The sequence below is a fragment of the Bidens hawaiensis genome, unplaced genomic scaffold (genome assembly GCF_021521415.1).
Source record: "Bidens hawaiensis isolate Kalapana, Puna unplaced genomic scaffold, B.hawaiensis_p1.1 tig00063692_1, whole genome shotgun sequence".
Lineage (NCBI taxonomy): Eukaryota > Viridiplantae > Streptophyta > Magnoliopsida > Asterales > Asteraceae > Bidens > Bidens hawaiensis.
The window spans coordinates 1-67,366 of record NW_027501388.1 but is presented as its reverse complement, the minus strand read 5'-3'; the positions used below and the strand labels follow the sequence as shown (position 1 = coordinate 67,366).

The 67,366-nt window shown below is 36.5% G+C and overlaps 3 protein-coding genes and 2 pseudogenes across 4 annotated transcripts; 2 read left to right on the top strand and 3 right to left on the bottom strand.

Annotated features, from left to right (window-relative positions):
• Positions 1 to 10,344: 10,344 nt before the first annotated feature.
• On the bottom strand, positions 10,345 to 14,791 carry LOC143604014 (protein FAR1-RELATED SEQUENCE 5-like; annotated as a pseudogene).
• A 16,377-nt stretch (positions 14,792 to 31,168) lies between these two features.
• LOC143604017 (uncharacterized) lies at positions 31,169 to 34,082 on the bottom strand. Its single transcript, XM_077080624.1, has 3 exons — positions 33,972 to 34,082; positions 32,685 to 33,707; positions 31,169 to 31,640 (listed from the first exon to the last, which is right to left on the bottom strand). The coding sequence occupies exons 1-3, from the start codon at positions 34,044 to 34,046 to the stop codon at positions 31,254 to 31,256; spliced, it is 1,485 nt and encodes a 494-aa protein (XP_076936739.1). The 5' UTR covers positions 34,047 to 34,082; the 3' UTR covers positions 31,169 to 31,253.
• Positions 34,083 to 40,920: 6,838 nt separating this feature from the next.
• Positions 40,921 to 46,452, bottom strand: LOC143604016 (ADP-ribosylation factor GTPase-activating protein AGD5-like). Its single transcript, XM_077080623.1, has 10 exons — positions 46,307 to 46,452; positions 44,839 to 44,897; positions 44,642 to 44,732; positions 44,499 to 44,553; positions 44,292 to 44,382; positions 42,806 to 43,016; positions 42,543 to 42,711; positions 42,277 to 42,444; positions 42,031 to 42,181; positions 40,921 to 41,291 (listed from the first exon to the last, which is right to left on the bottom strand). Exons 1-10 carry the CDS (start codon positions 46,355 to 46,357, stop codon positions 41,147 to 41,149), a joined length of 1,191 nt encoding a protein of 396 aa, XP_076936738.1. The 5' UTR covers positions 46,358 to 46,452; the 3' UTR covers positions 40,921 to 41,146.
• A 2,243-nt stretch (positions 46,453 to 48,695) lies between these two features.
• On the top strand, positions 48,696 to 51,678 carry LOC143604015 (uncharacterized). Its single transcript, XM_077080622.1, has 3 exons — positions 48,696 to 48,810; positions 49,568 to 50,511; positions 51,502 to 51,678. Exons 2-3 carry the CDS (start codon positions 49,665 to 49,667, stop codon positions 51,531 to 51,533), a joined length of 879 nt encoding a protein of 292 aa, XP_076936737.1. The 5' UTR covers positions 48,696 to 48,810; positions 49,568 to 49,664; the 3' UTR covers positions 51,534 to 51,678.
• Positions 51,679 to 53,707: 2,029 nt separating this feature from the next.
• LOC143604013 (beta-galactosidase 6-like) lies at positions 53,708 to 58,107 on the top strand (annotated as a pseudogene). The gene is made up of 17 exons (XR_013148209.1): positions 53,708 to 53,803; positions 53,980 to 54,092; positions 54,238 to 54,304; positions 54,509 to 54,601; positions 54,691 to 54,834; positions 55,374 to 55,462; positions 55,547 to 55,652; positions 55,715 to 55,802; positions 55,885 to 56,003; positions 56,169 to 56,333; positions 56,427 to 56,625; positions 56,753 to 56,784; positions 56,872 to 56,882; positions 57,098 to 57,205; positions 57,302 to 57,412; positions 57,485 to 57,695; positions 57,768 to 58,107. The product of XR_013148209.1 is annotated as a beta-galactosidase 6-like (transcript).
• Positions 58,108 to 67,366: the final 9,259 nt, after the last annotated feature.

Genomic DNA, 67,366 nt, shown 5'->3' with positions numbered 1-67,366 from the left:
TCTTTTATTTATTTTAATAGTTGTATGCGACATACTCGATCTCTAGGACCACCAGAAGTTGAAGGATTTCCCGAACCAGAGAGAGAGCTTCTTGAGAGACGTCGTACAAAACCGTCTTCTAGTTCATCTACATTCGTCGGTAATACATTCTCTTCTCCTACTTTATCTGAACCCATCGTTAGGGATAGGATTATGGCCGACGCACCACTGAGGAGGACAGTCGCAGACCGGGCCCGTCCGGTCGATGCTGGCGCAAGATCCAGCATTGCTCCACCAGCTATAGGAGTTCAAACAACCTGGCAGATTCCATCAAACGTTCTGAACACCATTTCCCATTCTGCTCAATTTCACGGGTTGCTCCACGAAAACCCGCATTCACATCTCACTCGCATCGCACGTATTTGCGACACGTTTCATCTTGCCAACGTATCCTAAGACGCCATCAAACTCCGCATCTTTCCGTTCTCACTCATTGATCAGGCGAGTCTGTGGCTTGAGTCCCTCCCACAGGGATCCATTTCTACTTGGGCCGCCATGCAGACCCAGTTCCTGGAAAAATACGATCCTCCGGCTAAGGCCGCTCGTTTGCGTAACCAGATTCATTCTTTCCAGATGGAGGACACTGAGAGTTTCTACGAGGCGTGGGAGAGATTCAAAAACCTACTTGCTTTATGTCCAAACCACGGCTTGCAGGACTGGGCGTTTGTTGAAAAGTTCTATAACGGAGTGACGTACGCGACTCAGAATATGCTTGACACTGCTGCAGGAGGCAACTTATTGACGACAAAGGATACCGATGAGTGCATTGCCTTATTTAACGGTTTAGCCATGAGTGGATACCAGCGACCACCTTCTAAGAGCACCAAAACCGTCGACGCTTTATCACGCGGTATGCATTCAGTCGACACGAACACCGCCCTCGCGGCACAGGTTGAGGCATTAGCGAAGATTGTGAAGGACCTGCAGGTGAAGAGTAAATTGTGCGAGATCTGTAGAGGAGGGCATGATACCGTTCAGTGCCCTGTAGGTTTCCAGGAGGAGGCAGTCGACTATGTTAACAATCCAAACCGAAACCCTAATTCTTTTAATTCTTATAATTCGGGTTGGAGATGTAACCAAAATCCTAACTGGAGGAACGGAAATCATTCCGGCTTCCAGCCGCGTCAGAGTCTATTCCAGGATTCCGGTGAAGGAGCGAGTGGTGGGGTGAAGAAGCCCACGCTGGAGGAGATGATGGCACAGCAAGCTCAGATGCTGTCGCAGCTTATGACTCGAGAGGATTCCCGTCACAAAGAGACTCAAGAGAAATTTCGGGAACACGAGTCATTCATGAGAAATCAGGGGGCGTTAATTCAAAATCTTGAGAGGCAGATGGGAGAGATAGTGAATCGTCTGAATGAGAGGCCGCCAGGTACACTTCCGAGTAACACTTAGCAGAGTCCGAAGGCCTTCGCGAAGGTGGTAACGACGAGGAGCGGTGCTAGGAGCACGTAGTGAGCCAGTGAATCAGGACCTAAGGTAGATGTAGAGGAGCAGGTAGACGAGGAGATTCAGATGGAGTCTCCAACGGCCAGGGTGCATCAGAGGCGAAGCCCAGGAAGTACAGCACAGGCCGAGGACCAACCATTACCCAGCACACCACCGAGAGTCTACAAACCTAGACTCCCATTTCCCGGGAGAGTCCGCAGGGATAGAGACGAGGAGCAGAACACTAAATTTCTTGATCTCCTGAAACAACTTCACCTTAACATTCCATTCCTTGAGGCACTAACTCAAATGCCGAAATACGCAAAGTTCCTTAAGGATATTCTTTCTAATAAGGAGAAGTTAGCTGAGGTCTCTTCCATCCCGCTGAGTGCTGGTTGCTCTGCAGTTTTGCAGAGAAAGTTACCTGAAAAGATGTCCGATCCTGGGAGTTTCACAATTCCCTGCATCTTGAGTGATAATACGGTCGTCCATGCGCTGGCAGATCTTGGTGCCGGGTATTAATCTCATGCCGTATTCCGTGTATCGCAAGTTGGGTCTAGGCGAACCGAGGCCTACCCGTTATGAGTATCCAGCTTGCTGATCGTTCTGTGAAATACCCCCGAGGGGTGGTCGAGAACATGCTAGTTCGTGTCGACAAGTTCATCTTCCCGGTGGACTTTGTCATCCTGGACATGAACGATGATGATAGTGTCCCACTTATCTTAGGCCGACCATTCCTTGCCACTGCACAGGCGTTGATCGACGTCTGCGAGGGTAAGTTTATTTTGAGAGTTGGGGATGAGAACGTCACCTTTGACGTTCGACAGTCACTGAAACACCCCAAGTCTACTGATGACTCCTTGTACTTCATCGATACCATCATGGCACATGTTGGAGAGTTTTTCAGCGAAATATGTGGAGGATTTGCCTCCGACACCCAGATTCTCGATAGGGAGATTCCTGAGATTGAGATGGTTGCCATGACCAATCAGTCCTTAGATGACGACACCGAGTCGCATACTCCTGAATATGGCGTGTCTGCCGAGATCGTACGAGACGATCCGATGGGACCGACCTTCGGTCGAGAGTCCTCCTTCTTCCTTAGAGCTTAGGGATCTGCCTGCCCACCTTGAGTACGCATTTTTAGACGAAGAGAGGAAGCTTCCAGTTATCATTGCATCTGCTTTGACGGAGGTCGAGAAGGAGAAGTTGCTGAGGGTGCTACGAGAGCACAAGGAGGCTATTGCTTGGAAGATTATCGACATCAAGGGTATCAACCCTTCATTTTGCACTCATAAAATCCTCATGGAGGAAAATTTCACAACTGTCGTCCAGCCACAACGGCGGCTCAATCCGAAAATGCAAGAGGTCGTAAAGAAGGAGATCATTAAACTCCTTGATGCGGGGATTATTTTCCCCATTTCTGATAGTGCTTGGGTGAGTCCAGTCCAAGTGGTTCCAAAAAAGGGTGGCATGACTGTCGTCACCAACGAGAGGAACGAGCTTATCCCCCACGAGGACTGTGACGGGATGGCGAGTCTGCATCGACTATCGCCGACTGAATGATACCACCAGGAAAGACCACTTTCCTCTCCCATTCATTGATCAAATGTTGGAGCGTTTAGCGGGTCAGCAGTACTACTGCTTCTTGGATGGTTTCTCCGGGTATTTCCAGATTCCCATAGCTCCCGATGACCAGGAGAAAACCACTTTCACCTGTCTTTAAGGTACGTTTGCCTACAAACGTATGCCGTTCGGACTGTGTAACGCTCCAGCCACATTCCAGAGGTGTATGGTGGCCATTTTCCATGATATGATCGAGGACTCCATGGAGGTGTTCATGGACGATTTTTCCGTATTTGGGAGTTTCTTCGATCAATGTTTATCAAATCTTGAGAGGATGATGTCCCGCTGCGTTGACACCAACCTAGTCCTCAACTGGGAGAAGTGTCATTTTATGGTTCGTGAGGGCATTGTTCTGGGACATCGGATCTCGAGTGCGGGGGATAGAGGTTGACAAAGTGAAGGTCGAGACCATTTCTAATCTTCCCCGCCTACTTCTGTGAGATCGATTAGTAGCTTTCTAGGTCATGCCGGGTTCTACCGCCGGTTCATTAAAGATTTCTCTAAAATCGCGAGACCCATGACCAAACTTTTGGAGAAGGATGCTCCATTTGTTTTTTGCCGAACAGTGTATCGAGGCGTTTGATCTTCTAAAAGACAAACTAGTTAACGCCCCGATCATGGTTGCTCCCGACTGGTCGTCACCATTCGAGTTGATGTGTGACGCGAGCGACTTCGCAGTCGGAGCGGTTCTTGGACAACGGAAGGATAAACATTTCCATCCGATATATTATGCGAGCCGGACCTTAAACGGCGCACATGAAAGCTATACCACCACCGAAAAGGAGCTTTTAGCTGTGGTGTTCGCTTTCGACAAATTTAGGTCCTATCTGGTTTTGTCCAAAACGATTGTTTATACGGATCATGCTGCTATTCGTTATCTCTTCAGCAAGCAGGATGTCAAACCTCGTCTTATCCGTTGGATCTTGTTGCTTCAAGAGTTTGATATTGAGATCCGTGATAAAAAGGGGGCCGAGAATGTTGCGGGTCGATCATCTTTCACGTCTAGAAGGTGCTGAGTTAGGAGATTCGGGGGGCAGGATCAACGACCGTTTTCCGACGGAAAGTCTCATGTTCGTTAAGGCACAGGAGGAGGGTTTTCCATGGTTCGCTGACTTCGCAAACTATCTTGCTGATGGATACCTCCCGAAGATGTCTTACCAGCAAAAGAAGAAATTATTTGCTGATGTTAAGTTCTACCTATGGGACGACCCGTATCTTTTCCGTGTTGGTGTTGACCAGTTAATTAGGAGATGTGTAGATGCAAAGGAGGGATGGCAGATTTTGAGCCATTGTCATGTGGGACCGACAGGAGGTCACCACGGTGCGAGTTCGACAGCGAAGAAGGTATTTGATTCTGGATTCTATTGGCCTTCTATTTTCAAATACGCACATGAGTTTGTTAAAAATTGTGACCGATGTCAACGTGTTGGTAATATCTCATCCCGGAATGAGATGCCCCAAAATGCAATTCAGGTATGCGAGGTTTTTGACATTTGGGGTATCGATTTTATGGGCCCGTTCCCGTCGTCTAGAGGGAACAAGTACATTCTTGTGGCTATTGATTACTTTTCCAAGTGGGTCAAGGCCAAAGCATTGCCCACTAACGACGCCCGAGTTGTAGTGAGATTTTTAAAAGGTTTGTTTTCCCGTTTTGGAGTCCCGAAGGCCTTGATCAGTGATCGAGGTACTCACTTCTACAATGCGCAGATGGAGAAAGCGTTGCAGCGCTATGGGGTCACCCACCTGCTTGCGACCGCCTACCACCCACAGACCAGTGGGCAAGTAGAAGTGAGTAATCGGGGAATCAAACGTATTCTCGAGAAAACGGTTGTTTCAAATCGTCGGGATTGGTCCGACAAATTGGATGACGCTTTGTGGGCTTTCCGTACAGCCTACAAGACTCCGACTGGTTCCATACCATTTCGGATGATTTATGGGAAGGCATGTCATATTCCTGTTGAATTGGAACACCGCACTTCATGGGCCCTTCAGAGGGTTAATCTTGATTTATCCGTAGCTGAGAGTACACGTTTCCATCAGTTGCACGAGTTGGAGGAGCTCCGGGATCACGCATATGCACAATCATTTCGGTATAAGGAGCGGACGAAGGAACTGCATGATAGAAAGCTGAAGGGTAATAAGCAGTTCAAGTGTGGGGATAAGGTTTTATTGTATAACTCCCGGTTGAGGTTATTCCCGGGAAAGTTGAAATCCCGATGGTCGGGACCGTTCACGGTCACTGAGGTTATACCGTATGGCACGATTGAGATACAAGATCGAAGCGGGAAGTTTAAGGTGAACGGCCATAGACTGAAACACTACATTGGAGAGCCGATAACTGATCAGACAGTCGAGGTGTTCTACCTTGACTCATTCACCGAGGATTAGTCGTGATGGATGCATCACTCGGGAGACAGCCCGAGTTGTAGAGTTTGTATTATGATTCCCTTTACTTTCTGTTTTTATTTGTTTTATTTCTATTTATAAAAATAAAAATACAAAAAAAAATAAATATTTCAAAAAATCAAAAAAATTAAAAAATTCGAAAAACACAAAAAATATGTTTATTTCTTATGTTTTTGTTTTAGGTTTTGTACGCCGCTACATGCGAGCGAGTTTGAGTTGTTACAGGTATTATTATGCGCATGGTAGCTCTGATGGCGTTTTGGAACTGGTTCACCCGAGGTTGCGGCCGCGAATGAAATGCTATACGGTCGTTCGTTTAAGGCATACACAGCTGATGAAAAATTTGCATCTAAACCAGGGGAGTAACCCGTTCTCTATTTTAAATTCTGTTCTTTCAAGTTTTAATTTTATGCTTTATGTTTTATTTTTATTTTATTTCTTTTCCTTGTTCTCATCGAGGACGATTTCGTTCTAAGTGTGGGGATGGGAATTTATTTTACTTAGTTGTAGAAAAAAAAATTAAAAAAAAAAGAATAAATGTCCCTTGTTTTTTGTTTCTTTTGCGTTAAAGTCGGAGATGATGATTTTATTCGGAAATCGGTTTTTCAAACTACTAATAATATGAGATAAATAAAAGAAAACGCACTTAACTTGGGATGTGTCGGTAGGCTCAGCCTTGAAAATGAAAGGGCAAATTTGATAAAACGGTTAAACGGAAATCTTTTGTGGGTAAAGCGTTTTGTCCGTGGAAAATAAGCAATGAAAGGTCGGGCCATACTCAAGCCTCAAATTTTGGTATGAAAAATTGGAAACATCATGAGTTTTAAAAAATTTGAATACGTTATCATATGATGCTTGGGTAGGTTTAACGTTAGAGTATGCCGTGTAGCCTGTGATATAAATCTTAAAATGATAGTTTAGTGTTTTACACCTCATCGGCGTATGGTTTTATAACCTTAAATCCTGTATTGATGGGATGCTTCGGGTCCGGAGACCATGGGTCTGTATGCAATCTATTTAGCTGGGTATTCACAATTCCTAAGTGGGGTTGTGAATATTTAAAATAAAGCCAAAGAGCAAACCCTTTTAAGTCTATAAACATGATCATAACAGTACGAAAGTACAAATACACTACAGACTTGATCATCCACGCTATTAGTCATATGGGGTCCCCTTGCTCGCGTCTCATTACCATTAAGAAACGAACCACAAGGGACACGCTACATGTAAGCCCTACAGATAAAATTTTGCATACTCACCTATGGTTATGGATTTGGGGTATTGCTTGATAACGGGGGTATGTCATGTTGTGGGGAGCACTGGCTATAAATAATTGAACCTTAATCATATCTAATGGCTGCTTGGTAGACTTTGATGCTTAAGCTTAGGTGGATAAACAATACCCTTGATCGTCTTAACTCTTCATAAATATGGAGCAATAAAGTTTTAATTCTGCTAATTTTGAGGTTTAAGTCAAGTTGGGGTGGTCTGGTCCGGTAAAAGTAGAAAATAAGCGGGTCTTAATTGTGTAAACCACTAAGTAATAGTATTGTCGGATCTTATTTGTCCCGGTAAAGATTAAGGCATAGGTTTAGGTGGACAACAATATCGATGATCGCGGTTTTTGCGTTTTTCTGAGCTTTAAAATATAACCTATATGTTTGATTTGACTTTGATTTTCCGATTCTGATCCAACTGCAGTAAAATCTTTTTCAGGGTCGAAAAAGTCTTAAGTGTGGGGATGTTTGATGTGTTGAATAACACACTTATATTTCCTTACAATTTTATGATGTTTTAATGATTTAATATCAAATTTATGTAAGTTTAGGGGGTTAAGTGCAAATTTTACAAACTTGAAATGTTTTGTGTAGGTTATGGAAAGATGTGGAAAAAAGGAAAGAAAAAGAGAACTTGGAGGGTTTAATTGTCAAAGTTTCAAAGTTTAATCAAGGCCCGGTCCAAGCCCACATCTTAAAAGCCTTATATTATATTATATTATGAAAATAACACTTGGATTCAGCCATTCATTCAGCCAATACCCGAAATCACTAAACCCTAACCCCATATACCAACAGTCCGATCGGACAGGCTGCCGCCAGCAAGAAAAAGAAGAAAAAAAGAGAAAAAGAGGCAGCTATAGGGGCTGTTGGCGGCTGGAAATCAAAGAGGAACCCTTGGGCAGCGGCTAGGGCCTTCAAAACACTCACAAATCTCAGCCATATTGCTTAGTATACATCCTTAAACTTTATTTGTCTTTCAAGAACCCTAACTTTGATTGATTTGGTCTTTTGATTTACATTGTTTTGCAATTGATTGATAGATTGACTTGTTATTGATTGAGTTTGGATCTTGAATGAGTTTTATCATGTTTATATTGATGTTTATGATGTTTACTTTGATTGTTTGTGGCTGTCCAAAAGTGATGAGTGGCTAAACTTGTGTGTTCTACCTAGGATAGATGATTGTTGAGTAGTTTTGACTTGTTTAATGGATTGTTAATGTTCAAGACTTAAATTATTGATGTAAAGTTTAACTAAACCATGAATTAGATTGTGTGTGATGGCTGTGTTTTATTTGTTATTGCTTATAATCCTCTTGCATTAGTTAATTGAATCGGTTTTGATTAATTGATTGCTTGTTAAGCTCTTTACTTGGTGTTTTGGGTTTATTTGCGGGATGCGCAACCGTAGGGATAAGTGGGTAATATATCATCTAAAATCAATTTAAATACACCTTCTTTGAGACCGAGAGGTGATAGAAGTAACATTGTCTCGTTGCTTTTACTTGTTAGAATTAAGACCGCGCGAGAGCGGGTTTTGTCTTGTCAAGTTTGAGTGTTTACGTGCAATTAGTTGGTTTAATTTGGGTTGTGTTAAATTGTTCCTCTATTCTTGGTTGCGTAGTATTCGTCTCCATTAGGATAGTGTGTCGAGGAGACCGAGAGGAGAGTCGTCATTTGAACACGTTAATAATTGTTTGTCCGGTTTGTTCTTTAAAATCAATTAAAATAAGTTAGAGATTGTTAGAGAGACTGAGAGGTAATTTAACTTTCTTAAATGAGTTTTGGTTGTGTTATCTTTTATAACCGGTGTCTTGAATATTTTCAATCCATTGTCTTGTTATTTCTGTCAACATGATTCATTCCTAGGTAGACGTTTTTATTCATTGAATTTAAATCAAAGTTTTCTTAAAGAGTTTTGTTAATAGTTTTCTCTTAATTAAGTTAAGTAGTTAAATAAAATCATAGAAATTAAATAAATATTATTTTGGTAAGTCTTGGTTAGAGTTTTCTTAATCTTAAACATTTTCACGTGTCTTTGAGTTCGACATCCGTCTTCCTTGATGCTATACTATTTATGATCGGTACACTTGCCGGTTTTGTGTGGTTTCTATAGGATTTTCGTTTTTATAAATTTAAAGCTTAATTGTGATTCATTCTTTATTTATATTATACATTTTCACACATCAACATTTACCCAGGCGCAACTATGCAACTTTAAAGTCATTAAACTAAAAACCAAATGAGAAACAAAGGAACAGATTATACAAGTAAAGATAATCAACATAAAACAAAACAAAGGAACAGATTATAGTCATTAAACTAAAAAGATGAGAATATAAACTGAAATTGAAAATTAAATTATGCAGACAAGGACATAATATACCAAATGAGAACATGAGTAAAAACGTCAACCATGATTCAAATCTGTCCAGGATGTACGTAGGGTGGCAACCTTATGGTAGTAGCAAACATACATGACGGGTGTGTGTATGGTAGATTGAGCTTTTGAGTTTTTGATTGGTATTTAACAAGAGTGAGGAGGTGGAGGAAAAAATATTAAATTAATAAAAGAAAATAAATTTAAGTACAAATGGTAAGAGGTAAAGTAAATAGGTAACTTAATTTATTGACACGAGGGGCCATTGACACGTTTCCCAATATAGTAAACAAATAGATAAGTAAACAAACAAAGTTCCAGTGCACAAGTACAATAACAAAACAATATCTTCTGAAGATAGTCACTAAGATAGTACAAATACATTAGAAAACATTAAAGAAACAAAATAATACATTTAAAACATAGTTGCCAACAAATGTTTGCAACACAACCTAACGAACAAAGTAGAAACATTTGCAACAGTAACAAAAATCAAGGGAGGGGGTGGGGTATGGATAGAGAGTGGTGATGTTAGGAAGGGGATTATCAAAATCATAATACAACATCCAGTCATCATCTTGATGTTGTTCGCAACGACTTGAAATTTTTTGCAACTTTGCTCAACTTTGGGCTTCTCAACCTTCGGGGTTTTGGATTTAAAATCTTCAACTTTGGGCTCAAGTTTGGGTAAGTTCTGAAAGAAGGTAGGTTCTCTCTTTTGACCACAGGTTTAAAGAACATTTTAGAAGACAACTCAATTTTAATCTTAGAAAGAGGAACTAATTTACGACGAGGTATAGACATGATAAAATTGAAAAAAACGAATCTGTAGAAAATAAGGGTTTAAGTGTTACCTTTATATAATGAAAAAATAAAGGAGGTTAGATGAAGATGTTATGTGCTATAAATATGGTTGTTAAGTCCAATGGTCAAATAGTTGTTAAGTCCATTGGGATAATACACTGATTTTATTAACAAAAAAATGTAACAAAAAAGTAAGTTGAAGCAAATACTGAACACAAAATAATAGTAACATTAGATGACTTGTAATGTCATACATGATCATAGGGAATTAAAAAAGAGCATGCTGGAAAAATAACAACAAAAATACGAATCAGAAAACTAACATGCCTTCCTATGAAATTTATTTATTCAGTCCACAATTCTTGTTGCATCCCAACTGGCTTCAAGAAACTATCACATCATCACTTGTTTCAGGGTCGGCCAAAGAATTTTTCTTCTTCTTCTTGGGATTTAAAGGGTAATTACGAGAATCATGATAAACATATTCACCGCAAGTATGACATAACCAAGCGACTTTACTTGCCTTCTCGACATTTTTCTTCGTCTCACCCACCACTCGACGAACCTTGCCACATCCTTTAGTCCGAACAGCAGCTGGATTCTCAATAAAATCATTACCTTCATTCACATTGCCAATAATTTCTTCAAACACAGTTTCATTGTCATCTACAGCATCCACATTTTTAAAACTTTTTTCGCTGAACACATATTTTAATTCTTTAATCTTCATAGCAAAAGAGTTAATACCTTCAGAATCAACCCTCAACATGTCAACACATTGACTAACCATTTCCAAAATCTCAAAACTTAAAATACTTTGAGGGTTTGAATCCACACTATAACGAGTTGAAAGTGAGAAAACACTTTTAGGTAGAACATCCCATTTCCACCTATGACTTACGTACTTCAAAGGGATCTTGTCAAATTTTTTAATTCTATAAACACAAAAAACATGGCGGCATAAAAACCCAATACGAGTGAATCCCATGCAAGAACAAGACGCAGAGTTGTCAGCAGGATCAAACTTAACCTGTAGGTTAAAAACAGAATGTATGATTATATCATATGTTAACATGAATTTAACTGATAACATATGTTTTGTGTTAACTAGTAACATACGTTAACAATATAACATATGTTAATGTGTTAACACATGTTAACATACCATAAAAACGTTGGTAATATCCTTCCTTTTGTCCAAGTGTGTCACAGAATATAAAACATAAGCATCAACGGATTCAGTATTTGTGACGTAACAACAATACTTTCCTTTCATTATCTCCTTTCTAACTTTATTAAAAACAGTTTGAGCGTACAACTCAAATGCATGTTTTTCTATTTCTTCACCAGTAGAACTTTTAAATGAAGTAGATGAAGTATTGTACTCAAAACAGCTTTGAGAATAACGTTGACTGTCAAGTCTAGACTCCATACACAACATGAATTGCACAAGCGTATTAGCGCTAGTTGAGTTGACTTTAAATGTTGCTTTAGAGCTTTCACAACGAGATGTAGTCTTCATTAAACAACAAAACGGGATATCACGAAAATAAGCAGGAACCCAACGATCTCAGATATCAAACATATCATTCTACCACTCGTTGTCTTGTAAACCGAACTTCTCAATAAGATAATGCCATCTGGACTCAAATGTATCAGGGGTGATAAACAAATTCCAAACCAAACAATGAATCCTCGAATGAATGTTAGTATTTTCAGTAACATCACCAGATACCTAATTTAAAAGATAAAAAAAATTATCTAAAAACATAACACAGATATAAAAAAAATAATAAAACCTAAGATCATAACCTTGGTCGGCAACTTCTTCATTATGTGCCACATACAAAGCCTATGACGCGACTCAGAAAATACTTGAACTATTGTTGCCGCATAGAAGGATCCTGGTCACCTAAAACTAACTTGGGTTGCTCACCATGACAATTAAGGAAGGATTGAAGCAACCATTTGTAAGAGTCGATGGTCTCACTACCAATCAAGGCAGCTCCACAAGTAACACATTTTTTGTGATGATCTACATCAGTAAAAGGAACAAATATCATTTTGTACTTGGAAAAGTAAAATATTAAAATGAACATTATAAAAATATGTTATAATATAACTAGGGTATAGTATACATGGGGATAAATAAAAAACGTAACGTGGAATCAAACAACTGACCTATTAGTCTTATATGTGGCATCAAAAGCCAAAACATGACCAAAAGCTTTGTAATTTTACTTGGATATCTCATCGGCCCAAAAGATAGACCTTAACTTGCCATTTTCAACTATAAAATCAAAAAAGAATTCGGGACAACCCTCATAACGATCTTTCAACCGGTCAATAACTAACTGGGAATCTCTATCACCTATGAAAATCCTCCTTCCATTGTAAAAGTTCTTGAAATCAATAGGAGTACCTTTAACGTTATGATGACCGCCCTTTATTGAGACAAGTAAACGATGAGCAACAGTAGGACCAATTCTATTTAAACTCATTTGGTGGATAAATTTTTTGGTTGAAAATGAAAGCTTTCTAGATATCTTAGTCAAGTCACGGTTAAAAGTGTCAACCAGAGAATGATTGTAGTCTTCTACAAACTTTAAGACAATAAACTTAGATGTGTCACGACAAAATGAAACACCTAGGTGAGCCTTGCAATCAGTTATGGTGAATGTCTTTTGCCTAACATACATTGAGGGTTCAGACATGGAATCAAATGAATGTTTACTTTGGGGGGTACCTCACTTGTTACACCTCAAATACTTGTGTGTAACGACACCTTTCCATTTCTTATTTTGACCTTGGCGGATTGAAAAACCAGATTCTTCGGCATATTTATAATACATGGTAACAACATCTTCCAAGGAATTAAAAACAGTGCCTACTATATGTTTTAAATTAATATTAATCTTTGGATGCCAAAAATTCGTACCATTAGGAGAATAATAAACATAATACTAATAATAAACATAATACGCATCCTCCTCTTGAATAATTGTTGGTTCTATGGAAATAGGTAATACAACATCTGGTTGGCCTAAGGATGTTTCGTTGGTAAAGACATTCTCTAGATAAAGTAAAAAAACCATTTAAATACAGTAGACAAATATAATTTAAAAGTAGCGTGAGGAAATACATTAAAAAAAAGGACTTTAACTTGTTAAAGCATTAAAACAAAACCATATATAAACAAATGGAGTATTTATAAATAATAAAAACCGGACATAACATGGATATGAGTTAATGAATACTACCTTGTCTGGTGGAAGTAATAAGTTGTTCAGAAAAGTATTTGAAGTAGACTCATCAAAAGGGATGTTTTAAACTTGTCTAGTAGGAGTAATTAATGTGATATCATCACGAGAATTACTATAGCAGGATGAAAATTCATTCATCATAAACGTAAGGTGGGTGAAGGAGGGTAGATAAGAGTTAATGATGAGTGTTGAGTTAAATTGTGTTTATAAAATAAGGAGTAAAACAAATATAGGAGGGAAGTATGACAAGACATTCTATGACATATGAAAAGACAAATACAAAAAAAGATCTTTCAAAATCAATAAAATAATTTAAAATATATGGGGTTCACGACATAGGGAACAAGTGAGAAACTAGTACAACCAATAGCACACCTAGTTAAAAGAAACTAAGTAGTTAGATGAGTCTCATGGTTTAGTTTCAAGAGGTTCAACCAAAAAAATAAATTAACACTAGTTAATGAGTCACCTATACCACCTACCTTAAAAAATCAACTATTTAGGACTATGGCCTGGGGCTGGGGTTCAAAAGGTTATCCATCATACTATTAGTTAAACTAGTGGATGAGAAGGAATTTTATAAAAAGACAACTAACATACAACTGATATTATAAAAAATAGAAAAAAAATAAACCTAAAAAACAACTAATAATAACAAACAAATACACAGTACTATGGGTTTTGCTCATAAGCTGATAACATTAGTCTCAGCCCAAGTTTCAACTTCATAAAGCATGGCGAACAAATAATTAAAAAAAACAAACTAACAAAAAAAATTGATAATGACATTTGTTAAGAGCATACTACTATAACATATGTTAACATATAATGAACATATCTTATCATAAAAAGGACATATGTTAAATTCCCCAACAACATACATAGGTTAACATTTTACAACAAATGAGGAGCAAACCATAAAAATATGACAACATAAAGGGAAATATAGTAAATTAAAAATAAAAATAAAAACAAAAAAAGATCTAGATTACATAAATAAAAAAAGAGTTCAACATTACAACTACAAATACAAAATTAAAATTAAAGTAAAAGAAAAAACATAACAAACTAAAAAAATTAGGGTGATACATCAGGAATGTAATCACCCTATTGGTTATAACGAACTGGACTTAGTCGAGCCCACTGCCACAACAAGCATTCCTCACCCACCAAACTTGGATATGGGTGGTCACCATCACAAAAAACGCAAAAACCAAAATATTTACCAACAGGAGGAATCTCATTTGCTATTGTTAAGTCTTTAGTGGCCGAAGGAGAAATAGTTTTAACCTCAGATGTAAATTGATGAGAAACATGAGAAGCATCCGGATAGGGGAACGACTCAGATGTATGATTAACATGTTGAACAACTGGAACAACATCAACAGACACAGAAAAGTCAAGTCTTGGATTAACATGTTCAACAACTGGAACAACATCAGCAGACACAGAAAGATCAACGCTTGAAGATTGAATATCAGAAGAAACGTATGGTGTTACTTGATGTTGTTTCTTTGACGGAGAAAACCCTAAAAAATCTAACACTCGCTTAGCTTTGGAAGACATGATTGAATAATTGTAAAACTGGGAAGAGAAAATGAAAATATGAAGATAAAGAGAGAAGATCAGAACATTTGAACAATAAAGTGATGATTTGACATGATATAATAAGAATAGCCGGGAAAAGGATTAAAGAAGCTAAAAAGACTAAACTACCCTTCTAATTAGACAAGTATTAAATATATAAATTGAACACATGGCAAAACCACAACCACATACTTGAGTTTCCAGGGTTTTCACTACTGGAGGAGGTTTTCTTCTTATACTTTCCTTCTATATATATATATATATATATATATATATATATATATGATCAGGATCATGAAAGAACTTTTTTGAAATTGAAAACTATGATAACCATTTTGGATCACAAAAAACCCAAAAATAAAAAAAATTCATAAAATAAAAAAACCAAAAAAATCAAAAAAAAAATAAAAAACCAAATTTCTTATTTTATCATCTCGGTTTCATAAAAAAACTCGGTTTAGCTAAATTATATACACATATGTATAATATATACATATATGTACATTTACATGTTTTTTGTACACATGTGTATAATTTAAGATAAATGATACTATACATATGTGTATATTACGTAACTAAAGATTATATAAAATTATACATATGTGTATAATACGACGCTATTTTTATTTTTTTTTATTTTCTTTAATTTTTTTAATGAAACCGGAATGAAATATAAGAATTTTGGTTTTTTTACTTTTTTAAAATTTTTATTATTTTTTGTTTTATGATTTTTTTTAAATATTTTTTTAAAGGTGTTTTTAGTGGTACAAAATGGTTCTCAAAGTTCTCAATTTGCAAAGTGTTCTCTTAGGATACTTACCCTATATATATATATATATATATATATATATATATATATATATTTCATTCCGGTTTCATTAAAAAAAATTTGAAAAATTAAAAAAAATTTAAAAAAATAAAAAAAATGTATTATACACATATAGATAATTTTATATAATCTTTAGTTACGTAATATACACATATGTACAGTATCATTTATCTTAAATTATACACATGTGTATAAAAAACATGTAAATGTACATATATGTATATATTATACATATGTGTATATAATTTAGCTAAACCAAGTTTTTTTTATGAAACCGAGATGATAAAATAAGAATTTTGGTTTTTTTACTTTTTTGATTTTTGTGTTTTTTTTATTTTATGATTTTTATTATTTTTGGGTTTTTGTGGTCCAAAATGGTTCTCATAGTTCTCAATTTCAAAAAAGTTCTCTCATGATCCTAATTATATATATATATAGAAGGAAAGTATAAGAAGGAAACCTTCTCCAGTAGTGAAAACCCTGGAAACTCAAGTATGTGGTTGTGGTTTTGCCATGTGTACATATACATATATATATATAATATATATATATATATATATATATATATATATATATATATATATATATATCGAATCAATCGGTGCCTTCTGGTTGATGAAGCGAAGCGATTGTTGGAGGGAAACCGTCAGTGGTATCTACACTTGCCGAAAATCGTCAATTGTGGCGTGGCATTGAAATGGAAACCGTCAAATGTGAAGGGGCAGACAGTTTAGTTAAAAACAAAACAATGTGGCTTTTAAGTATTAGTTAAAAATTGCATTTATGACTTTATAGCTAGTTTAGAACTCTCATAGGGTTTTAGAGCTAGTTGAACTACCCTAGGCCGAGTTTGACCTCGCAAAGAAAGCTAGACCATACCATGATTAGACTAGAAGTCGCATAAGGTCTAAATGCGCAAAAACGGGTTATGCGTGAACCGAAACCTTTGAAAAATCTAGATCACGCAAGAAAGGAAAATTGTGTGAAACCCCTTCTCACATGATCCCTCTTTTGTGAAAAACCTGGTCATGTAAAAGGGGTCAACCTGTGTGATCCTTTTTTGGCGAAACACCAAGTCATGCGAGAAACCAGGTCATGCATAAGACCATAAGTGGTCCATGTGGCAGCATCAACTTTTGGCAAGCCCAATGATATTTATTATTAATATTTTTAGTTCTGGTATAATAATGAACGTAACTGAAACCGACCCAGTTTGCGTTGACTTTCCGCTATAACTACTATAACAACTCGGGTTTTCACATTACATATTAAATACCAATACCCGACCTATTTTCATTTTCGGGTAATTTTTTTAATCAATAACACATCGCCTCTATCGAGTTAATATTATTTTATTATTATTATATTTAATTAATTTCAAATATAACTTTGGTTTATATACATATTGTACACTAAATTTAAGTTTTAACTGTTAATGCATCCACACTTGAACGTGGAGGACTGATTTGCAAAATCTGGAAAATTTAGTTATTGCAAGACCCAAACCCGTTTACCCTGAACTAGACCCGTATCCAGTTGATAAACCCATACCCTTTACTTTCTTACACCTTAATCCTCGTCCTAAACATGGAATTGATTGTTGTAAATCGTATATATGGTTATAACGAACTCACCGACGTTGTTAATTAAGAAACAAGATCAATCTTGATACGTATTGCTAGTTTAAATGAACCGTCTATGTCGTTTTTGGGTTTATACCTTTAGAGATCATCATTGCAGCGCCAATCCAACCCCTAGGATTAATTTGATTGAATCAAACTGAAAGTACCATGTTCATCGCCTACCTTCGCCGGCCATGTTTGTTCTAAATTAACCACCGTCTGATTCTCTTTAAGGTAACTCAGTTAAACTCGTCGTCATACTAGGATCAATAGCCCTATGCTCAATCGGCCAAACATTTAACGTATTGGCCGACTGGGATTTCTAGGGTTCATAAGATATATGGTTCTTTCTCTGTCTGCATATGTATTTTAGTTTCAGAATTTTTACCAATTGATCACTATAGATCAGTTGGTTTGGCTGAGTGTTGTTAATCCGGGTTTCGGCCTCTGTTCAGGTTCGAACCCCTTTGGGTTGTTGTCTTCAGCTATTTTTTTTTAAAAGTTGATCTAATTATTTTAATTGTTATAAAACATTTATAATTAATAATAAATACAAGATAATCATTATTTTATTAAACCAACATCATTAGGTTACATCTTTTGTCAAAAGCTCGTTAAAAGCTTTCGTTTACGTGTATGTATATATAAATATATATAAACGTATGTATGTATTATAAGTATTTTTAAATAATAATAAATCATCATTACTTTATTAAAACCCGACACCAATATTAATGTTTCTCGTCGTTGAATGTTTTCACAAATTACTTATATTTATTATATATATATATATATATTATGTGTATTGTTCTTTAAACAAAAATATAATAAATGTATTAACTATATTTTTACCATTGGGTTTTATTAAAGATTTTAAAATATGTATTTATAATTAATTATTAAACGTTTATTATTGTTATAGTATATCGCGATTCCTATTTATTTAAACTAATAATTCATAAATTCGACTATATGATAAACAAACGATTCTCTTAATTAAATGATGACTAATAATATTGTTTTCATAATAACAAATAATCCGTAGAGATCAACCGTTCAATCAATAACAATTCTAATCACAAACCTAACTCAAACCCTATCGAAATCTTAATTTATTAAATCATGTTATACCTTTATAATTAATCTTATTACCATTAATAACTAGGAACTCTTATCAGCGCATCCCGAAAAGCTCGGTCTCATTTAACTTGTTTTCTATCAATTGATCTACTTTATCAGGTGAGTATTTCATTTCCCTTCTTTTACTTATTTTTAACTTTTTTGGGGACATATGCGTTCGTGGATATTTTCTATAATATAGTATTCAAACACAACTGTTTATCCTTGTGTGTTTATCAGTCTGCCTAACTTGCTATTTGCTTACTTGCTTTATTTGAACGCTATTTGCTTACTTCGGCAACCGATGTCCATTTTTATGGCACGGTTTAGCCCTTGCTTGGTAACCAATGTCCATTTATATGGATTGGTTGAGCCCTTTCTTTATGGTTTGTTTGATTGTTATGTGCTATGGCTTAACTGTATATCTCACAGGAACAGTTTGCACTTTTACTTATTATTATTATAGTGTCTTAAATCTGGTGTTATACTCACTCAACCTTGTGTTGACAAATCTACTTTATTTTCAACGCATATGCAGGTCATCGTGTAATGTGAAGTAGTTGAAGTTGGAAGATCACTTAAGGAATAATATTAGAGAAATTTAATGAGACAATTGTTTATGGTTTTTGTTTGTTTAATGTACTACTTGTTTTCGTTTAGTTATTGTATTGAATATTTGTTTTATTTGAATTTATTAAATAGATATTGAAATTTATAATATTTCACGATAGTACCTCGAGAGCTGTAGCAATCAGTTAACGCCCCGGCATTTCGGCCGTAGGTGCGGTGTGACAGATTGGTATCAAAGTCGAAGGTTTAAGATAGGTCGTTAGTGGTGCTTTAGTAACATGCTTAGGAGCCCCATACGTGCTTATTTGTTTACCTGTTGTGTTCTATTTGATTGGTTACAGCTTAAGTAATTACTTGCTAGATTAAGTACTTATTTAATTGTTTAAATAGTTATTGTTTATTATTATATTGTTAAGCACGCACACACAACTCCGAGGCTATGCCTCAACCTTCAAAGAAAATTTTTCTTAAATATTTTAAATCAAAGTAGATTGCCTTTTTGTTTATGGGAAATTCCTTAAGAATTTCCTACTTTTGTTTTTACTCCATCTTAATGCTAGGTAGCATGACAAGTTCCTCTCGGCCAAAGAGGAAAACAATTGTCATACGACCGACACCTTAGGTTGATTTTAAACCGAAGTCACGGTGGTTCGTGACTAAATTCGGTAAATTTTGATTATCGTGTTTTGTTATTTAATTTGGTTAGTTGGGTGAAAAATCCATGATATCCATGGGCACTCCTACTATCCCTTCCTCATTTTGTTTTGAATGTTATTTTTGTTGGAGTTAATCATACGTGGTGGTTCACAGGATGCTCCAACTACTCATATTTTTATTTCGTTAGTTCGTTATTTAGTTTGGTCGGTTAAAACGCCATGTAACGCTCATCGGGCCGACAAACTTTATTGTATTGTTAATTCGTTAATTATTTGGGACAGTTATATGCCATGTAACGCCCATGGGTCATCCAACTCCATTTCTTTGTTTGCTAGTTTGGTTGGGCCATTCAAATTGCCATGGAAAGCTCATGGGAGGCCAACATTCGCATATATATTTTGTTTGTTTATTGTAAAGTTAACTTAATCAAATAAAAATCTAAATTTTAAAATGACCTTATCTCCTCATCTAATTATCACGCATTGATCATTTTAACTGCATTACTCATGAGTATTTACGCTATGTACTCTTATCTTATAATATTTTAACTTTAATCCTCATTATATGACGCAAATTCCCCGTTTCTTAAAAGCAAAGCTATTTAAGACAATTAAACTTCTAATATTTAATTTATTTCCGCAACTTACCCTTCATCTTATGAATCTTTATTTTTGGTCCTTATAAAATGTCTCACTTAAGAACCCACTGTCGTCCTCGACATCAATCGTCTGTTTGTCATAACCACCGTGTGTATAGCCAATGAGTTAATTGTTGCAACCTCTAAAATATAAACTCAAATTCAAAACATTAATACATCCATTTCAAACTTGTTCATTAACTTCCTTGATTGAAATTTTAATTCATTTACCCCTACTCACTCTCTCAACAACAACAACGACAACAAAAAATGCAAGTCTAATCATAAAAACTATGTTGTTAATCAAATCAATCATCAACCTCGACAAAAATCAAAGTATCCCGAGCAAGAAACTCCCCATCGGTATTCACTCGTTATGCCCCACTGGTAACTTTCATCATTCGACTCTATCCTCATTTCGTATTTGCGCCCAATGCAACCGTTTCGATCGTCCTTGCATATAGTTGCTCTACACCGCCTAATGCACAAGTCATCCCGCAGCAGCCTACCCCTCATGCTCAACCTGATGCCCCTACTACTCGTGCTTGATACCATACAGGAGACCAAAATCCTCTCAGCGATATTTTCCCCCAGATTATCCAAACTAATCAAGTTCAAGCCATAGTTACACCCGATTACACTACCCATCAAGTCCAAACCTATCAATCCCACGTCCTTCAAGCTCTTCTCATCAGACAATATCATTCATACATAACCCAAACTTATCAGATTCCGCACCCGCGAGCTCAAGTTTACCCAGCCTACTCTTCTAACCAATCAACACTCTTGCAAATCATTCAAGCTCTAGTTATCCACGTGATGCCAGATCATTCTACCTCGATTGCTCAAACTCTTATGGATCAAATCATTCAAGATACTCAAGTTGTTCCAAGTCATGTGCAACTACAGATTTAATCTATTAGAAGACTTGTCGCTCGTCGTATTCTCTCTTACTTGAATTTGACTTTCCTGCCTTGTATCGACTATTTAATAAATTTTGAATTATTGAAGTACTAACTAAGATTTTCTATTGTTATGCCCCTCGAGTAAAGTTTAAAATTATCTAAGGGTGGTTTTATAAAATTCCATATTTTAAATAACCAAACTATAAACTTTTGCCTATTTATAGATGTCTCACTTATAACTCTTTTCCCTAAAAAGATTTTTATTTAAATTATATTTTCAAACGTTTTTTATAAATCCACACGATGAGATGAATCATGCGGACCATCCGACGATCTATATAATTATGGTCCAGAACATAATTATCGAAGTCCTCGCATGGAAATAATGATTCGTAAGATTGTGTGTCATAATATAGAATTGAAGTTAGTTGGGATACGGTACAAATGTAAAGAATGATAAGGACATTGTGGATACGCCGCTGGTACATCCTATATATAAGTGTCCATATCGGATTTGCATTTGGAGCTTTGTTTTAACCGGTCAAAGTTATGTGCTATGATAAATTTTAAAATTTTCTTTTCCTCAAAATTTAATTGTTTTGTTAAAATATCCTTTAATTTCGGGACAAAATTTCTTAAAGTAGTGGAGACTATAACAACTCGGGTTTTCACATTATATATTAAATACCAATACCCGACCTATTTTCATTTCGGGAAAAAAAAAATTTAATCAATAACACGTCGCCTCTATCGAGTTAATATTATTTTATTATTATTATATTTAATTAATTTCAAATATAACTTTGGTTTATATACATATTGTACACTAAACTTAAGTTTTAACTGTTAATGCATCCACACTTGAACTTGGAGGACTAATTTGAAAAATATGGAAATTTTATTTATTACAAGACCCAAACCCGTTTACCCTGAACTAGACCTGTATCCAGTTGATAAACCCATACCCGTTTACTTTCTTGCACCCTAATCCTCGTCCTAAACATGGAATTGATTGTTGTAAATCATATATATGGTTATAACGAACTCACCGACGTTGTTAATTAAGAAACAAGATCAATCTTGATACGTATTTCTAGTTTAAATGAACCGTCTATATCGTTTTTGGGTTTATACCTTTAGAGATCATCATTGCAGCGCCAATCCAACCCCTAGGTTTAATTTGATTGAATCAAACTGAAAGTACCATGTTCATCGCCTACCTTCGCCGGCCATGTTTGTTCTAAATTAACCACCGTCTGATTCTCTTTAAGGTAATTGAGTTATATGGTTAAACTCGTCGTCATACTAGGATCAATAGCCCTATGCTCAATCGGCCAAACATTTAACGTATTGGCCGATTGGGATTTCTAGGGTTCATAAGATATATAGTTCTTTCTCTGTCTGCATATGTATTTTAGTTTCTGAATTTTTACCAACTAATCACCATAGATCAGTTGGTTTGGCTGAGTGTTGTTAATCTGGGTGTCGGCTACTGTGTAGGTTCAAACCCCTTTGGGCTGTTGTGTTCAACTTTTTTTAAAAAGCTGATCTAATTATTTTAATTGTTATAAAACATTTATAATTAATAAGAAATACAAGATAATCATTATTTTACTAAACCAACATCATTAGGTTACGTCTTTTGTCAAAAGTTCGTTAAAAGCTTTCGTTTATGTGTATGTATTATAAGTATTTTTAAATAATAATAAATCATCATTACTTTATTAAAACCCGACACCAATATTATTGTTTCTCGTTGTTGAATGTTTTCACAAATTACTTATATTTATTTAATATATATATATATATATATATATATATATATATATATATATATATATATATATATATATATATATATATATATATATATATATATAAAAATATGTTGTAAGACCCTAACCCATTTATAACATTTTTAGGCGTAAACATACACTCGTTAGGACTTAAAAACCATGTCTAATTAAAACTTTTGCGGATGACGTGATAACATGACACGGCATACATAACTAGTAATGGAAATTTTACAAATTCAATATTTATATGATACGAAGAATATATTAGACTGTCTTCTAAAATGAATTATTATAGCGAAAGCTTGTTTGGTACGGTTGTGTTCAGTTCTTCGACAGCTTGACCATCAATCCATGTCCTTCAATTAAGTTATAACCTGTCATGGAAATTCACCATAAGATTTAGTCATACATACTTTACATCTACTTGTAATAAACACAAGTATACATAACTCATTCATTAATATTTCCCTATAATTGTCTTTATACAATTTTTCTTCTTAAACATTAAAAGGGTCTAAATGTTCTCACTTAGTATTATCCCCATTTTGTCCTTCTTTTATATTTGTCATTTTAGTATTTGCAATCAAAAAATTAGGATTTTCACGTTCATGCACAAAATCTTAGCCTCTACGACCCCATAAGTCGTTTATACAACAGTTTACTTATTCGGGATTAATTGAACGAGTTAAACGGCTTAAAATTACAAATTAAACCAACGAGCACGAAATCAATAATTGTACACTGGCACCAGCAGCCCATTTACACCCATTTCCCGTTTCCATGTAATCCCGTTACCCATTTTCCACTACAACCATATTGTAGCCGGTAACTCCATGGTTCGTAAATCTAATCTTCACGACCCCGTTATTCATTATTAAGTTAGTGTCTAAACTAACCTTGTCGTTTGACTCTTTATGCCTTGGATGACCCGTTAATATCAAATGCACCCATATATATCTTAATCTTACAACGGGTTATTACCAAAATAGTGATTTAACACCAATTTACCCATAGTACCCCTTTATGACTTGGTCTATAAACCACACCCGATAACCATTAAAATCCCTGTCCCATATACTAGGATTATTAGTTTGCAATTCTCATTTGACCCATTTGGGCCATTTTAAACCAAGTCTCTAACATTAAAGATTACAACCCAATCCCGGGTTGTACCTTAATACCCTCAAACTACCCTTCTTGAGTTTTCTTAACATTCCATTCTTTTGTTAGTCATTTAAGTAATATTACAATTTGACAAGAAACTTTAGCTTATAATTTGAAGTGAACGAAATCACTTACCTTTCTTTGCTAACTAGAACTCTCATGCACTTCATTAGCTTGTTTGACCCGTTTCATCCAAGCCTCCACCTAGCTTGACAATATCAAACTTTTTCCACAAGATTGTCGGGTTAGTCGTTATATAACATGACCACATAATCCTATGGACTCATACATACCAATTTATCAAAGCACTAGTTTTTTGGTTAGTTTCACTTTTAAAAGTCAAACTGCTCATAGGTATGTGTATTCTTCAATCATTACATACAATGGTGTAAATACTCATACAAACCATTTGCAAGTCCTTAGACACTTTAAGCACGTCACGTGAAGTTTATTTAGTTCTCCACAATCAATGCATCATGCTTAATTCAAGTATATTCAATCTTATGTGTTTTCTCGATTACTAATATCTTTATTAATGTGCAACGATTTCCTATATCGCTACTGTAATCAGCCATTTTGGCCCATGTAACATCCGAACTGGTTCAACATGTTCAAAGATTGATCGTAGGGGACTCAAATACCTTTTCAAGAATATAAAGAACACCCTCTAAATATTTTTCTATGATTTTATATGATTTTTACAAAATCAGGACAGAAGCATAAATATTCCCAGTCAGCATGTTTTATATCCTGACTGGTCACTTTGGTGTACTGTTTTGGACAACTTCTGATCCTATTTAGACTTTCATGATCAAATATGAATTGAAATAGACACATAGAACTTTACAACGATATAAGGCCCGTCCTCTAACTCTTAACGACGAGTGAGATATGCGCTCTGCAAATTAACTATTTAAATCTGTCAAAAGTGATGGATTTCATACTACATTGCACAATTCAAGTTTAATGTGAGCATTTCATCAAACACTTGGTGTGCGGTCAATAACATAGCCTTAAACATCTGTAGAGGTAGGGTACCAAAAAGACCCAAATACCTTAAGTACTACCCGCGGGTCAACAGGAAGCCTCCTTCAAGCCACCCGCGGGACATATGGATCACCCGCTTAACCGCCTAAGGAAGAAAAACCCATATGACGTATGCAGAAGCATCCCGGCACCCTCAGAAGTCATCCGCAAGACGGAGTATTCATCCGCATAAATGACCAAGAGGTAATGCCCCAGGACAACTGTCATTTGCTAATTACTTTCTAGAAGATTTACCAAGATGCTTTCTTGGGCAATACGTGATCTCTCGGCTAATGAATAGAGGACACCTGGCAAGGCCGTTATAACCGTGCATATGGCCAGGGTTATCTACCATCCTATCTCATAAGGACACGCGTCTAGGTTGTTATACATGCACATGAAACGTATAGCTGAACCTATCATTTGAATACACGTGTCCAGGTGGTTACGAGAGTATCTTCTAAAAAGGACAGCTGGCCCAATCACTTTCCCACACCCTTCGGCTATAAATACCCTCTTAATCTTCATGAGGTATTCATTCACTCCCACTGTACTTACTCTATATACTTAAGTACTTTATCTTCGTCAGGATTGTACTTATTGTCACACCAGAGGGTAGTTACGGGAAGACCCCCCCCCCTCTTGTCCTTCCCGTAACGAGCTCACAGTGTCTGTTTTGCAGGTTCCTGTCACTGGACTTCAGGGAATTGGGCTTGTATCGTACTGGTTGTTATCCATATCCTACCCTGTAGACTCATCGGATCTAGGACCCGTCAAAGGGAGTGGATCTGTGTTTCTTCATGGGCGCCATCCGTGGGACTCGAACCCACAGACCATGTTCCTCATCCAAATTCTAAACTTAAATTACCTTGTTTCTCATCCAAATTCTATTATTCAACATCAAGTTTAAACACACACAATTTCATTTAGTCTAGCAATAATCTTAACATTTAAAGCTAGACTAACACATATACATGCTCAATTTCATGTTACTCAACATAGCTAGTTTTCTCCCAATCTTAAGGTTATTTACAATTGAAGATATTTGAACATACCATATGTTCACCAAGTTGAGATGAGCACAACCTTACTCACGTGCACAGTTTTATCACCCAATTTGCCTTTCAATTTGAGGAATTTGAAGAACAAGGGTTTCTCCTCTTGTTCTTCTCCTTCTCCTGATGATCGATGCACACAAGCACACACCCAGTGTGTGTTTTAATTTATTTTCCCTTTAAGGTTTCTACTTTCTAACTTGACAACTTCAACCCCTCATGATGAATAAGTTATCTAGTTTAATACTTTTTGAAATATATAAACATTTCACCATTATTAACTTAAGTACTAACTAGGATGAATATTATCCTAGTTACGTGTTTCAAACTTTGCATGTTTCATACTCGACTCGATTAATATTTTGGGGTGTTACATATGTGTAGGACCGAATCCGGGTAGGAACCGGCCCCAACCCGCTGGAATGAAATGGGAACCCAGTGGAACCGGGTATGGTAGGAACCGGGCCCGGGTTTTACGTAAAAACCGGGTACACCAGTTTTTTAAATTAAAAAAAAACTAACCGTTAGGAACCGGTTCCAACGGCTATATAGTCGTTTTTGAACCGTTGGAACCGGTTTTTAACCATATACACCTTACACACATACTATAAATAGCATGGTGGTGTGTAGAAGTTGTTAAACCACTTTCAAAACTCTAAAACACACTTTAAATCACAATTAAGCTTAAACCGGCAATCAATGGCAACTAACGACGATGTTGTTGTGGTCATCGACACCCCATGATGCCCCAAGGTTTGGGTTCATTATGATTTGTGTGTCATGACCGACTCACAACAGATGGCCCGGTGCAAGTACTGTTCGAAGTTTCTGAAAGCGGGGTCGAACTCCACCTTACGCTAGCATACCAATAAGTATTATCGTGAGAAAAAAAGTTTGAATGCCAAGAAAGCGGAAGCGGAGAGTCGTCCGGCTCTACAACTCAAGTACCTACCGCCGCTGGTAACAACTCTTAATCGTTGTAGAACGCCGGATTAAAACGACGGACCTTCTTTTTTATTTTAACTTGTTATGTTTAAGTATCGTCATGTTTTAATAATTATTGTAATATGTGTTGTTTTTTATAATAAAATGTTCGTCGTTATTGTAATCAATTGAAAAGGTAACAAAAAATAAAACATGACTAATAAGAAATAAAACATTACTAGTAATAAACAAAGCAAAACTAGTTAATAAACAAAGCAAAACTAAATATTACTTGAAATTTGATCGTGTTACAAATTATTTTACTAAAACAAATAAAAAGTACAAGTCTTCTTAGTCTTAATTCTCATCTTCTTCACCACCCGAATTACCGGAAGAAATCCCTTCCTCCACTTCCTCATCATGAATAGGACGCTCTATTGGTATTTCGTCTTCAAAGTTTGCCTTGTGTTGTATACGATCCACCGCAATCAAATGATCCTTTAGGCAAATGCAAACCTCTAGCGACTCGGGAGTTAGTTTTGTTCTTCGTATTCATAATACCCTCCCACTAAGAGAAAAAACCGAATCAGAAGCAACCTTTGAGGCTTGTACGCCAAGCAAGTCACGAGCCATGGCGGGTAGAATAGGAAATTCATTTTGTTTTCCTTTCCCCAAGCCAAATATCAATGTTGCGAATTTCATCGACCGTTGCGCCCTCAACATAGTTGCTCCACTATATCGACCAAGTTCACTAGTTAGTGTTTTTCCTTTTTGCCTCTTAACGGCCGATTCACGAACCACATTCATCAAATTTATAAGTTTGTCCTTGCACGACTTACTCTTCGTTGTTTGCCTCACAAAAGACAACCATGCGCTTGGACCATAAAGTTGAAAATAATGGTCATAAAGGTCTTGAAGGTTTTTGTTAAACTTGTCATTCGCTTCCGTCGAAACTTCGGGTCGATCTCATGCATACCGTGTTGTCAAATATTTTCTCGATCAATGTCTTAACCCCGTTAACATTTCAATAGGGGTTTAAAGTGGCGGCACAAGTAAACACCGGCGGTATGTCTTCATAATATTTTAAGAACTTTTCCTTCATTACCGCAACAATATCCTTGAAGAGTTTGTTCTTCACCTCAAACTCTCTAAAATTCAAAGACATGTTGTACAATTTTGCAAAACCCAACAACTAGTAGGATAATAAACTCCCGATAACTTAGCTGTTGCGGTTTTGAACACATCAAGATACTCCAACAAATAGTCGACATTCACCCAAACACTTTCAGGAAGCATATCGGCCTCGCATCGATCAAAAAGATTATTATGAAAACTTTGTAAAGTTTGGCGTTGGGCAAAAACACACTTGAGCATATGACAAGTTGAGTTCCAATGGGTTGGAACGTCCCAATTCGGCCTCAAATATTTTCTTTCAACCGATTTGCAATAGTTCTTATATTCAAGATGTCTTCTTTTACCACTTTTGAAAACATCTTGTAGCATAAGTCTAAAGCAAGTCAAATCTTGACCCATGTTTTCATTGCCGAGACCTTGTTGAACAACCAAATTGATAATATGCGCAACACATCGAACATGAAAAAAATTCCCGTAACAATGTGGTGAATATTTTATGATAAATTTTTCGGCCCCCTTTGAATTGTTTGATGCGTTGTCAAACAAAATCGAAAATATTTTATTTTTCAAGTTGTAAGTCGTTATAACCTCATCAACCAATTCAAACAATTTTTTGGCGGTATGTGGGTACGGGAAATTTTCAAAAGCGATTGTGAGTTTCATCAATTGCCAAGACACCGGATCAACCCAATGAGCGGTGACACAAATGTATGATTCGGGTAACCCGTGTGGTGCCGACCAAACATCGCTAGTTAAACTCACCATCGATTCTAAAGTTTGAAAAAAGTCGATTAACTCTTTTTTTGCACACACCCACAATTTGATACAATGACGTCTTAGGGTGGTACGAATTACATGTGTGTATCGCGGTTGTAGAGTTTCTCGAATAAAGCCCGTCAACTCCGGGCCGTCAAAGTGGTTAAACGGCAAACCTCATTGAATAACGAACTTTTTCATTCTATCTTGAACCCGGTTCGTGTTGTAACGAAAGAGTGTACCATCTTTGCCCAATTCCACTTGGTCGGTTGCGTTAACTTGTTTCAAGGCCTTGCAAAATTTGTGTTCGATGTGCTTTTTTAAAGTCGAGTTCGAATCGTGCTTTAAAAAAGTTCCACAAAATTTGCAACGAGCCTTAGTATCACCATCGATATTGAGAACCAAGTCCCAATTCTTCCATACTTCTTTGTTTCGGTTATGGTCAAGGACCGCAATAATTTGTGGGTCATCTTCTACACGAACTGGGTCAATAAAAACGGATGGAGTAGCGTTCTTGTTTGCCTTGTTAGACTTTTTGGTGGTTGCCGTAGTATTTTTGAGTCGGATGGTCGGATTTGTTAAACAAGAAGTATTTTTTTTAGATTGTTTTTGACTTTAGCAAATGGTGATGAAACAATGGGGAAATAATCAATTTATATAAGGTTTTGGACAAGAAAAGCCGGTTCCAACGGCTAGTTTTTTAGCTGAATCAATTTAACGTAAAATACCCGGCAGAACCGGTTATTCCGGGTAGGTGCCGGAACCAGTTTGGAACAGGAACCGGGTAGGAACCGATTACTGAAATAATATATAGAACCGGGTAGGTATTTCGGGTATATAAATACCCAAACCGGGTTTTCGGTACACCGGGTATGGCCTGGAACCCAGGGGCGGGTCCAACTTATAACTAGGGTAGGCCGGTGCCCACCGTCCGGCTGCCGGAATGTCGTCGTTTGCAAGTACGTGTTTGTATATTATAACTCAACACCAGTCCGTGCCCACCGTCTGGCAACCATCCGTGCCCACCGTCTGGCAACCATCCGTGCCCACTGTTGGTTACCATCATCATCGGATTTTCAGGGAGACTTCAGTTGCGGTGGTCCGACAATGCTCTTGAAGAGTGTGAAGACAAAAAGAGAACGAAGAAGATGCAGACTCAAATGTTTTTCTTTTTTTTCTTCTTTTTTCTTTTATCAAACATGAATTGTACTTTTATAATATTATTTTAAATATTGTTTTTTCTTTTAAAGATGAACTCTCTACTTTTCTTGTATGTTTTACGTAACAATTGGATTATTTATTTTGATATATAATTTTAGTTTATAAAAAAATAATATTATTGTATGTAAAACATTACATGTGAAAAGTTCTTTTTGAAAATATAATTTGTGACCATTCTATCATTATTAAGTAAGTTCACAAAACACATATAAACAGAAAGTATATTATGAGTTTCGATTAAAAGTTTCTGATTCCGTCACCTAATGTTATAATAATGACTACAGAGCTTGGTGATGGTATATAATAATTAAAGAGATGGGTTCAAAAGAACTTAATTATTATATGTTTATAGTATATAAAATATAAAACTTGTTTCAACTTTCAAAGATAGTGTGTAAAAAACCAAATTTATCCACTCATGCGTCCCGAAAGTTCATTCCGCTTTATGCCTCTAAAATAGTTGGTCGGACCTGTTCTAATTGATCCAGCTCATTTTAACCCGATCCATTTTGTGCCCCCCGTAACAAAAATTCCTGGATCCGTCTCTGCTGGAACCGGTTCCGGGTCGGGTACACCGGTTCGGGTCCGAAAGCGGTTTTTTGTGCACGTCTATACCAGGGTAATACTGTTTTCTACATCGAAAGATTGTTTTTTTCAATTTTGTGTCGGTATATCATAGAGAACTTTTCCCATACCAACCAAGTACACATTAATGTTCAACTTCGTTTTGTTGATTTTACTGAGTTATTTTTCTTGATTATGTTCCATTGCCCTGGTTTTTTCATTCACATTATCTAAATTGCAGTGTTTAACCACTCCCGGGTTCCAAGGTTTTCAAGAATGATTCTTGAATCTTTTTGGACAATGACACTATTAAACTCCCCGATTCATCATCAGATGAGCAACTCACTTCATGTGATCAAACTGATATATATATATATATGTGTTATAAGCATGTGGTATAATGTACAAGCAACTATTTATTGTTTTGTGATTTAATTTTTTTTGAATTTACAAACACTTGTTTTAGAATGCGATGCCCAAGTTCTGGTATATATCTGCAAGAGCACGATATAGAGTGGCGGCGGCTGGAGGAGCAGGTAACGAACCAAGAAGAATTTCCTGAGCGCTAATCAATTGTTTTCCATAGAATCGGGAATTTTCATGGACACGAGTTGTCACCACACTCCCCTCCACCGAGCATCCAACAAATGCTCCTTTTGTACAGCTGTAAGTGTAGCACGTAGCATACCCGCCACTTCCAGCTCGTACATCTGCTTCAGCTGTTCTTCCGATAATACCAAGAGCCGCACTCAAGCCTGCTCCAAATGAGCCATGCACATCACTGCAGAATGTCTTCACAGCTTCTTCCGACCTCAAAACGATTATCAAGTCTGCAAATTCACCCCCACCCTGCATTTTATAATTATTAACATCAGAAATAATAACTACCTGATGAAATAGAATATGAAACAAGACAATATACCATATACTTGGCAAAACTAAAAATAACATATTTGCCCTTACAAGTAGTTAGAATACCAAATATACCAAACTAATATAAATATATAATAAATGGTAATTTTACCCTTATTTTATAAGCTTTAATATTTTATATATAGCCATCTTTAAATTTTAAGTTTTTTTATTTACCTATTTTTAGCTTAAATTTCTTTTTATCCACTTTTTACTTACTAGGGCTTTCAATTTATGACACGGACCTCTTAACACGACACGGGTTTTAACAAGCTTGGGTTTGAGCTTAACAAATAGATTTTTAATTTAAAAAAATAAATAAATATGCACTCCTAAAGTCCTAAACCTAAAGTCATACTTACATACAACATTTCACTCATGCCCGTTGATATTATATTTTTAATGAATGATATGAACTTATGATTTGCCTCAATGGTTTTTCGTCTTAATTATGTTATGGATTTGTAGTTTTTTGTTTCAAATATGTTATGGATATGTATTAATTGAGACTTTTATACTCGTTTTGAAAATTTTTGTTTCATTACACATGTATTATTCATTGTGTTTAAAGAGGTCCCTCAACAAGTCTTAACAGGTTAACCTACTACTAAACAGGTCCATGTTCGTGTTTGGAAAAAAATGACACAGTTGTTTATTGTGTCGTGTGCGTGTTTAGTGCCACAGGTCATCGTGTCTTATCGTGTCGTGTCCGACATGTTATACTATTTTTTACCCATAAATAATAGTTCTGCAAAACAGTCGATTGCTTATCATTCGATTATCATATACCTGGTATGATTTCTGATTCGAACATGCAGATTCTATTGTTCGATTATCTGTTGTTGAGAGGACAAAAGAAAAGCGACCACGGTTCAGTTCGCTTGCTTATTTTCGATGTCAGTCAAAATCAAAATTTTAATAAATTTTTTCAAGTTTGTAAAATTATATATGAAATTAATCCTAAAACAAGCACTGTAATACCTGAGCACCCCATCCAACACCAATACAAGATATAGCAGAGGGGGGAGACCAAGACCCGTCTTTCCTACGAGCAACCACCAATCCGGTTCCGACTTTATAGGTAACCATCATACCAACCTTCACTATTGTAACTATCGCGAGGCCCTTTGCGCATCTTAAAACTGCATCAGGGATTGACTTTTCGGGTCTCGAAGAACCAATCTTGCTATGATATCCTTGAATCGTGTTTGTAGCTTTGTATATCTCATACTCCATCGACTGCCCCCAAGGAAAATTCAACCACGATCTTAACGTGCTTAGATCCGTGAGATCATGAGTTGGCAGTTGTGAAGCACGGCTTACACGATCCATCAAATATGGTTGCACGGATTCAAGGCGCACGAAACACACGTCACACACTCGTTGGGTGTTTGCAACACGAAACTTTACAGGCAGTAAGCTTCTTCCTTTGGTACACTGACTGCAGAATATTCCTCCACAGAAACGACAGTGGTGTCTGGTGCACATGATGGGGTGAAACCGCACGTTACATAGCATACAGGCGGGTGCACAGCTGTCGGGCAGCCATTTAGGTGGTTCGATTTCGAGGGTTTGCTGGATGTTGCCAAAATTAGCCTCGGTGAGAGTTTGAGCCATTTCTTTCCATGCTTGGTTAATTACGTTTCTAGACGTGGTATTATTATTATTACCACGAGCTGCGAGTAGCATTTCATGTACAACAGCCCACATGGTGAGCTCCTTGTCTTGTTGTTCATCGGGAAAGATTCCCCCAACCGAGTTGGAGATACCTCGGCTCCACTCTTCATGTTGGGTTTCTGACATAGCAGGTACGGAAACGGGTATCCACACTCCGGTTTCTTCTACAAGAGGCGGGTCGTAAAAGAAGTATTTTCCAAGCATCTTACGTTCTGTATCATAATGTTTAAGTTTAGGTGATGAATTATCGATTCCAACCACGCGTTTTATCGCGGTTTCTTCCATTTTGGAATCGGGAGTTTCAGAATTGTTTTGATCTCTGCAGCCCTGTGAACATGAAATTTTATTTCATCGTATTATTATTCGTATAAAGTCATCCAAAACGATTGCAAGCCAGTGGCAGCTGCAACCCTCTTTTAGATAGCAAATCCGATGCTACTAAAATAAAGATTTGGGAAACATTACTATTATGCAAGACCCGCTAAACAAACTAAGACACACCAACAACAATTAATGGTTGGGAAAAATAGATAACAAAATTAAGTTATTATGTAACTGATCGATCGAGTTCAGAATTTACAATACAATTACCAGAACAGAATCTGCAGCAGTGTTGATTGAATTCAGTGTCTCTTTGATTCTCCTATCCGCTTCTTTAAATTCCATGTTGATTAAATAAAATAAAACCAACGATACGAAACCCTAAAATCTTTATTTATTTCACAGTATTAATTATCCGATAGCATAGCGTGTTTATAACAAAAATACTTCTTTTAAACCTCAAAGACTGGATGGGTCATCTTTTTTTCTTTTTTTTTGTTTTTTTTTTTTTTACAATCTAGTCCCTCCTAACTTGATTAAATAAGAAATTAGACTTATAGATAGGTTCGGTTGGATTAGAATGAGTTCGGGTCAAGATTTTTTTTAATAACAGATAATTTTTTTTAATAACGATTTCGAGAAATCATCCGTTTCTATTAACTAGTTAAAATTCGAACCTCTAGCAAATGTTTTAAAAACCGGTTAATACCGACTGATTATACCATTGTCATTCACTAGCCTGGTATGTTTTAGACTGGTAAATTGAGCGAAACGTAATACCAGTTTGTACCATTGTACCGATTTAAGCTCAAAGTAAAATTTTAGGCTTAGGTTTTAGACCCAAGACTTTTAGCAACTCATCCATGAACCATTTACCATCCGATTTTACGTTTTAACATAGCAGGCTAGCAGTCTTCTATCAATTTACCAGCGACCTTCGATCATTCGATAAAACTGGTTGTGCCTTTTCTAAGACCAGTCCGATATGGTTAAAAAAAGCCTATTTTAATGCATTGCCTCTAGCTACACTCTACAACTTTATGTTATGTCACAATTCATATTTTAGTAATTTAAAATATGGCAGTTAACCATACAGTAATTTAGACTAATGTGCCTATTCTTTTGTTTTGACAGCTAAAATCTATTACCCATTTTATGAGACCCTCAAAACAATCACCAATTTAGCGAAGATAAACACCAAATGCACTAGGCTTAAGGACCATAGGCACAATGTTATTTTATCATATAAAGTTTAAATTCCGTATCGATAATCAACACACAAACTAAACGAATAACTCGCGTTTATATTAATCAGAAAATATAACTCTAAAGACTGATTACAAACCCTCAAACCCTAACTCGGTTTGACTCTTGATGAACCCTAACTCGGTTACACCAAACTCACTCTAGATGAACCCTAACTCGGTTACATCTCATGTGTGATTCTAGATGAACCCTAACTCGGTTACGTCTCACACAACACAATCTATAATGTCTAACCATGACATGTTTATATAGGACTAACCTAACTTGCTAGTCAAGACTTACCAATTATAATTACAATACAATTAGGAAACATAACCACTATGACCTGTTTGTCAACATTGGTCCTTCAAGTTCACCGACTTGTGACTTGCAATCCGAAATTACTTCCAACAATCACCCCCTAATTTCTGACTCAAAATAGGTATTTCTTCAACCCCGAGCATGTCTCTTCTGCCTGTTTGATTTGACTCATGATCTTGACCTTCTTAGGTTTCACAACCATCTTGGCCTTGATCTCCCCAGAACTTTTCTTGATCCATAGATGTGTTCTTCGGCTCCCCCGAACTCGACTACCTATGTGACCTTGTCCCCGACCATTCACTCGGTCGTATGAACATGCATAACCACTCCTTTGGCTGCAATCCCGGTCATCTAATCGAGCGAACAACAATCTTCCTTGATCTTCTTTTGTTCCTGAATCAAAACACGAGCACATCTTTCAAATCAAAACTTAGTCAACAAACTTGATTGCTTCACACAACCGAAATCTCATCTCTTTCTTGATTGCTTCACATAATCACTCTCAAATTCTGATCAATCTATCACGGATTGACAACTTTCTTCTTCACCGGTATTACACCGTACCACCCGAATCACTAAGGTACACCCGTCGCAGGTGATCAATTTTTCACGCAATCTGAATCGCTCAGATTGATGTCCCGTAGTTGCCTCGCATAACCCCTTTCTCCACATCGTTGGAACAAATACGAACAACTTAGTCTGAACAACTTTTCAGAACAGAACCACGTTTGCTCAAACCTTGGTTAAAACCTAATCCGTTTAACCCGTTTAAAAACGAACTCTGAATTGAACCTACTCGTTCAACCCAAATAAAATACCTAACAATAATGGTTAAACCTCCTTTGTTTAACCCAAAACTTTGGTGAACCAAGAAAACGAAAAATAATTAACCCAACTTGTTATTCTCGAAATTCCCGTAGACACCAATAATAATAATTGACTTGTTTCTTCAACCTAAGAACCAATAAAAGAAGAATTCCTTACAAAACAGTGAACAAAAATCTTCGAGCTTGCAATATTTATTCTTCCACTGGAGGCTTCTAAATTAATTCTCACGTATCAAAAGCAAATACGTTGACTTTTGTTATGCTTTCTTTAATGTCCTTTAATCACAAAGACCACTCACGAAAACCGATCGGAAATCCCAGCGCCGCTACGAAACAATTAAATAAACCAATTTCCGATATCAAACCTTTTGCGCCGAACAAACAACCTACGTTATCGATTTCTTAAACTTGGCTCTTATACCAATTCAAGTTCCGTATCGATAATCAACACACAAACTAAACGAATAACTCGCGTTTATATTAATCGGAAAATATCACTCTAAAAACTGATTACAAACCCTCAAACCCTAACTCGGTTTGACTCTTGATGAACCCTAACTCGGTTACACCAAACTCACTCTAGATGAACCCTAACTCGGTTACATCTCATGTGTGATTCTAGATGAACCCTAACTCGGTTACATCTCACACAACACAATCTATAATGTCTAACCATGACATGTTTATATAGGACTAACCTAACTTGCTAGTCAAGACTTACCAATTATAATTACAATACAATTAGGAAACATAACCACTATGACCTGTTTGTCAACATTGGTCCTTCAAGTTCACCGAATTGTGACTTGTAGTCCGAAATTACTTCCAACAATAAAGTATGCTCATAACTTATAACATTTTGATTGAGGTAAAAAATAATCAATTGTACATCTTAGTCACATTGACTTACCTTTCCATTAATGTATGGCATATTGGTTTTTAATACTCTCAACTTTTACTCATCGGTAGATAACACTTTTAACTAACGATTTGTCTTCCACCACTCCCAACTTTTAGGTTATTTTTTATGTCACTCCCTAACTAACGGAGCACTAACTCCGTTAGTTTTAGTGCTGCCGTGGCATTATTTTCACTGATATATATTTTAATGTGGGTCCCACAATTACTCTATCTTCCTTCTCCACCACCCCTGCCTCTTATTACCGCCATTTGATCTAGCCCGTTCATATATGTTCAATATCGAACCACTTTGTGCTAATCCAAACAACATACAAATTATTGTGATTTCTAAAGTATTAATTATAAATCAATTTAACTGTTTAAATGCACATGTGGTTAATATGTGAGGAATGGAGTTGGGGATAGGTTTGATTAAAGAAGATGAGAGAAAGGGGGGGGGGGGGGGGGTGGTTAGGATTTTGAAAGTGCAGTTTACGGGTACAACCTTCAAGTTTAGCCTCTGCGTCATCGTCAACAATCGCCGACAAATTCCTCACCACCAACCTTCTGGCACGGCGACAAAACCTTCAGGAAGGATACTGGCAACAAAGTATTAATCGAAGTTGAGGTTAAGGTTTTGATGCTAGGTATAAGATGAGTGTTTATTGGCATGATTAAGGCCGTTTGGAAGACTATGTGAGATATATTTGAGGAATTAAGGTTTTGGATTTGGAAATAATAAGATGATGTGATGTTTTATGTATATTTGCCTTTGGTTTCTCTCGGTGGTAGTAGCAGCCTCTAATGGACGTGTCAGAGGAGGTGGAGGATGAGTGGTGGTGATGGTTGCAGGTGGTGGAGATTGGTGGTGGTGGCTAGTTGGATGGTGGTGGTAATGGGAGGTAGTGGGTGCTTGAGAAGGAAGATGAAGAAATTGTTGGACCCACATTGTTTTAATTTTTTTTATCTTTAAAAAAGATAATGCCACATCAGCACTGAAACTAACGGAGTTAGTACTCTGTCAGTTAGGGAGTGGTGGGAGACAAATCGTTAGTTGGGAGTCTACCAATTAGTGAAAGTTGAGAGTATTAAAAACCAATAGGTCTTAATGTATAGTTATCATTGGCAGAGAAAATGAACGTTAGTAGTGTTAATTAATCATATTTTTTTCATTTTACGAGACATGCCTAAAAAATGTCATACTGGTCGATCACTTGTATAATGGAGGGTATGTGACGATGCTTAACAAGGGTTAACTCGAAATGAATATTTGAAAACATTGGGTTTCAATTATGTGGATTTTCATACTCAACTATAGTTGTTTACCGCTCTCTAGTATAAGATTTGATTCAATAATTTAACTTTTTTTACATTACATTTACAAAATTTCTAGCAACTGTTGCAACAACTCAAGAGATTCTTATACCGAAAGTAAATGCGGCACAGAGAGAAATACGATGTATAGTGGTTCACGTGAATATTAACAAATTTAACATACATCATCCGGAAAAGTTGTTCCTCACTAATGCTTATCTAAACAGAGATGGTCGTGTCTTGTTACAATATGAAACAAATTATTACCATCTTCTTACTTTTAAGGAAATGATCACTTTTATATAAATGGATATTGGTTTTTAATACTCACAACTTTCGCTCGTTGGTAGATAACACTCCCAACTTTCACTTTGTCTCCCACCACTCCCAACTTTCATCATATTTGTTTTTATCACTCTCGCGCTAACTGAAGGCTAACACCGTTAGTGGAGACGCTGACCTGGCTTTTTTATAATTAAGTCCGATGATGTATCATGCCTACTTGGATTCTGTCGGAAAAGCTCACATGTTGCCGGATTTAACAAAAACACCTGGGTCGTCTTTTTTACCAAAGACCGCCCTTAACAACCACACTTATCACCGTCTGCCATTGCCATTCTAATGAGATCTGAACTTGGAAGTGCCACTGTCGCTGTCGTTGATTGTCGGAGAAACGTGTGGTAGCAAAACCCAAATTGTTCATCCATCTAAACCCACCACTAGTTGCTACTGTACCGTAGGATGTCAACGCCGGTTTCTGACTAAAACCACAGCCCAGTTTCCACCCACGATGCTCGCCGTGAAATCGAGTGTGGCGGCTAAAACCAAGTGCCACCACCTGCTCTTTATCATTGGCGAGTTTCAACAGGGAGACAACTAATTGAATGGTTGATAAGAGTGTTGTGGTTCTACCTTCTTCAATTTGAATGGAGGAGAGCAACCATACTTCAATTTGAGATGAGTAAAGTGCATAAATGGAGGTATTGGCAGATAAGGATGGCGGCCGGAGAAGTGGTGGTGATGTCTGGAAGTGGTGGTTGTGGAGGGAGGTTGGAGGGTGGAGAAGATGAAGGCTTATAAAGATTAAAAAAAAAATTCCAAGTAGGCATGACACCTCATTGGACTTAATTAAAAAAATAAAAAAAGGCCACGTTAGCGTCTCCACTAACGGCGTTAGCCTTCAGTTAGCGCGGGGGAGTGATAAAAACAAACAGGAAAATTGGTTTTATTGGTCCCAACTATTTTATTTTTGCCGGCGCTAGTCCCAACTATCATTTTGACTGGCAACGGTCCCAACTTTCACTTACGTTGAATCAACCAGTCCGCGACTAACGGAGTTAGGTAAAATCTGATGTGTCGTCCTAGTTGTCAAAATCAGATGACATGACATCCTACGTGGACTGACTGTGTATTATAACACACTTTTTATACTTAAACATTATACAAACATAAATTCCCAAATTATACAACCCTAAATCCTCAAATTCTCCTCTCTAACTCAAGAACCCTAATTAACTTTTAAGAGTTGTTTACCCAAGAAACACGGGCGAGCAGGTCAGTCTGCAGACCGATTTGATCGTCTTCGAACGAAGAAACGTCACAATTACGTGAGAAAAGTCGCTGAGCTGGCGACACAGTTTTTCATCAGTCATCTAGTCAACCTAATGTGTCTGGACTTATCTTAGCTGGATCTGCTGATTTAAAAAGCGAGCTGAGCCGGTCTGGTATGTTTGATCCTCGTCTGCAGGCCAAAATCTTAAATGTGGTTGATGTTGCTTATGGAGGTCGGGACGGTTTCAGTCAATGGAGTTAGTATCAGCAGTAACTATGGTTCCAGTGTAGAGCACAAGCCCATTTGGTGGAACCTTGGTGTAGAGCTTGAGTCTTTGTTGGGCTGAGGTTATGGCAACTAAAACAGAATGGCGGTTAAGGCTGCTTTTAATGTTGGAGGCGGTTCCAAACTCGTCTTCTTCTCGAGTTAGAGAGGAGAATTTGGGGATTTAGGGTTGTATAATTTGGGAATTTATGTTTGTATAATGTTTAAGTATAAAAAGTTGGTTATAATACACAGTCGGTCCACGTAGGATGCCATGTCATCTGATTTTGACAACTAGGACGACACATTAGATTTTACCTAACGGAGTTAGTACTCCGTTAGTCGCGGACTGGTGCATTCAACATATGTGAAAGTTGAAACCGTTGCCAGCCAAAATGATAGTTGGGACCAGCGCCGGCAAAAATAAAATAGTTTGAACCAATAAAAACCAATTTTCCAAACAAATATGATAAAAGTTGGGAGTGGTGAGAGACAAAGTGACAGTTGGAAGTGTTATCTACCAACGAGCGAAAGTTAAGAGTATTAAAAACCAATATCCCTTAAATAAATTGTGAAATTATGGGAGTATTAAAAACCAATATCCCTTATATAAATTGTGAAATTATGTTTTCCAGCAAGAGTTGTTCTTCAATAATGTTTCAAGGGTACTATTAAAAACTATGTTGTCAAGTGCAAGATGTGTAAAGAGTGTTGAAAGGATGGTCGTTCATAGTTAAACTGGATCACTATTCTCATCTAAATTTGAGTATTTATATAAATTAATCCAAATGAACACAAAAATATCAAATAATCAAAACAATATATCTATTAAATTGGTTTAATGAAATGAAATATGTTTCTATTATTTCGCTTGTAACAACACAAATAAATAACAAGTTCAAATGAATACAAAAAAATGAATAACTAAACTGATTCAAATATAAAATACAAAACAATTAATTTATATAAATTTACTATATATTCTACTTCTAAATGAATATCTTCGTTAAAGAAGGGGTAATTTACCTCTTGGTAAACATCCCCTGCGTTAATGAAGAGAAGTCGTATTCGCCTCCTAACTGAGTCGGAAGGCTTAATGGTCCCTTTGACGGTCTATTTGCCCCTATAGGTTTCGTGTTCGGGCCGACTTGACTTGCACCATACATACTGCAAATAAGAAACACAACCCGTTTAATGTACACATCACATGAAAGTTGTTCTTGAACAAGAAATCAGGTAACTGAACTAGGAGTGTAAACAAGCCAAGCTGCCATGAGCTACTTGAGATTGGCTTGCTAAAAGCTTGAATCGAGACAAGCTTAAAGGGGCTTTGGCCCAAAAATAAGTTTGTTTAATATACGAGCTCAAGCTAGCTCACGAGTCTATTATTTATGTAATGTTCATATAAAATAGTAATTATAAATGTTTACAATAATTATTACTATGTATAAATTTATGACAAAATAACTAAATGTTTATTGTTATATGTATAAAAGTTATATTAGAAATATATATAATAACTATAAATGCATAAAAATTAATTAATAAGTAATAAACAAGCTGAGCCCAAGCTTAAAAATTTACTCATGACTTCACGAGCCAGGCTCGAGTTTCAGGATTAGAGCTCGAAACAAGTTGAGTTAAACCTAAAGGAGCTGGTGCTCGGCTCAGCTAATTTACACCCCTACCTGAAATTACACATGTGTTCACAGTCCGGTTTTGACAAGAATATGGGCCCGGTTGGATGATTGGCTGACCTACCCGGTTTTAGCGGTTTAAACCAATTGTTTTATACTATTTTTTCAAAATCATTAGTTCGTATTAGATACTTTAAAGTGGCAAAAGATGGTTCGTGGATATAATGCATATACATCACTAAATGATTAAATAATAATATAAAAGTTACCTTGATGGTCTGTAAAATCCAGGATTCCCAATAGGCCGGTGGAACCCGAACCCATTCACGCTGTTTTGTTGATTACCCGTGTGCTTAGGTTGCGGTTGTGTATGAACTACTAGCTGTCGCTGAAATGAGGATGGTGGCACCATAGTCGGTTGTTCAAAGGTTCACGAGACACATTAAAATGTTGCAGTTAAATTAATCAGAATAACCTAGTTTGAACCTTGAACATATGTGTTGGTGAACATACCTTTTCTGAAAGATTCATGATGTCTTGTTTACATGGTTGTTGGGTGAGAGATGGGGTCACCCAATCTAATCCATCAAAAAGATCCTCAAATTCAGATTTTGTTTTTGTTTTTGTTTGTGCTATGTTACTTAAACTTTTGTCTTCTGCCACAGGTAACATTGGACTAGATGCTGCAAATATTTATCAGATTAATCTTTCAATAAATATGCAGCTGAAAAGAGTATCTATGCTCTAGGATGTACAAGACTAAAAAACCACTAAAACTTACTTTGATTCCTTGCTTGTGGAAGATCAAATAAATCTGTGGCTTGATAGTTATCAACTTTTTGATCCGAGACAACCTCAACAACTTTATGTTCCACTGGTTTCAATTCGGGTTCGATTTTATGTTCCACTGCTTTCAATTCGGGTAAAATTTGTTTTGGATGAACAATGACCTATACGCGTCACGGGTCAACTGATGTGACTATTTTTTTCATAAAAAGGCAAAGCTAAAGTAGTTTAAAAACTAAGTGTCAACATTAATAATACCTGTTGCTCAAGAACTTTAGGAGGAAGAGGTGTGGGTTTGTTTAAGTTGCGAAGTTGAGGGTTTTGTTTTTGATCAGGTAAACGAACAATGACTTTAGTTGGGGTGCTGACCGTGGGCATGGGTTTATAAACCGGGACATGCTGTTCATGTGTTGTACTTGAATGAAGTTCGACTTTTCGTTCTCGAGAAACCCATCTCTTGTCTACATACCTGACCAAAATATTGTTTACGAATTTAGTTGGCATATGAATAGTAGAAAAAAAAGAGAAAATCACATTGTAAACATCAAACTCGCTTTTATGTATAACTTTTTTTTTTAAATTAATATCATTTTAGTGAAAATGCTAAACATAACTAAGGGGTGTAATTGAGCCAATCTGCACGGGAGTCGGGAGCTACTCGAGATCGGCTTGCTAAAAGCTCGAATCGAGTATGAGCACAAGCGTAAAAATGTGCTCGTTTAATAAACGAATCAAGCCTGAGCTTCACTTAACTCGAGTAAGCTCCCAAACATAAACAGGCCCATTATTTATATAACTTTTACTTAACGTTTAATATCATCATCATCATCATCATCATCATCATCATCATCATCGTACTCAGTATATCCCACCAATAGCAAAATTATGGTAGGGTCCGAGGAGGGTAGGATGTAGACAGCCTTACCTCTACCCCATAGGGATAGAGAGGCTGCTTCTGGTGAGACCCCCAGCTCGATGGTAGTTTTGCATCAAGCCTTGGGCATAAGGCACATAACACTCAATCATCGGATACTGGCTGATCGGTGCATGTACCCTTGTCTTTCGGCTATCAACGCCACCACATGATGCTTGATTAACCTTACGCCACTTTTAACGTCATTTTCACGAGATTGGTAAAATAACGTCAAAATTAGTGCAATTTCACTTTTGCCCACCCGAGGGTTCACACATATATACATTATATGCGCGCACCACAAGCAGGGCGTTAATAGTTATTATATATATCATTCGTTTAATATATATAATAACTAAATTTCACTTTTGCCCACCCGAGGGTTCACACATATATACATTACTTTGCACGAATATATACATTAACGTTTAATATATATTTACATAATAGTTATTATATATATCATTATTCATTATGATAAAAATAACCAAATAATATATAAAATTATACTCCGTAATTGTATATATTTATTAAATTAATTACGCATGCATATCAATTAATAAATAAACAATAAACGAGTTGAGCTCAAGCTTTAGAAATAGAGCTTGAAACGAGCAAAGCTCGAGCTCTCGTAAGTTAAACGAGCCAAGCTCAAGCTTAAACGAGCTCGGGCTCAACTCAGCTCGTTTACACCCCAAACTGAAGCAACTGAGCTAGTTTGGCTGGTTTATTATTATTATTATTATTATTATTATTATTATTATTTATTTGTTTGTTTTGAAATATGCAGTTATCAACATACAGAAATTACAGTTTAAAAGAGAAACATACTTTGCACGAATGAAATTTTCAATCCCGACTCTATCATATTTTGGAGGCAACAAAGCTTCCCAATATTGATTCGATTTATTATTTCCCATCGCTGCAATAATCACAAATCATTTGTTAGCAAAATATTTCATTTTTTAATTCCTAAAAAAGATACTGAAATTATTAACGGTTCCAAGATTGTTAGATGCACAAGATCTAACAACTCACTTTGTATATACGCAATCTGATCTGGCAGCCATGTATCAAGCGTAGCCGATCTCACCTAAAACAACAACGGAAAAAAAAGTCAAAAATCAACAAAAATTCGAACAACATTATTATAATCATAGTATTTGGTAATAAAACAGAACCTTTGATATGTGTACTCCAAGACTTCTATGAACACCAGAACAATACATACATATAAAAATCCCGAGATTCACACTAGCCCATCTTGGACCCCTGAAATCATTACAAATATACTTAAATAATTTACATTTTAACAAAATTCTCGAAATTTAACAGTTAAATTAATATTTTTACTGTGCAAAAATGTTATGCTACCTACTTGCTTTTGCAGTCAGCACATTCCCGATTATCTGGTAATTTAAGTAACCCTTCGAGTATCTGCAACACGGGTCAGTAATTAAAACAGTACGTACAAGTGTTTACACGTTAAAGTCTCAATACTTCTTTTAAAGATATGCAATATTCTGTTGGAATTTCATGACACCAAAGGGCAACAATTTGAGGCAGGAACAGCCAGTTTCAACTGTCAAACAACTAAACATGTTGATTTTCCTTAAAGTTACAAGTATGCTATAAAAAAATATGCTATGATATGTGTTAGAAGAATTACAACTCATAAAAGTGGGCCCAGGATTCAATGGCATTATCTTGGCATCAACCAAAGGTCCAAAACATTCTTTGACAGCTATTAACACATACAAGTGAATACAAACACAAAAAAGGTCTTCCAATTGTTTGATTTTATTAATAATTTGTTTAATGTGTCACAACATCATGATTCATGAGACTCAATTTGTGATTTCCTTAATATTGCCAAATTGCAAAAAATAAAAAAATATTAATAACTTCATTAAATGTAACCTGCTGTTGGCAATTTACAGTTTGTACAGCATGCATTAGTGGTTGCATTTTTAACAAACTTAAAAAATTGACTTTTGTTGCTAAATGAATTAGGCCAACTACTCACTACATTATTCCAATTATTAACTTCCATTAAAAGAAACTACTTTATGAGTTGCCAAATATTTTCTACCAAATATTCCAATAAGATAGCATGCATGTACATCATGCATCAAATGAAATGCAAGTTTTTGCCTCTTGACCTTTCAAACAAATTTAAATGCACCTGACTATTATTATTTAATGAACAGAAAGGACATGGACGGCATTTATAACAATATATATGAATTCAAAAATACCAAAACTCAATTTCAAATTTAGAATTTATTCAGTAATGTTTAAAATTGTAATCCTAATAAAAGAAAACTGCACCGATTAAAACGATCCAAGCTGCTCGTGAGCTACTGAAGATCAGCACGTTAAAAGCTCGAATCAAGCTGAGATCAAACCTAAAAAATAAGCTTGTTTAATAAACGCTCGATCCAGCTCATGAACCTAAACGAGCTTATAATTTTTAAGTTAATAGTTATTGTTATATATAAAACTATAAAAGAATAAGTAAATAATCTATGTTATATACAAAAACATATAAAAGATAAGTTTATAAGCAAAATAGTAATAAATAGTTGAGCCCAAGCCGAGCTCGAGCTTAAAAAAACAACGACGAGCTGGGGCTAGGCTCGGCTGCGTTGAAATGGAGGAAAATCAAAGCTGAAAGTAGATCATAACTGAAACGTAATTATTGAAATCAAATAAGAAAATCCACAGAAAACCTAATTAATTTACGGAATAAGTTGGAATTGGATAATTAGACAATCAGAAACTGAAACCATAGAAACTAGCACATAATAATAATAATAATAATGAATTAGTAACGGAAAACAGACCTTTCTGTGTTTTTCATCGAGGCCTTTAGTAACACGTGACTTATCATTCATATTGAGAAGCTTGTATGTTGTATGAATCCAACAGAATTAGAGATTGATAATAATAAAGAAGAAGAAGAAGAAGAAGTTGCAGAGAATGGGGGTTTAAGAAAGAAAAGAAAAGAAAAGAAAGGTCTGCAGGTTGATTGGATTTTGACTTTTTGAATATTATTATTATTATAAGTAATTGGTATTGCGGTTATAAGAGAATGAAAGATTCCTTTTTTTCTGTTTGGGGCTTGTTGGATGACAATATAGATATGCTTTGCAGGCTTAAAGTTAAAGTATTTCCAACTTTGGTCCTTGGGGTATCATAAACTTGTGTTTTGATTCTTGAAATTCTGGATTTCATCTCTTAAAGTTAGTGATTCATGTTACGAAATTCTGGATTTCATCATATAACCAAACTTGCTACTCGACTAAAATTGGAAAGAGTAAATTATATACAATTAAGGAGGAAAAAGTCAAGATTTTCACAATAAAACCGATTAAACACAAGCAATTGTCAAAACTAATGAAACACCTATTATGAGTAGGGTTTTTACCATTGGCGAACCTATTGACCCCTGTGAAATTCTTTTTAAAGGTATATATATATATGTTAAAATTCTGATCGACCCCGTTAAATTTTTTGTTGGATCCACCACTGGTTTTTACCCTTAGAAACTTGAAAGTAACAAAAACATAATATAAAACGATGGTTATCCTTCATTAAAAAAAATGAAAAGTTAAACAAATGTTGGATAAAATGCATTGCTATGTAATATACCATTTGTGAGACATATTTAATGCTTGGTTAGTCATAAAGGCCTAGTGAAAGTTAGACTTAAAGTAACTCTATAAGGCTATGCGTAGTGGAGGGGCTATAAATTGGGGCGTTTTGCGTCGTGTGGCGCCCAGTAAGCAAGGGGTGAGAATTTGTTTTTGGGGTGTAATGGTGTAGGGGCTACAAATAGTAATATAATATATATATATATATATATATTAATAATATATATATATACATGTATATAACACACACACGCTACTAATATAATAATAATATAATCATTCTCCTCCCCGACGACAAATACCCCACGCCTTTGCCCATTTCGCCCAGGGGGCGGTGTTCCACCTCAATATCGCCCAATTTCGCCCGGTACACATGGCCTAAGAACTAAACATAAAGAGTTAGTGAGACATTTTTTTATGCTCAGATATTGTTTCCACTTAATAATATGTTTAGCGTGAGATTGATTCTCTTAAAATGTCATACGTTTACGGACGTAACATGTGCAAAAACATGTATACACTACTTGGAAGTGGAGTCGTGGATAACACTTTGTTGATGAATTCCCCTGAATGAAGGTTAATATTAGAACATCACAAAAATTTCGCAGTATACACGTTAAAATGGGCCAACGACAAAGCGGTGATAAATTGTGTTGAATGTGTTCCACATATAAAATTTTAGTTTAATCATGTTATTTTTGTTAGTTATAGACTTATATCGTGGTTGTGTAATGGCGACTTTTCATTCTTATGAGGGAGGCCATTTTGTCTCCCTTCAAAATTTTATGTCTTAATGTCATATGAAAACAAGAAGAGTCGAAGATCTTTGGGTTTGACTCCAACATGGATGTTGTTGTTTCGTTGCTTTTGAAACTTTAAATTTGTTGTTTTTTTGTTTACGAAACAACATTTTTATTCGAAACTATATGTGGTTTTGCAAGTATTTTGTTGTAGTAGCAACTATAAGATGATTTAACTGTGTTTTAATAGTTTGTTATGTTTATTGAACATTATTAATTTAGCTTTGCTAGTTGTTGTCTACCGTTGACTATTCGAATCAACCGTCCCATCAACACAGGATCAAAAAACTTATTATATAAAAATTGCAACTTCGGATCACGACATACAGTAGTTTCATATTTGTTTTGCATTATATATACATGCACGTGTGTGTATATATGTATAATTTTAGCTTTCACATTATTTAGTATGTCACTTGTTTCTTAAATTCATTTCAACTAGTTAACTGATCTCATCAATAAACCGGTAAGACGGCCTAACTCTTTCTGGTCCATTTATGAAAAGATGCCTAAAACCATATTCTCAATTAGGTTAACAAACCAATGTATTAGTCAAAATCATTTATTAAATAACACCAAAACTAAAAAGAGTCGTAAACGTTTTAAACACACTAGCTAGTGTATTTTGTATATACCAACGATTAAGACATCCATCAAACTAACGTTAATAGTTAATACGTAATACATAACTAAAACATGATTTCATAAAAAAAAAATATATATATTTTTCAAGAGGCATAATTAGATTGATTTATAATATTTTTTAACCCTCATTAGTACTTGTATCTTGTGCATCAACATTTGTACGTTTGCTGTTTTGTATGCGATAATATACACTCTGAAGCAGTTAATCCGCTCGTCTGAACCAGTGGATACATCGACCCATACATACAGGTAAAATTATCCTTAAAACAATTGTGTATTTGTGTCAATACCGTATGTATTAGTTCAGGCTAGCTTGTTTCAGCTTCAATTCAAAACCCTAATTCATCATTTTTTTTCACGTTGGGGAAAAATTTTGGAATTGACAAAGAGGATTATAACTTTATTTTGTTTTTGGTTTGATTTTGCTTTCAATTTATTCAAAAACTCAAATGAAACACATTGGTTTAAACTTTAAATTACCTAATTCTTTTTTTACGTTCGTGAACTGTTCGTTTCGTTTTGTTTAAACTAAACCGACCGAACACGAATGAGGGTATGTTCGTGTTCCTTCATTTAACTTTAACTGAACACGTATACGAGCATATAATCGAACACAATATTAGTGAAAATGGGCATGTTTATGTTTGTTTCTTCAAATCTAAACGAACAGTTCACGGACGTAAACAAACTTAAAAGAACATAGCCGAACAAAAAAATGAACATATCCCTTCACGAATACAAATTCTAGTGGATGATAATGATGTTTTATTTTTTTACGATAAAAGATAACCAAGTAAATATGCATATATATAATTTAAACGAGCCCCGTTTGCGTTTGTATCTATGTATTTCTTAAAATTCAGATGAACATGAATGGAAAAACTAAAGGTGTACTGTATTCGTCCGTTTAGTTAAATAAAAAAAAAAAAAAAAAGAATAGTTCATTTTCGTTTGTTTATTAAATAGACAAGCATAACGATTTTTTCTCCTAACGATTCATTTACAGGCCTACTAATTGTTAACAAAAACCTTTCATTCGACAGCAAAAGATCCATCATCTACTCATCTATCAAGAAATTAAAGCCACATTACATCTTAAAGCCATGATCAAACTCTTTGATGCTCACTGTCACCTACAAGACCCGAGAATCTTCAACAAGGCCCCAAATCTCATCAAAACCGCTTTAGAACACAACATACAACATTTTGCAGTCAATGGTGTCTGTGAAACTGACTGGCACTTAGTAAAGCAGATGAGTGACACCTACCCGTGTGTAATCCCATCGTTCGGGCTGCACCCGTGGTTCATCAAGAACCGAACTGCCAACTGGCTGACGACCTTACGCCAATTTTTTAATGCAAACCCTTCGGCTGCAGTCGGCGAGATCGGTTTAGACCAAGGGTCACACGGAAAAACAATCGATTACACAGATCAGGTTGAAACATTTCGTGTGCAGCTTCAACTCGCTAAAGAACTTAAACGGCCCGCTTCGGTGCACTGCGTACGCGCGTTTGGTGATGTTCTTGATATTATGAAATCTGTTGGCCCGTTTCCAGAGGGTGTGATCTTGCACTCATATTTAGGGTCTGCAGAGATGGTGCCTGAGTTTGTTAAACTCGGTGCATATTTTTCGTTCTCGGGGTTTGTTATGGGAATGAAGGAAACAAAGGCGAAGAAGATGGTGAAAACGGTGCCGCTTGATAGGTTATTGTTGGAAACGGATGCCCCAGATGCGGTACCCAAATTGAACGCGCCAGGATCACTTTTTTTGGTGGAAGAAGATGAAAATAACGGTGACCCGAAAGAGATGGCTAATCATCCGGCTAATATTCACTTTGTGCTTGCTTATGTGGCGTCTTTGCTTGATTTGTCTAAAGAAGAAGTTGCTGATGTAAGCTTTAGAAATGCAGTGAGGCTGTTTTCTTACGAAGGATCTAAATTGCAACAAGGTTAGTTTTTTTATTATATTGTGTTTTATATAGTATGCATATAGTTTTGCTTATGTTTTAGATGTTATTATGGTTAAAGTGATTATAGTTTTTGTTTTGAATATCACATTTTCTTTGTCTATGATTTTGTACTAGATATTTTTTATAGCTTTATTGACTACAAACATTTTGACCTAAAATGGATGATAAAAGATAATGAACCTGAAACCAAACTTGCTTAAACCATGTGACATTCCGATTTTTGGGCGTGTTGTGATTGGGATATTATAATTCATAATATTATTGATACTTCTATCCCAATAACAAAACATGTTAAAACTCATTTTTGATGATTTTGAACCAATTAGATCAGGTAGGTTTGAAATTAAGCAAATTTAAGCTTAAATCCACTTTTATATGTATAAACATGATCCAATAGATTCCAGTTCTTGAATTTACTTAATTAAAGCTGAATTGGTATTGAAAAAGTTGGAATTGACCATAAATCAATTTAATGATGTTTATTGCCAAAATTAACACATTTAGGAAATTTAATTATTTTTTAGGTATTCAAACATCTTTTGTGTGGGGCTTGTCTAATAGTAACTGGTACACCTAAAACTGTAAGATGAGTATACAGAGTTTTCTAAAGTTATTTGGTTACACTCAAATGTCAATTTAAGAATAAATGTGTTTGTACGGCTCACTTTATTCAGTTTGTATGCGAATATACGTTTAGTTGATTGTTGGATAAACTAGCAAGTTACGTGCGTATTGTGTTATAACGTATAGGGTGTAACATACTAACTCTATAACATATGGGTTATAAGTATATGTTAAGTTGATTTTATTTTTTGGGTGAGTTTGAATCATATTATTGTCTCAAATATATCTTAAATAACTCACTAAGTTGCTTTTCAATAAATAATGAATTGTTTTGTGAACATATGAATTGGCTTTTGAGGCTAAACCACTTATCTTTATGTAATGTGTCATGGTGTATACTTTCAGGTACATCACCGAAAAGAGATGAAGAGGAATAGTGGGCTCCGGAATGTGTCGAAAGAGACTTTATGGTTTATAGTTGTATAACGTAACTACATTATCTTTTTTACTACTTACTACCTTGTAAATTATCATGTAAACCCTTTTTTATTAGTCTCTTGATAAAGTTGGGATCAATTTTAAGAAATGATGAAAAAGACTTGATAAATGTTATAAAGGTTTTATTAAGTAGGGGTACCAAACCCTTATATTTGGTACTACTTTTCATCCACTGGTGGAATAGGTTTTGATGTGCATACTCATATCATGGATCTAATTTTACATGCTTAATTTATTGTTGTAATACATTATGTTGCACTCTTTTTTAACAGCGGTGCGTCAAACCTGTAAAACGATGCGTCAAATTTTCAAAATTTTGATTCTATGTAATGGTCTAATTAACTATGACAAACATAGCCTTTGTTAATGTCATTTCATTAATTAATCAATTTGATGTTCATTCACTTATTAAACAAGCGAAACACAAGGAAACTTTTCACGGAACAATTCACGAACGGTTCAGTTTGACCGTTAGCATCCCTTTATCAGAAATTAAACAAACCTGATAGGAATGGACATAGATGAGGAAGAGGTTGGTGGCAGAGACCGTGTGTCTTTCGAACAAGTGTATACATTGACAAGAGTTAAAAGATCAGCAGAGGTGAGTTATGGACGAGAAGTGTAAGAGTGTAATAGGTATACCAAACACAAAAGGTTAATAAGTTACAATTCTAACCGATGAAAACTTCTTTAAATTGCCTCTTGATAAGTTAAAATCCAAAAATCTCTATTGTTTGTCGAACAATTTATATAATTAGTCATAATAAGCAACCTCAACACCTACCTAAATCAACAACCTATATTCAGCTGGTTTTTCTAATTTTATTACTTGTTTGAATTTCGAAATATAAAATATCCCGGCTCAAGTAAACCTGATCCGAATAACCCGAACCTGAAACCCACAAATTAATAGTAAGAGACAGGCTTAAGAATGGCGGGAAAGCAACAGATACACACAGCAGTGTCGTATCCATTAGACCCTAGCAAATAACAAGCTTAGGGATCGTCGATTCGAGTAATCTCAACAACAGCTACAATCCAAAACCCATTCCATTTTCCGTCTTATTATTACATCTCAACAAATGCTACAAATCCATCACAACAAAACAATCATCAAGTTATAAATAGACTCTATTTAATAACACCAAGTAAATACATTCTTCTGTAATTTGAATATCGAAATGGGGAAATCTGTATTGATTTTGTTGTTAGTAATTGTGGTTTATGGTGAATTAGGTGCGCTTTCAGTGACGGTAAGTAAAGCTTTGGTTATAGATGGAAGAAGAAGAATTTTGCAATCTGGATCTGTTCATTATCCCAGACCCACTCCTCAAGTCAGTTTCAATTTTATTTATATATTTCAATACGAAATTAGGATTTATATAATCCCAACTACTGAGTCCCAACTAACCAACTGTTTGCTGCCGGTCCCACCTTTTAATTTTTTTCTACCAACAGACTGACTAATAGATTCCGTTACGCCGTAGTTTCCGGAAAAATGTTTTTGGCTGGAATTTGGATAACTCAACCTTTTTGTCCCCAACCCCTTTGTAACCTTAGATCGGACCTATAGAAACATTTTTCTAGTAAAAGTATATGTTATTGAGGCCATCGGAAACCTAGAACCACCGTCGGAGTCAGTTGGCGGTGCTCAAGTGGTGGAGTTTAGGTGCTGGTTGTTGGCGATGGTGGTGGTGTTCAGGTTGAGTTTTCCGGCCAAAACATTTTTTTGGCGACTTATGACGTTTAGATTATGTTAGTCAGGGTGGTCTGTTGGTGAAAAATATGGTAAAAGGTGGGACCGCCAACAAACATTTCGTGAGTTGGGAATGTTATTTGCCAATAGTCAATAGTTGAGATTATATAAATCCAATTTTCCTTTTTGTTATGTTGGTGGCGATTTTGTTTCGTGTCTCATATTAGAATGTGTTTCATGTGTTTATTAGACTTGTTATGTATTTATTTAACTGTAATTAGCATAATTTATAACGTATAACCGAACAATAGACGATTACTTTTGTAGTTTATCTTGGCATCTATGTGTAGCGTTAATCTTTATATATAGAGTTCCTATATGATTAATGTTTTTCCGTTGATCTGTTTTGAGTTATAGATGTGGCCGGATATCATTGAGAAAGCAAAGGAAGGAGGATTGGATGTGATCGAGACTTATGTTTTCTGGAATTATCATGAGCCGGTGAAGGGGCAGGTATAGTATTGAATGTATATCTATATATGTTTATATAATGAAGATTGTTTTTATGATATAATATGTTGAAAAGTAGGGGGGAAACCAAAGCATATAAGAAGCCATCAAGACAAATTTATAGAGTTCATGGAAATGAGGAGTTGTAATGACTATTACTTACTTTCTTTATGTGACAGTATTACTTTGAAGGGCGGTTTGACTTGGTTAGGTTTGTGAAGACGGTTCAGGATGCAGGGCTGTTTGTTCATCTTCGTATTGGTCCATATGCATGTGCCGAATGGAATTATGGGTTGGTTATTTCTTGTTATAATCTCTAGTTTTAAAGTACACTCTGCCCCATATGCATGTGTCAATCTTATTGGTCTGTTTTTTACATCTTTGCTGAATTTGAAACTTATCGTTCATTTATTTCATTTCTATGTTTTGTGGAGCAGAGGATTCCCTCTTTGGTTACACTTTATTCCAGGAATTCAGTTCCGGACCATAAATGGCCCGTTTCAGGTACTCCAGTACCACATATAATGATTCTGTTCAATCGTGTCCCTCCTAAAACGATCCATTCTAACCCGAGACCACTCTGACCCGAACCAAATTAACATCTTTTTAAAATGACCTATTTTGATCCAAGCCTAGCTTTTAGCTGAACCCGACCCATATTGATCCGTGACCAGTTATTGCAGTTGTTAACATGAAAATATGATGCAGGCGGAAATGAAACTTTTTCTTGCTAAAATTGTTAGCTTAATGAAAGAGGAGAATCTTTTTGCATCACAAGGAGGCCCAATAATTCTGGCTCAGGTGATTCTTTTTACACTTTTAAAGTTCTATCTCTTTTTTGTGCTTCCGAGTCTATATCCGTGTGTGGTGTGGTTTGTTCTGTTAAACAGGTGGAGAATGATTATGGAAATGTGGAGTGGGCCTATGGAGTTGGTGGAGAGTTGTATGTAAAATGGGCAGCAGAAACTGCTCTAAGTCTTAACACGTCTGTTCCTTGGGTGATGTGCTCACAGAGTGATGCACCTGATCCGATTGTAAGTTAATTTTTCTTACAACTTATAGCATTATATTCGGAGTGTAAGCTATTCGAGCCCGAGTGCCTTGTTTAACTGATTAGAGTTTGAGATCTGCTTGTACTGATCTCTATGTCTAAAGCTCGAGCTTGGTCTATGAGTAATTTTCTAAAATCTAGCTCGACTCATTTATTATCTATTTAAGTTACACACACATATTATTGTAATTATATATATGTAGCAGAATATATATTATCGAGTTTTTTATATCAATATTATTTGCATAATAATATTCAGTATATAAATAAAAATAATTATATTAATAAATACTATAATGAACCTAGTCAATAAGATAATAATTATGCTTGTTGGGCTCGAGCGCGTTTATTAAATGAGATCCAATTTAGACTCTGGCCCGTTTAAGTCAAATCAGCTTGTTCCAGCTTTTAGCGAGCCGATCTTGAGTAGCTCAGAAGGCGCTCAGCTCGTTTTCACCATTTTAAGGCACCATATAGAAAGTATATCTCAGTTTCTAGGATAGCTGACATGCTATTGTGCAGATAAACACATGCAACGGATTCTATTGTGATACTTTCGTCCCAAATTCTCCCTTAAAGCCGAAGATTTGGACCGAGGACTACACAGGATGGTACAGTTAACCTTTTTATGTGGATTGCTATTCTCTATGAAAGCATACACACAGCCGGTATCCTATCTCTCTTTGATTTTGCAGGTTTCTTTCATTCGGTTACCCTGTTCCTTACCGACCTGTTGAAGACCTGGCTTTTTCTGTTGCACGGTTTTTCGAGAAAGGAGGCACTTTTCACAACTATTATATGGTACATTTAATACATTATTTTGGTTCATGTCAACTGTTAATATTTAACATAGACCCTTGCAGTATTTTGGTGGAACAAATTTTGGACGGACAGCTGGAGGCCCGCTGGTTGCTACAAGCTATGATTACGATGCTCCAATTAATGAGTATGGTAATTTTCTGATATTAATAAATAAACTACTACTTACTGTATTGTTGAAGTATCAGTTGATTAATGAGGATAACTTTTGCAGGATTTATAAGGCAGCCGAAGTGGGGTCACTTGCGGGACCTACACATGGCAATAAAACATTGTGAAGAGTATTTGGTGAATGGAGATCATCTTCATCAATCTCTTGGTATAAACTTAGAGGTATGTTACAGCTTAGATGCATATTTCATTTAAAACTGAAGTATCTTTGTATAGATATTACCAGACCAAAAAATACTTTATTATATACAAAACTGTAATTTAAATTTATATTAAGTATTACACCGCACTGTGTCTACTCTTATTGACAATCAATTTATTCACTAGGCAGATGTATACTATAAAACAGACGGTGCTTGTGCAGCTTTTCTTGCAAATTATGGCAGCAGTGTAGATGCAAATGTGACATTTAAGGGAAAATTGTATTTTCTCCCTGCATGGTCTGTGAGCATCCTTCCAGATTGTAAGAAGGTTATTTTTAACACAGCAAAGGTAAACTTAAGGATGTTTTACTATTCATTAAACTGCATACAGTATGAAATCTGATGTGTTTATATATGTTCTTAATGATGAATATGGATAAAGGTTGTTGCTCAGAAAAGTATTGGTGATGCCACATCAGCTCCTGGTGGAAGTGTGAGTGAACTATCATTGTCGAGTTCTCCTTGGAGCTGGTATTTGGAAAAAGTGGGTGTTGGAGTAACGACTCATTCACGGAAACTAGTTTGCTAGAGCAGATAAGTACCACAAAAGACACGAGCGATTTTCTATGGTATAGTACAAGGTAATGTGTAGTTAAAATATCAAAATCAACCCATTAATTTAGGAATGGGTTATGATTATCGCGTGTAAGTGTAATCATACAAATGTAATGTGACTACTTATATGATAATATTCTGTCACCTCTGCAGCATAGAAGCAGATGAAAAGAAAGATACATTTTGCTAGTTACTTGCCCGCATCTGTGTTTTTCGTTTAATTAAGCGGGTTATATTCGGGTTGACTTATTCAACCCGTTTTAACTAAACAGGTTGTCAATCTGTATAAATTAGAACAAATTTTTTTAAAAGTTATTTTTTATAAGATCAACCCTCTAACCCATTCACTCCATTTATTACGTCCCGCCAACCTGTTTAAACCAGATTACAACCTGTTAATGGTCTAGCGGATTATAGGAAGACAAAAAGGTGATATTGTTTTCAATATATCTAACTTTTAATGCCATCATATCTTTACTTTTTATATCTTTTCTACAGAACTATGGTCCATGGTTTGATGTCATGGGGGCGGGCCTATATTCAGTCATACTTGCTGACCTGAAGAACACCAAAAGGGACTATTTATCCAACAAGTGGACCTATCAGGTTCATGTTTTATCATTAGTTATTAGTTTCCATCTGTTATGATTCTTTTTTTACCTCAAGCACCGATCTTTTTATACAACATTTGTTCGCCTTCAGGTGGGAACTGAAGGAGAAAGCCTTGGACTTGATAAAACCAATCTTGCTAATAGCTCCTTGTGGACTCATGGCGCTTCCTTACCCATTAATCAGAGCCTCATTTGGTATAAAGTATGTAATACATTGTCCAAGACCGTCTATTCGTGTGTGATCAACACTCTGATTTCTGTTTCTTATTCTCAGTCTTCATTCGTGGCCCCTGAAGGAAAAGGTCCTATATCACTGAACCTTGCTAGTATGGGGAAGGTTCAGTTTGGGTCAACGGTCAAGGTATTGGTCGCTACTGGTCAACTTACCTTTCACCGTCGGCGGGGTGCACCGATCATTGTGACTATCGAGGAACCTATGATGCTCAAAAATGTCAGAAGAAATGTGGTCAACCTGCTCAAGTATTGTAAGTAGCATACCCAAAATATTGCATGTAATAGCTATAAAGCGCATATACTAATATAAAGAATCTGTCTAGATATCACGTGCCTTGAACGTGGGTGCATGCTGGTGAGAACTTGCTGGTTCTTCATGAAGAGATTGGTGGTGACCCGTCAAAGATTTCTGTGCTGACACGGACCGGGCAGGAGGTGTGTGGGCATGTATTTGAGGATGATTCCATTCCTGTTGACCTCTGGAAACCTAACTCTGGTCCCACTTCTCAAACCACTGAAGTTCGGTTAATTTGTGACCGAGGCTGGAAAATTACATCCGTACGGTTTGCTAGTTTCGGGAATCCCAAAGGAGACTGTGGCACTTTTACTCAAGGAAGTTGTCATACAGATGTCTTGTCTGTAGTTCGACACGTATTTGTATAATAGTTTTAAAGCTTTCATATATACTCAGAGTTAAACAAGCTAAACTTAATAATTGTATATTGTATTTTTCTGAATGAGAGTACAAGATGAATATAGGGAAATATAAAGGATTACAACTGAAACCTACAGACTATTCATATACCTTGACTCTACATATTCATTTTCCTTGTGACTACACATATTCTGTCCAATATTCCCCCGCAAGCTAAGGCCGGTAAGCGACCTGTAGCTTGGATCTTAAGATATCAAAACAATGTACTGGTAGTGGCTTTGTAAACACAGATCGGTGGTAGATATGAATTGAACCGATAGCCTCTTTGCAGCGACCTTCTCTCTGACAAAATGAAAATCAACTTCCACATGCTTTGTGCGGGCATGAAACACAGGATTCACTGATAAGTATGTTGCTCCAAGATTATCACACCATAGAACAGGTGTTGTGGCCATACGAACACGCAATTCTTGTAAGAGAGCTTCAAGCCACGTGAGTTCAACAACAGTGTCAGCAAGGGCTTTATATTCAGATTCTGTTGAGGACTGAGATACAGTCTTTTGTTTCTTTGCTGACCACGAAACAAGGTTTGAACCAAGGTAGATTGCATAGCCCCCCGTGGATCGACGGTCATCAGGACATCCAACCCAATCCGCATCAGAATAGGCATTAAGAACAGGAGAATGCGCATCAGTATAGGCGTGTAGAGTCGAGCTGGAATTCTGTGTAAGTAGAAGACCATAGTCAACAGTACCTTGTAAATATCGGAGAATTCGTTTGACGGCCGACTAGTGATCTTCGGTCGGAGAATGCATGAATTGGCACACTTTGTTAACCGCATAAGCGATGTCCAGACGTGAGAGTGTGGCATATTGAAGTGCACCAACAATCTGACGATATTTGACCGGATTCTCAAACGGAGGACTGTCACCAAGAGCCAAAGTGGCACTCGTAGCCATTGGTGTAGGCACCGGGTGAGCTTGTGAGAGACCCGCTTTGTGGATGGTCTCCAAAATGTATTTCTTTTGAGAAAGGAGAAGATCAGAACCGCAAGGAGCCACCTCGATCCCAAGAAAATAGGACAGAGTACCCATGTCTTGGAGAGCAAATGTTTTGCTCAAGCTGTGAATAATATCATTAATGACCTGAGGATTATTACCTGTGAGAATGATGTCATCTACATAAACCAACATGTAGAGAAGAGTACCAACAGAGGCATAGATGAACAAAGAAGGGTCAGTTTTGGACCCATGAAAACCCAATGAATGTAGGGCTGTAGAAAGCCTGTGAAACCAAGCTCGCGGTGCTTGCTTGAGCCCATATAGGGACTTATGAAGGAGGCAAACATGATCGGGCTTCTGTGGGTCAGAGAAGCCAGGAGGTTGCCTCAAATAAACGGTTTCATTCAAATCCCCATGTAAAAAGGCATTTTGGATATCCAACTGTCGTAGAGGCCATCTTTGAGAGACGGCAAGAGAAAGCACAACCCTAACCGTTGTGAATTTCACAACAGGACTGAAAGTTTCATGATAGTCAATACCGGGTTGTTGATTGAACCCCTTGGCAACTAACCGAGCCTTGTATCGTGTGATAGCACATGTTTTGTCTCGTTTGAGCCTGTAAACCCACTTACAATCAACCACGTAGGCATCCGGGACAGGTGGAACAAGAGACCAAGTTCCGGTTCGAAGCAAAGCAGCATACTCCTCAGCCATGGCATTCCGCCAACGAGGATCTTTGTTGGCAATGGCAAAGGAAGTGAGCTCGGTTTCAGGAGGTGAAGTAGAGGCATAAAAAGCAGATGGATTGTATGGCACCCGCTGTTTAGGATTAGGGAGAAGGTTAGAAGGTCGAGGGCGGGGTTGTGGAGTAGGGTCTCCGGTTGTGTAGATGAAGAGGGAGATGCTTGGGCCGATTGTTGGAGTGGGCTGGGAACAGGAGATGAGGTGGGTATGGGATGGTCCGGTGAGGTGGGTGGCACCGTAGGTGTAGGTGAAGTAGGAGGAGGTGTTGGTGAAGGTTGGGGTGCTGGAAGATCAGGTGTAGGGAAAGATGATGGCAGATCATTAGCCGGCGGTTCTGTGACCGGATTAGTAGAAGGTGAAGGCGGGGTGGGGTAGGTGGATATATAAGGATCGGGTTGAGAAGTGGTTGGAGAATCGGGAGTGGATGGTGAGGTTTGACACGGAAAGTAGCGCTCATTGAAGCGCACATGGCGGGCAATGTAGATATGATCAGATGAGGGATCAAGGCACTTATAACCATAATGTGATGGGCTATAGCCAAGAAAGATACAAGGTGAGGACCGAAAGTCCATTTTGTGCTTGTTGTATGGTCGGAGGTGGGGATAACATTGACACCCGAACACATGCAAAAAAGAGAAGTCAGGTTTGCGTTTAAAGAGGTGCTCAAAAGGTGAGAGGCGATCATTGTTTCGAGAGGGCATGCAGTTAATAAGATAAACAACGGTGTCAAATGCAAAGTGCCAAAAACGTGAGGGGACACAAGATTGAGCAAGAAGAGTGAGGCCAGTTTCAACCACGTGTCGGTGTCGTCGTTCGACAAGGCCGTTCTGTTCACTCGTGTGTGGACACGAGAGGCGGTGTAAAATGCCAATGGAGGAAAAGAAACCAGATAGTTTCCGAAATTCACACCCCCCCAATCAGTTTGAACAGATTTAAGTTTGGTGTTAAATTGTCTCTCAGCTACAAGAACAAACTGTTTGAAAACTTCATATACATCAGATTTGTGTTTCAATGGAAAGAACCACATGTAACGGGAAAAATCATCGATACACAACAAAAAATAATTGTAACCATCAGAAGAAGTAACAGGGGCAGGACCCCACACATCACAAAACAAAAGATCCAAAACATTAGTACTTTTAAAATTAGATGATGACAAATGAAGTTTGGATGATTTCCTAATGTGACAAGAATTACAAAAGGAATCAGAATGCTTATTTAAAACAGGAAGACAATAAGTAGATAGCATAGTCTTCAAAATTTGTGGATGAGGATGACCAAGCCGTTGATGTCATATGTTGGAGGAAGCACGAACAATAGTGAAGGCGACTTTGGGAACATATTGAATTTGAGGAAGACGGATGGAGTACAACCCATCTTCACTTGGACTCGTGAGGAGGGTAGTGCTTGTAAGCGTGTCCTTCACAACAAAAAAAGTAGAATGAAATTCAAAGAAAACTTGATTATCATGGCATAATTTTTGAACTGAAAGTAAATTTTGTTTGATTTGTGGGACATGAAGAATATTAGAAAGATTGAAAGATTTAGATGGTGAGTGAAAGGTGGTGGAACCAATGTGTAAGATGGGTAAGCCTTTACCATTACCAACATGTAAAAAGTCCTCACCATAGTAGGGTTCTAATCTAACTATGTAACTTATACTAATAAATACTCTCGCCGTCCCATTATAAGTGTCTTAGTTTGATTTTTCTAGTCTTTCTTGTTTAACTTTGACCGACAATATTTTTGTTTGTGTTATATAATACTTGATGTAAAATATATGAATGGATTGGGTTTTAAACGTGTTTTACATTGATATAATTTTCATCAAGTATTATATGACACGAACAAAAATATTTACGGTCAACGTTGCAAAAGAAAGACTTAAAAATTCAAACTAGGACAGTTATAATGGGACGGAGGGAGTAATAAAGTTCCCATTCATTTTTGGCATAATCTCTTTTCTCATTCATCATACATATTCATGGGTTATGAAGTAAAATCAATTTGGCATATGGATTATAATTTCTTTTCTAACTCTCTATCTTATTCATCCTAGCTATTTATAGGGCTTGATCAAAATAATTTTGGCAAATGGTTTATAATTTCCTTTATAATTATCTAATTTCTCATCTTATTTATTTTACATATTCATGAGTCCTGGATCAAAACAATTTTGACAAATAGGTTATAATGTCCCTTCCAATTCTCTAATATCTCATCTCATTCATCATAACTATCAATAGGTAATGAGTCAAAACAATTTAGGCAAATGTTGTATATAAAAGGCTTTTTTTTGAATTTGTAAATTTGGGGTTCTAGACTTCTTATTGCTTATACTATATATTTTATTTCCTTTTTACCTTTAATTTTATTCATTTCTTTCAAATAACGAACCTTATTTACTTTTATTATTTGACAAATCTCGTGTAATACATGGGTTCAAAAGCTCATTTCTTTTAATGTTAGAAAATTTTATTTTTATATATGTATAATATATTATTTTGGAGGGGAAATGCCTCCCAAATCCCAATTCACAAATCCCGCTCATTTTTCAATTTCTCTAATTCTTGTCTTAATTCATTTCAACCCTTATTCTTTTCCAACTCATTTTATTCCGGCGCTCCGCTCCTCATTCAACCTTGAAATCGCCCAGCTTGCACTCACATATTAGGGCTAAATTGAATAAGCAACTATGTCTTGTTTGTAATGTTAACGTCTTTCATACTCTTCCCTCAAATCTTGTTTATCGTTAAATATGTTTATAGACGTTCGACGGGTTTATTTGTAAGGCACCGGTCCCGGTGCCCTACTTGAGCGTTAAATTTACTCATAAACACAGTTCTAAATATCAGAGTGAAAAAAATTCTTTGCGGAATATAAAACTTCAACCATATATTACATAATCATTCAAATCTTTTCATAACAATCAAACTTTTGTCATTAAACATAATATAAAAAGTCATATTAAAACATCATAACATTCTTCTAAAGATGTCAGCCTCTTCAGTCAAATGTCATGTGTCTTCATTCAAGCGAGATGCCTTAGCCTATTCACTTGCGTGCATACTAAAAATCAGTTATGTTGAGTGAGTTCTAGTTAATCAGGCAACATACCTTACATTCACATATACATACCCGAAGGTACATATTATATACTTAACCTATTTATCATACATACATACATACATACATTTCGCCCTACATACCTAGGATATTATTAGGGCCCGGTTCCCTTCATCATCGGATATTATTAGGGTCTGGTGCCCGTCATCCTCGGATATTATTAGGGTCCGGTGCCCTTCATCCTCGATATTTTTAGGGTCCGGTGCCCTTCTTTCCATTCAACTATAAAATCATGCATTCATTTAATTACTTTTGTAGTTATATACTTTCAAACATACTCTAGCAGGGTCCAGGGTCCAAGGGTCAGCTTGAAAAAATTTTATTTTCATTACTAAGCTTTTACTAAAAACTCATCAGAAAACTGAAGTTTAAATCATTCGAATCGATTTTACAAGCCATTCGAATCGAGTTTTCAAACCAATTGAATCGATTTTCAAACCATTCGAATCAATTTTTTAAACCATTCGAATCAATTTTTCAAACCATTTGAAACCATTCTCCAAACCATTCGAATGAAGTTTTCAAACCATTCGAATCGAGTTTTCAAACCAATTGAATCGATTTTTCCAACCATTCGAATCGAGTTTTCAAACCATTCGAATCGAGTTTTCATACACATCACCATGCACATAGACCCGGTAAATAACCGGTCATAGACCACTTGAATTATGATAACGAATTGCGTAACAATAGATAGTGTAATAAACGACATAATAGGAATAGATGAGAGATTGAATTCATTTATAAATTACCATAATTCTTATTCATAATAAAACTTGAGATTTAATGAAGTAATTGCATTAGATTTAAATGAAAAGAACTAGATAAAATAAACATCTCTTGTGTAGCATGTCTTCTTGAAGGGTGAGGTTTAGACTTGGAAACCGTGGATGTAACACACTTGTCCTTGAGTACCTTGAGTAACTTGGTTAACTTGGGCTTGGTTGGATGGGTTTGGGTTGGCTTGGATAGCTTGATTAGGTTGGGCTTGAATTACTTGAATGGGTTGAGCTTGGATTGTTGAAGCTGATTCACTTGCGATTGGTTAAATTGGGCTTGAGTGACTTGGGTTGGGTAGGATTGGGCTTGGTAAGCTTGATATTGAGTGGCTTGGGTTCTGTAAGATGTGAATTTGGTTCACGTGTGCGAGTCTTGGGCATGTATTGAAAAAATGGCTACGATCTCCACAATTGTAACAAGCTCTAATAGTTGAGGGTGCTTGAGTAATGGTTGAGCATAAGGTAAAGCTTGGGGTTGGGTAAGAGGTGAGGTAAATGGTTGAACCATGGGTTGGTAGAGTTCACGGCATGTGGTAGTGAGGTGACCAAAAGGACCGGAATGGGTGCATTGGCGACACTTGAGGTTAGGCGAATGGTGGAATTTACACGTATCACATAAAGGGTGGGGGGCATGTGTAGGGTTTCTTGGTGGGTTGGGCTTGCGATTGGACTAAGACATAGTTTTTGGGAATTGTACTTTCTTTTATTGTTGCGGTAGTGGGAAGAGTTATTATTGTTGCGCTTGGTAGATTCGGGCTTAGAGGCTTCGGGCTTTGATTCGTTAGTGGGCTTGGGTGACGCACCATCATTGGGCTTCTTGAAATTCTTTTGCGTCAAGGTCCCGACCTTAACACGGTTCTCTGTGAGGGTACAAGCTAAAGTGCTGGCATCATGGAGGATTTTCGGGTCATGGCTTAGAAAGGAATCTTGAATATGCATGGGCAGACCCGAGATGTACTTATCGATGACACGCTCGAGGGGAGTGACCATATGCGAGATGAGAAGGTTTAGTTCATGGAAATGATCATTATAGGTTAGATTGTCACCACCTACTTGTTTCAAATTCCAAAATTCTTCTTGTAACTTCTGGAGCTCATACTTCAGGCAAAACTTTTTGAGCATGAGTTTCTTAAGATCGGCCCAAGACAAGGCCATGGAAACCTTAGTCCCAAGAGAGTGTTTTTTGGTATCCACCAAGTGAAGGCACTTAGTTTGAAGCTTGAGGCGTAGGTGGTCTTCTTACCTTCCTGGCACGCACAATGCAGGAACACACTTTCTATCTGCTCAAACCATTGGAGGAGGGTGGTAGCACCCTCGGCCCTAACGTATCGGGTGGGTTAGCATTAGTGAATTGTTTAAAGTAACAAGCAATTGGGTTTGGGTTTACGATTATGGTAGCAGCATTCTCGGTTTGGAAATGAGATATGAGTGTTGGATGGGCTTCCCCGATATCTTTCGCAATTCGGGACGACATACTACGACTAGAGTTACCTGTGCGACGATGGGCTCGACTGGAGGGAGACTACAAGGACGAAATGTGAAAACTATTAAGTTTTGGGATAAACCATATAACTATGCGAAATTTCAAGTTTTGTGAAAATTCATGAGGGTACATAGTGAAAATTCATGATACATACATGAACACCATGAGATTGTCCCAACAAAATGAGAAAATGACCATTCATAACAAAATCAAAAATTTATACAAAAATCTCATTGTTGAAATATCCATGTATCACCATGACTTAATTTTTCCAACAACAAATTTAAAATTGATTAACATTGAGATGAGGGCGTTGAGGTGAATGGTTGGGGTATCCATGTATCACCATGGCTTTTCCCAGCCATTCATTCAACTAAAACGTCATAAAGAAGAACCGAGTTTAGCCACAAATCACCGTGAATTCGGTTATAATATAATGGTGTGGTCATCACATTACCACGTTTGATACAATGAGGTTAGCAGATTCGTGGACGTTTGCTGTGATATGCTTTTTCACACCCTCGTTGTGTCACACCCCAAACCACGACCTAGGCGTATGACACATATGTTGGTACCACAATTGTAAATAATCAGAGTTACGGTTTTAATGAGGAAATATAGTGTGGGATTAAAATATAATATTTACTTTAACAAAATACGGGATATAAAAAGTTTCCCGTTTAGTTTTTACATGTGATTAATTGTTTATACAAAAGGTTAATCGTTTATATTAAACCACCATTCATAATTTAAATTTTAACAAAATAATCCGAGCCATCGGATATCTTATGCACTTCAAGCCTCCAAGCTCCTATTCTTGATTGCCTGAAAAATGTTTAGAACATACGTCAGCAACACATGCTGGTGAATATGTTGAATAAAACAAAGATTCATATCATATTTCTTTCTTTTCTTTTCTTTGTTATGATTTCTTTTGTTATTTATCGAGGTATCGAGTATATCCTCGACTTAGGGTTTTAAGCCTTTTTAATATTTTATTATTATTTTATTTGGGCATTATGACTACCTTGGATGGCTTATATACACCCTAATCACTTTGGTAGCACTTCGACGCTTTTCTCTTTTAACCCTTCCTTGGTCAACCGTTTCCTTGGCATGCAAAACGATACACACCAATACTTTTTCACACGTCGGCACGCTTATCGAGATGGGTTGTCGGGACGGGTCTTGGCAACACCTTCTTGAGGTAACGTCGTTGGAACGTCGGGATGTTGTTGGTTTAATGGCATGAAACACGAGGGAATGGCACGGAAATTGAGGAAACTTTGAACGTTTATCGAAGTATTGATAAAGAGTATATTTTAGAGAGAAAGAGAGAGGTGTATGAACTTTGGTGTGAAGAGTGAGACAGCCCAAAGCCCTCTATTTATAGGCTGATCAGGGTCCCATCGTGATACGCGATGGCCCCTTGATCAGCCTGTCGCGTATCATGACGTAGGCTCGGCCAGTCACCCATAGGGTTGCCACATGGCGGACGCGGTGCCACGTGGCGAGACTAAGTGCCACCGGCTGACACGTGGCGACACGTGTCTTGCCTATCAGACCATGTCATCGTGATACGCGATGACGTTGGTTGTTTGGCTGTCGCGTATCGCTAAGTACCTATTTCTTGGGTTTATAAACAAGCCCTTCGCGTAGGCGATAGGCTTCTCTTCTGACCCGTCGCGTATCACTATGGGTCAAGGAGACCGATTGTTTTACATTTTGGTCCTTTTTCTTTCAAACTTGGTATTTAAAACCCAAAAGTTTCATAATGTTACATACTCCCCCCTTGAAATGAATCTCGTCTGCGAGATTCGCTCTTTAGAACAACTAGAGGTACTTTTTCTTCATTTCAGATTCAAGTTCCCAAGTATATTCGAGGCCTCTTCGTGTGTCCCACTTTACTTTCACAATTTTCAATGTTCGTATCTTTAATTTCTTTGTTTTCAAATATTTGATTTGAATCGGTCGTTCTACGAATTCTAAGTTTTCATTAATTTCGACATCTCTTAAAGGCATAGTCAAAGATTCGTCAGCTAGACATTTTCGCAGATTAGAGATGTGGAATACATCGTATATCCCTTGTATTTCTTCGGGTAGTCACAAACGATATGCAACAGTCCCGATTCGC

What these genes read in the sequence shown, in the direction of transcription:
- LOC143604017 (XM_077080624.1), bottom strand. Translation starts at nt 34,046, where the DNA reads ATGGAATTTAAAGAAGCGGATAGGAGAATCAAAGAGACACTGAATTCA. An exon ending in CTGCTGCAGATTCTGTTCTG is followed by an intron (nt 33,708 to 33,971) that starts GTAATTGTATTG and finishes TCATGTTCACAG; the next exon opens with GGCTGCAGAGATCAAAACAA. An exon ending in GTGTTGGATGGGGTGCTCAG is followed by an intron (nt 31,641 to 32,684) that starts GTATTACAGTGC and finishes TATAAAATGCAG; the next exon opens with GGTGGGGGTGAATTTGCAGA.
- LOC143604016 (XM_077080623.1), bottom strand. Translation starts at nt 46,357, where the DNA reads ATGAATGATAAGTCACGTGTTACTAAAGGCCTCGATGAAAAACACAGA. An exon ending in TCGATGAAAAACACAGAAAG is followed by an intron (nt 44,898 to 46,306) that starts GTCTGTTTTCCG and finishes CCCGTGTTGCAG; the next exon opens with ATACTCGAAGGGTTACTTAA. An exon ending in TTGGAGTACACATATCAAAG is followed by an intron (nt 44,554 to 44,641) that starts GTTCTGTTTTAT and finishes TTGTTGTTTTAG; the next exon opens with GTGAGATCGGCTACGCTTGA.
- LOC143604015 (XM_077080622.1), top strand. Translation starts at nt 49,665, where the DNA reads ATGATCAAACTCTTTGATGCTCACTGTCACCTACAAGACCCGAGAATC. An exon ending in AGGATCTAAATTGCAACAAG is followed by an intron (nt 50,512 to 51,501) that starts GTTAGTTTTTTT and finishes GTATACTTTCAG; the next exon opens with GTACATCACCGAAAAGAGAT.